The sequence below is a fragment of the Carlito syrichta genome, unplaced genomic scaffold (genome assembly GCF_000164805.1).
Source record: "Carlito syrichta isolate Samal-C Ts95f unplaced genomic scaffold, Tarsius_syrichta-2.0.1 Scaffold314544, whole genome shotgun sequence".
Classification (NCBI taxonomy): domain Eukaryota; kingdom Metazoa; phylum Chordata; class Mammalia; order Primates; family Tarsiidae; genus Carlito; species Carlito syrichta.
The window spans coordinates 187,310-255,506 of record NW_007258640.1 but is presented as its reverse complement, the minus strand read 5'-3'; the positions used below and the strand labels follow the sequence as shown (position 1 = coordinate 255,506).

The 68,197-nt window shown below is 43.8% G+C and overlaps 1 pseudogene; it reads left to right on the top strand.

Annotated features, from left to right (window-relative positions):
• The first annotated feature begins 44,515 nt into the window (after positions 1–44,515).
• Positions 44,516–63,035, top strand: LOC103274151 (annotated as a pseudogene).
• Positions 63,036–68,197: the final 5,162 nt, after the last annotated feature.

The window sequence follows — 68,197 nt, the reverse complement described above, 5'->3', positions numbered from 1 at the left end:
AGGCCAACTCAGATACTCTCCAGTGGACATGCTGAAGGGACAGACTTAGGAAATGAATCTCATCAACTCTTAGAAAGTGGATCCATGCTTCAGCAGGTGAGCAGTCCAGCAGCTCAAATTCAACCTGGGAAGGGCATGGGACCACTGCTTACGGCGTGATTTGTTGCAGAAACCCATTGTAACCTACATTTATAATAAGACACTTAGACGTTTCAAGAGAGAATGAAGTGGTTCTGTGGCAGTGACCGCCACACACGGTGACTGTGACAGTGATCACCACACACGGGGACTGTGATATTCTGGGAAAGCATCTATCTGTCAGGTATAGGGGATGTCCCCTCCCCCACACTTGCCACCAGGTGTGTCTGTGGAATGCTCTGAATAAATGGGGTTGTCATGTTCACTCAATCACTAAAGTGCTGACATTAACATTTAACATTCTAAAGATAAGTTGCTTCTGATTGTGATACCATGTCGACAAAATATGATCTACCAAAAAGATACAGTGATCAAAAAACCAAAACAGATGCCTCTCGAAAGGCTCACAATTATGAAGAGAAGTTGGCAAATCCATAACCGAAGTGGAAGATTTGACATGCCTCTCTGAAGAATACACAGACAAATCAACTAAAGCTAGGTAGGCTGTAAATGCCATAAGTCATGAAATTTGAAAGCTTCATCAAATACTGCAAATAAATACAAATGTAATATTCTCAAGAGAAAATAATATATTATTTTCAAGTACACATCAAAGAGTTGCAGAAAATAAGATGACCACACATTGAGTACAAATAAAGTGTCAGTAAATATCAGAGAATTTTCTCTGACAAACTTGCAAACACATGTTTATTGTAGCATTATTCTTCACAATAGCAAAAACATGGAACCAACCGTGCTACCCTTAAAAATTGGACTGGATAAAAACAACGTGGTACATATACACAATGGAATATTACACAGTCACAAAGAAAGACAAACAAATGGACTTCACAGCAACTTGTATGGATTTAGAATCTATCATACTCCGTGATCCATTGCAGAAACAAAGAACTGAGTACCACATGCTTTCACTCATAAGTGGACCGTGAACATTTAACATAACACTATAATAAAGGGATTGGCAATAGCAGGACACTGCCAGGGGAGGAAGAGGGGGCACATAATATCAATAAGGGTAGCTGGTCTCAAACCAAACAAAGTAGGGGCCAAATGAAGGTTCAAACTTTACCTGTACAATGACCATTTGTATACCTAGTCCTGAATTATACCTCACATCTTTAAAATAAAAATTTAAAAAACCATAACACTCATTGAAGTCAAATGATACTCTCTGAACAACTCCCCTTCCCATCTCCCAGAGATGAGCTATATTATTATATTTATGGTGGTTAGGCACCATAATCACTCTCCCTTGCTTAAGCTCCATTGCCCAATGCTTTCTGCTGGTTTTCTGGTTGGTTTCCAGCATCTCACTGAGGACAGAGTATTATCTACTTAGCATAATCTTGGAAGACTCCTTCCCACAAATACTACCCAACCTCAGACTCTGCACAGAAGGAAAGCTCAAAAGTGACCTAAGCATCACGTTACTGCCATGTAGTGCTCCCCTCGCCCAGGCATACATGAATATCTGAAAGTAGAAACTTTCCCAGGGACTAACATGTGGAAATTTTGGAATAACAAAATTTAGGAAGACTACTAGTCGGCTCCCCAGTATCCATACCCTAATTTTTCCACAGTAGTATGGTTTTTCACTGGCCATAAAATCTGAAAGGAAAGGTTACCTTTCCCAGGCTCCTTGGCACCTAGAAGGGGACATGTGGCCAATGGAATAAAGAGGAAATACTTTCTGGTGACTTCTAGGAACTTTTTCCTAAGAGACTCCTGGCCCATGCCCTTGGCCTCCTTCTCCTCTTCATCTTTTTCTCGGGTCTGCTGCCTAAATTGTGAATATGATGCCATCTTTGACTGTGAGGACATGAGCCAAGCCCTAAGAGGTGCAGAGTAATGCAGGACAAAGCCTGCATGCTGGAGGTTTCTGTGTAACTGAGCAGTCATTTCAGTACTCTTGGGCTGCTCACTCCTGGGTTTCTCTCTGAAAAAATAAAACAAGTTGTCTTCCTTAAGCCACTTATTTTTGGTCTCTGTTACTCACACCCAATCTAATCCCTACTAAGACACAACCCCAAATAGTTTCACGTGTTCATAATAAGAAGCTCTAAGGCAAATTTAGCCCTAGAAATGGCTTCTTGTTCTTATTTTTTTCTATTGTGGAGTTGCTAGAAGAATTTCCGTTATCTCACTGATTAAGCCCATGTTAATTCTGTCTGCCATTAAAAAGCTATAAGACAACTGATAAGTTTGCTTTCCAGTTTGTAGCGTTGGTCTGCCTTATTGATCTGCAGGGTGATTTACAGCAGACTAGCCCCAAATCCTCCTCAGTATGGAGACATGACAGCATACATTTCATATTTAGAATAACCAGCCTCCTTCCTTTCCCTCAGAGGTGACAGGTAGATGGGCCCACCCCGCCTGCTCTTTGAGGAATACCCAGGGTTGGCATTCACCTTTGGAAGGGAATGCAGTACAGGAAGTGGAGTAATGAAGAATTCTGTGTTGAAACTCAAGCCTTACCCCTTGGCTCTAACTCCAAAGTACACAAGAAATTCCAAGTAAAATTTCCAAATGGTAGGGAAAAAGCAAAGCAAAATCCATTAGGAACAATATAACAGATTTGGCCTCCTTCAAAACTGGCCTCTGAAATAATTCTAGAAAGTGATACTGTCACAAAAAGTTATATCTTTAACCCTGAGGAGCCAACACTATTTCTAAAGAGAGAATTGGCAATATCCATAGACATTCTGATTTTTATTAGCATTTTTCATAGTGTGTAACAATTTCTTACTTGGGGGAATCACACATTAGAGTATATCCCACTCAGTTCTGTCATTTTTCTATCACCCGATTAATGTCCAAGAAAAGATGGGATGGACTTGGATTGCATTTTTTTATTTTTGTCAAACAGTTAACAGTACCTCTCATTTTTTAAAACACTCTCCATAGATTTCTGACTCCCAACCAAGTTTTTCTCCCCTAACCTAATGACAAACTACCAGAAACCTACTTTTTAAACCTGCTTTTTCAAAATCCTTTTTGTTTTTACATGCATAAAGTAAAATAAGAAAAAAACCAAGGTGATTTGTTTAATTTTGTTAATCAGAAAACACATTTATTAGTCAGGGGAGAGTGTGTTATGCTGCTGCAACAAACAAACCTCAAGCCTTGATGGCTTAACACAGTGGTTTGCTCCTCATCCATGCAAATTCCACTGCAGATCCAGGCAACTCTCCACAGCCATCTGCCCCCTACGTAGTGACTCAGACCTCCAGGCTGAGAGGCTGCAGCCCTGCAGTCCACACAGCAGAGGATGCAAGAGTTTTGGAAACTCTCACAGTTGATTAAACACTTGTCTCAGAAGTAACCCACCCACTTCCTCTCATAACTGTTGGCTTAAACTAGCCTTGTGTCTGCAGCAGGGAATTGTCATCCTCTTGTGTGTCTAGAGGAAGAGAAATAGATGTGGGAGGGCAGTGGAATACCTGCCACAAATAGATAACCAAATTGTGCATAATACTGTCTCTCAAAAGGTGTTCTAAAACTAGCTTAGGTTTCTAGTCATCTTAAACAGCACTATTTAACAGAAATATAACTGTGAGCCAGATATAACATTCAACTTTTTAAGTAGCCATGTGACAAATGTAGAAAGAAATGAGTAAAATTAATTTTAATAATATATTGTATCTACTCAAATGTATGCAAATGTTATATTTTGTCATGCAGTGAATATTTTCAAATTAATTAAATAGTTTGCATTTTTGTACTAGATCTTCAAAATTTAGTAGGAGAGGGCACATAACATCAATAAGATTACCCAAACTTTACCTGCAAATGACCACTTATGTACCTAACCCTGAATTGTATCCCACATCTTTAAAATAAAAAATAATAATTTAAATAAATAAAAGCAAGTCATTCTCTCGCCTCTTAAATGTGTCCCTACTCAGGGTGAGATATGGCAGGAGAGTATCAAGAGGAGACAGAAATAGAGGTGGCAAGGCAGAAGTTAGGATTAGCCCACTGGAGTGGGCCAAGCACTGGCACTGCTACTCCAAAACTTAGCGACAAAACAACCATTTCATTTAGCTCGTAATTCTGTGGGTTGGAAATTCAAGTGGGGCTTGGATGTGATTTTCTGTTCCACATGGCATCAACAGAGTCCACTCAGGAGTGATGAGCTGTTCTAGAGGATGGTCCAGGATGGCTTTGGGCAGGATAACGGGAAGCTGACTAGCTGGACTTCTCCAGGAGAACACCCACGAGGCCCCTCTGGCATGGCAGACCCAAGGTAATCTAAGTTCCTTTAAGACAGCTCAGGGAGCCAAGAGAGAGTGTCTCGGGATTATGGGCGCCACTGAAAGGCTTCTTGTGGCCTAATCTCAAGTTCCAGAACACTACTTTTACCCCATTCTGTTAGTTTTTTTAAAAAGTCATATAGGCAGATTCAGGGGAGAGGAATTAGACTCCACTTCCCAATGGAAGAAGTAGCTAAGAGTTTGGAGCCATCTTTTAACCTATCATGACCACAGAATAAAAACAATAGCTTAACCAAGGTAGGCATTTATTTCTCTCTCATGAAAGTCTGGATGGATGCAGTCCAGAGTGAATATGGAAATTCAGGAAACCTGGACACCTTCTGTCTTCTTGTTCTGCCTTGCTTGGGGTATTGGTCTAGGACAGAAGATGCCAAACCACAAGCACATGAACCAAATTGGACCCACGGTCTCTTTTGATAAATAAAGTTTTATTGGCAAACAACCATGCTCATTCACTTAGGTATTATCTATGGCTGCTTTTACACCACAGTGGCAGAGGTGAGTACCTGCAGCAGAGACTGTTCAGCCTGCAAATCTTAAAATATGTACTAGCTAGCTCTCCACAGGTCAGAAAAGTTTACTGACCCTTTATCTAGGGTATTATCTGAAAATTGCTCATATGATGTCTCCATGCATGGAAACTGCAAGAAAGGCTGGGAAATATCTTTATTCTGGGCAGTCATGTCCCATCAAAAATTGAGAGTTCTGTTACTCCAGGAAATGGGAAATGCCCATACCAGAGCTAGCCTGTAAACTCTGCGAGCTAGGCCCGACTGTAAGAGCTGAAAGGCTGGGGGTCTAGACAAACATCTAAAGGGCCCAGCCACAGGCAACAGGGGTTAATCCAGGTGTCCAAATCATGTTGCTCCGTCCTGTCAGGTGACTAAGGCAGGGCAATGGGAATCCAGGACCAGGCAGAGTAACATCAGTATGGGAGTCTGTCAGCAGGTGGCTGGGCCCCGCTCAGGAATGTGGGATAGAGAATTAGTAAAGTCATTACTGCAATAAAAAGGACAGGACCTCAGTGCAGGAGAGACTTGAATAAACGTTAGTTTTCAAGAGAAACTGGAATAAAGAGAGGAATGTGAGCACGCATTTGATCCACAGCAATGAGGGTGGAAACTGGCTCCTGCAGTCCAAAAGACACTTGGGGTATGACTAGTGGATCACAAGCTTGGAGCCGGTTGTGTACATACCCTAATTTCATGACCAACATGCCTTAAAACCTTTGCAAAATCTGTATCGATCCTTAAAAACTGGGAGAGGCAGAGCCAGCGGTGATCAGGTGGCCCCTACCTGGAGGAATTAGATTGTGGAGTTAGGAATGAGGCAGGGCCCTGCAGTTTGTGCTCATCATTACATTTTCCATATTTCCAGCATCCTTTCAACCACTTCAGGGGAAAAAAATGTCCAGAAAGCCCTATGTTGCCAAGTTTAGAGGCCAGGTAGTCATTAGCTTCAGTGAAATCAACATTGATCACAGACTGGTTCTTTTCAGGTTTCTTTGATGTCTTCAAAAGCCCAATCTTCCTGTCCCATCTAGGACATTAAAAAATTACACCCAAAGTATATTCTTTCAAGTGCATTGCCACTGCAGCTAGATGATTATTATCCTGACTATTAATTAGTATTATGATGACTATTGGCATGGTTTCTACGTTTTTCTGTGAGCCCGTCCCGCCCTACATCCAGCCACCGCAACCAGTGCTGTGTTTTGCCTGGGAAACAGATGCCCATGTGTTGATCTGAGCAGGTCCAGACACTGCAGCCATGTGGATCTAAGTGGCACTGAGTGTGTCAGAGGACAGGGAAACGGATGAGCGACAGGTGAGCTGCAGGTGAGCCTCAAGTGAGCAGGTTTACAGCCCCAAGAGGACTGGGCTGCCCAGGCCTAAGTTCTTGCTGAGGAAGCGTGGTTTCATGAAAGCATTTGCCCTAGACAGGCATAGGAAAACTCAGCCTTGGTATAAAGAGAAACATGAAGTGTGCAGAAAAGCAGAAAATCCAGCCCGTGACGAAGGACACAGACACCAAACCACCACCATGATCAGGAGAGAGCAATAAGACAGTCCTCCAAAAAAATCTAGCCAGAAACCAGAAAGTGCATCTGGACCCCATCAGAAATGCCAAACACCTTGCGGCTTGGGGTTTTTGTGTTTCCTAGGGTGTTTGATTTATATGTAGTGCTGAATTTTCTACAATCCACACAGCATTCAGGTTCCTGGAGCACGGTCTCTTTTTCTCCTGCTACGTGGTGAGTGCCACAAAAAAAGGGCCTGGATCTTCTTCACCTAGTTTCTCCTACTCCTAATGCTACACTTAAACCACAGCAGGTTTGAGTAAAAAATAATTGAATTTAGGACCGAAAGGAAGCATGCTGAAAGATTCAGAGTTGCAATTAATCTGGGGAGTAATGAAAGGGGAGGTTCAGCACAGACAGAGGAGGGGAGGTCAAGGAGGGAGAGCGGCTGGGAGGCCCCGAGCAGCCCTATGTGCACATACAAAGAGCACACCTTCACACGAATGCACACAAATAAAGGGCTTCTCCACACCAATCCAAACTCACGCCAGACACACCACACAGATGCCAAACACACTTAGCCTGCCTCCACACCTTTGCCAAACCTTCCATGCAGAGGGGTCAGCCCTTCCGTGGGAAGTCTCCTTGCTACCTATACAGTTCAGACGCACGAGGGGACTGTTGACCTTGGAGCATCTAGAGGAAGTAGGGAGCGCAATGTCAGCGATAGAATGCCTGGATGGAGGGGGAGCTGGACGTTGGGAGCTCAGCCCATGCCCAGGGTGACCGGTAGCAAGGGTCAGAGGAGGCTGCAGGTCAGAGTAGGGCACCCAGGAACCCCGTGGGACTGCAGGTGAGAGGCATGCAGGCAGGCTGGAGCCACAGCAGACATTCTGATGGAGGGAGGCAAGCTCCGATGGGGATAGTACTGGAATCCACAAGTGTGTTGCCAAAACAAAGGGTATAAAGTAAAAAAAAAAAGTGGGAGAGGAAGAGTTCCCACCTGTGAGATTGGTGAAATCGGTCAAATCCAAGCAGAGCCTGAGCTGCCATGGAAGTGAGCATGCTGGGACCTGGGCTCCCTCAGCATCTGGGAGTTCTGGAGAAGCTAGCCCAGGGCCTGCAGGTGAGAAAAGGTAGTCAATGACCTTAGATAGCATTGTGGAGGGACAGTGCATGAATCAGGGCAGATGAAGGTAACAAACCACCACCAGATCTTGGGGTTTGGAATCCCCCATTTTTTTTCCCAAGTGTGTCAGTGGAAGAGGTGGAGGGTGGATGGGGATAGGGTAGAGGTGGCTCCTCACACAGAATCTGGAGACCAAGGACCCTCACTGCTCCCACGTCTCATCTCCATCTTTACCTCTTGGAGTCCTCCACTGGGTTCGCTGCATCTGGCCAGCAAGGGAGAGAAGGAGGGAGCATAGAAGATCACATTCAGGACACTTTTGAAAGTCTAGGCCCACAGTTGGCAGGCCTCACTGTGCCCACATTGGCCAAACCCACTCCGCTGCAAGGAAAGCTGGGAAGAGTTGTCTGTCTGCAAGTCTGGGAGGAAAACACGCAGAGCTGGAGGAACACGCAGACGGAAGCAAGTCAAAGCAGCAGCTCCTGGAGAGCAGGCATGACCAGAGAACACAAGAGAATGAAGGCCATAAAGCGGGAAGACGCCCCACAGAACAGGGGCTGGTCGAAGAGCAAGAAGCAGGACTCAGGCAGACGGTGCAGAGCTCACATTCATGACGTGTTGGGCCACTAAACAACTAAGCAAATAATCTGCATGTGCCAGGCCTGGATGGGACAGTGCTATGGATGGTGCTGGAAGGATGAGCGGCAAGACATTCCCAGAAAGACCCCAATGAGGATGAAATAAAAAGCAGTAGAGAAGAACAACAAAACACAAAAAAACAGAGAGTTCCTGTGGTGTGTGGAGGCTGTGTAGAGAGTCATACACTAACCTCAGCTGCTCTGCCTGGGGGCTTCCAGAAAGGAGAACGGGAAAAGCAGATGCTCCATTGAGAGAAAATGGAAAGAAGTGCCCAGCCACTTCCAAAGCAACATTTGCAATCAAGACTTAAGAGACTGGGAGGCGGCAGAGGGAGGTCTGTGCAGCCCTGGGTTCCTAGTGTCTGCAGATTCAGGTGCCCATTAACTTGTAGGGCATCTCCAGATAATAGCCCACAAGTGTATTGTGTGGTGCTTCTTGGTCCATAAACTCAGAATGTAGCTTTGTTTTTCTCGTGGTCTCAGAAAGGCCTGGAAAGGCACAGGGACCATGTTTAAAACTAATAACCTGAAGGAAGTTATGAAATATTGCAATTGCTATGTCCATTTCTTGGGAAAGCTCAACTGGAAATAAACACATCATCCCTTTCTTGGAAAGTCGGTTTGATCCAAACCACCTCAGATGGAAATGATTTCTCAGGATAAGTCTATGGAATATTTTCTGTCTTCAACATCTCCAAAGTCCCAGGTAATTTAGGGGCAATTAACAGAATCTTCCCTCTGATTCTCGTCCAAATCTCAAAGCTTGTCTCATCCAATGTCTAAAAACTCCCAAAACCCAGTTGTCAGAAGTTTCCATGTGGGTAACAATGGCCAAATCAAGACAGCATCTTGAAAGTTTGGGAAGACACTCAGCTTTGTTTCTCTGCCAGCCAGCACAGCAGCACACTTGGGGAGAGGAACAGTGAAATGGCCCCGTGCACCATGAGGCTTTTGGCCTTTGGGGTGGTGTGGCATTCCAAAGGCGCCCAAGGAAGGCCAGGGCCTATGGCGCTGGTTCCCATTCTCGTTTCAGACATTTCTTCTTCAGCTACATTTCTCCTTCAGGCTATCATAATGCCACAGAATGAGATTCCAGAAGTGGCCAAGCAAGATCCAGCTCCCAGAATGAATCTCTAGCTCATCCATTCTCAATCTGCAGAATTCATACAGGCTAACAAGCACAAAATAAGAGATACACTCCTGGTCTGCACTGCAGTGGTTTTCAACCAGGGTCGTTTTGCCCTCCAGAAGACATTCGGTAATGCCTGGAGATGTGTTTAATTGTCACTATTGAGGAGATGCTACTGGCATCTCGTGGGAACCGTCTCTCCCAATGACCCACTGGGGGAATTTTTGTCTCCCATGCCCACAATACTAAGTTCTGCAGAATCAGAGGTCTGGTTACCCAAAAAGGTAGACTGTCACTAGGGGACAAGAGCGAGGGTCTCACTGAATTATAAGAACAACCGCCACCTGGCACTTTAGGGTCCTTGTGTGTCAGAAAAGGAGCCACCATCTTGCCCTTGATCATGAGAAGAAAGCTGAGCTGCCATTACACACAGCATCAGGGACGAGTGCATATGCGTTTCTGGGGACTCATAGGGCATCACATGTATGCCCTTACCTAATTGCAAATGTAAGGGAGCAGATGCAGCAGACCCAGCACCAGGAGGGCATGGTGACCATCAGGAATGAGGGTCTGAGTCACGCTACCAGGTAGGAAAGACACCAAGGCTGCAGCTGTGGCAGCTGAGGGTGAGGGGACTCCAGACTGAGGGTGGATCTATGTCACTGTGCCAGGAGAACGGTTTCAGCCCTGACACCCACTGCGGCGGTGGGGGGTATCATGTGTCCCATTCATCTCCCTCCTCTAAGCTTTCCCCAGGAAAGGAGGCGCTCCAGAACTGTGGAGAAGCTCCCGCTTGGGGTGCACAGACCAGTATGGCAAGTGGCAGGAGACAGACTGTGCAGGGCCATTAGAGACACAGCCAAATTGCCCCCCCCCAAGAGAGACTTGCTGCCCCACGGCAGGGAGGATGTCCTCAGCCTCAGCCCACCTCTTTCATGGCCATTGGGATCGGAGAGCTGCCTCACCCGAGGTCACATCCACATAGGGGACTGAGCAAGGCAGGGATGCAAAGGATGCACCAACCACGGCTCCAGCGTTGCCCACCATGTGGGCTGAGGCTGCTGGGCTGAGACCGCAGTTCAACGTCTTCTGCCCGGTCCCACTCCCTCTCCCTTCTTACCACAGGAGTTGGTCTTGTACCCCAAGTTCCATCTTGGCAACTGCTCCCAGCACAAGCCACTGGATTTTATATGGACCGTTGTTCCGCCAACAGTCACTTATCAGGCATGCGAGAAGTAGGCAGGGGGACTTTATCTGCAGTGTCCCCCATTGACTCCCAAAAATGCTACTTATGGGAAATCAAGGGTAGCTGATCATCTAGGACAGAATAGGGGAGGTGTCGGGGTCTGCCTGCAGCCTGAGATGTGTTTGTGGAAGGGCTACAGGGAGAGGTTTCCAGGCACACATCCTGAGGCACTGATGCAGGCGGCTCCAGTTTTCTGTAAAGGGCCAGATAGAATAATAAATACTGCCAGCCTGGCAGGCCACCTCGAATCTGTGGTAACTCTTCAACCCTCAGGTGGTAGGCACAAAAGCAGCCACAGATAGGCAAAGCGATAATGGTGGCTGTGTCCACACCACTCAGTCACCGAAGCAGGCAGCATGCCAGGCCTTGCCCTGGACTGGAGTTTGCTGACCACTTTGTCTCTTTCAACAATTGTTCAGATGGGAAAGACGCAGACCCATTGCATGAACATGAGCTCTTGGCTTTTTCAACACTTTCTGATGTGAGTCCTTCTTCCTCCTCTGCCTAGTGCCTCTTTCAGGGAACTTTCCCACCTGGAAGCAGATCAAGGCTCCTAACCCTGTAAGGTGGGGCAGAAGTGGTTTTCAAGTGGGCTTTTAATTTTTTTTTTTAAGTTTTACCGCAAACCACTGTAAGAAATACATTTTACTTTGCAACCCAGGACACACCTACACTACTCAAGGCCTATAATGATGGTTTCAAAACATTAGTGGATGATGTCTCAAATATTTGAAACCAATTTGACAAAATGCTAAATAGTAGTATTTTAATGAATTGATGAGAGGATAGAGAAGAATAGACTAGGAAACAATAGAAAATATTTCCAGTTTATAACATACTACTTTTTAATGAGCACCAGATATTAAACTATTGCCTTCACTCTCTAAAGTATACTCTCCAATATGTTCCTACTTCATGCACTTATTATACCTTATAGTTAAACATATCTGGATTTCTTACTCTTTTTTTTTTTTTTGAGTTGGTGTCTCACTCTGTCGCCTAGACTGGAATGCAGTGGTACACTCCCAGTCACCGCAGCCTCAACCTGCTGGGCTCCAGCAATCTTTCTGTCTCAGCCTTCCAAGTAGCCGGAACTACAGGCATGCGCTACCATGGCTGGCTAATTTTCTTTTATTTATTGTAGAGACGAGGTCTCACCAAGTTACCCAGGTGGGTCTCGAACCTGCAGGCTCAGACAATCCACTCGCCTCAGTTTCCCAAAGTGCTGGGTTTACAAGCTGAGCCACCAAGACTGGCTGATTTCTTACTCTTATTAGATGAAAATTACTGTGGTAATATCTGTGCTAGGCAGTCTGAGAAGAATAAAATCTTAAAACTCTATAAACCCCCAAAATATCTTTTTTAAAGAAAGAAACCCAGAGGAAATCTTCTGGGGCTACAGTATTTCTTCAATGATAGTTTAGTACTTCTGATCAATTTTGAAAACAGACAAAAATGTTATTTAAAAGGATATTTCTTAATATGGCTAATTTTACCTTTTGACATTTCTCAGTAGTCAGAACTAGCTAGTATGTAGAAAGTTAAATAACAGGGGCCAGGCACAATGGCTCAGTGTGTAATCCCAGCACATTGGGAGGTGGAGGCAAGAGTATTGCTTGAGTATTGGGGTTCAAGACCAGCCTGGACCTCATCTCTACAATAAATGAAAAAAATATATGTGTGTGTGTGTGTGTGTGTGTGTGTGTGTGTGTGTGTGTGTGTGTATGTGTGTGTGTGTGTATCTCACAGTGTAAAATGTGTAGAAAAGGCAAATACTATTTCATGAAATTTTTATTGAGGTTATCTGTGTTTATAAATGTGTGTACACTTATAAAAATGTGTGTTTGTGTGTGTATGACATGAGGATAGGATGTAAAATGTACTTATTAGGGGAAGTCATGGTCAAAAAAGATTCAGAAATGCTTGCCTGCAGCAATCGCTCCCAATTTGCTGTTCCCCAGGGATGATAGTAACTACCAGAAAATTTGCCTACAATTCACCTTTGAAGGGTGCACACAGCCAACTGGATTATCCATTATCTGGCAACACTTGTCAAGGCACCTTTTCAAAAAAAACTCCTCCCCTTCAAAACGTTTTCTTACTCATTTCAGGTTTTTAACACTCTCTTCTGGCCCCTCTTCAATGTACTTTTTATGACTTCAGTTGCCAATGGAGAGCTCAAGTATCAACTGTGAGGCCTGCTGTGATTTCATTCACATCTAATTACTTCAAGCTGCCTGTTGCTTTCAAGTGTTTCATGGATTGGCTTGTGTCTGTCCCTGGAGCTCAGGCCCAGGGCTTGGGAGAGCCCTTTGGAGTACACTCCAAATGGAAAACTCTCACATGGGCTTCAGAGCCCTCCTTAAGGAAGAGACCTCTCCCCACCCCGACCTTGTCAGGCTAGGTCTGTGTCTGGGCAGATGACCAGGAGCTGGAAAAGTAACTGCCTCCACAGGGCTCGGGAGGTTCTCCTGCATGACCTCTGGCCATGCACACTTAGGATGTTCTCCCCGTTCCTGTCCAAAGTTGACAGGTGCTTACCCACACCCTGAGTGCCCAGGCACATGTCCTTGAGCACATGGAGACTCAGGACTTACACCTCTGGGAACACTGACTTCCAGCACTCCATCTCTGTCCATCAGTTGCTAAGCAATGCCTTGTAAGTCAGTGCACGATATTTGTGCATGTGGCTGAGACAAAGTGACTGCCAGAGTACCAGATGAAAGTAAGTATGGAAATATAAGTGAGCTAAAAATACTGAAAATTCCTCCTACGAGGAGGACCAAAACAGCAGAATTTATTTATTAAAAATTGTGTATTTATTCTTACATGTTTAAACTTCAGTCACCTTCAAAGTATTCTCTGTTTGATGCAAGACATTGATTGAGATACTTTTCCTACTGCTCAAAACAGTTTTTAGCTTGTCAGTTTTGATGCCTCTTAGTGCCACTGTCATCTTTTGTTTCACTTCTTCCACATCGGTAAAACTTTTCCCTTTGAGAACTTTTTTCATCCAGGGAAACAAAAAAAACCACTTGGGGCATATGAGGGTGAATAGGGAGGGTGGGAAATGGGGGTCATGCTGTTTTTGGTCAAAAATTGCTGAATACTCAGCATGGTGTAGGCAGCTGTGTTGTCATGGTGGAAGAACCAGTCACCTGTTTGCCACAAGTCAGGACTTTTTCCCCACAAATCATGATGTCGCCTTGTCAAAACTACAGAAAAAAACTTTGGTTGGTGGTTTGATCCAGAGCAACAAATTCCAAGTGTACTTCAAGAAGCCCACCTTCCAAAAGATAATTCTGGTTTTTGGGGAGTCCACCCTGGTAAGTACCAGATAAGGTCTTTTCCTCATCAATCATAGTTCTCAAATTGCTTCCCCAAAGGGCAACTAAACAGAATAGCCAGAAGTTTGTGGAACTGTTGGTGGCCTGGGTATATCAGATCACACTTTACTTACATGTGGTTAGAGTCATTTAGGGCAACAGACCCTTGTGATATTAACGAGCATGAAGGCATCTGAAACCAGCACGGATGCTCCTAACTGACCTGAGTACATTTCGAGTCTTATGAGATGCTCGAGATCAGACACTATGTCGCTTTCCCCTCCCTTCCTATTCCCTTCCCTTAGTTTGAGAAGTCCTCATTTCAGAATGCCTTAAGAAGTCTATTTAATCTCATCTTTCATTTCAAGAAGTGGGGTTCAAAGAGAGAGACTATCTGTAACTCACAAGTTAAAGCAAGTTGTCCAAAAACTTCAAAGTCATGAATCGAAATTTCCAGTGCTCCCCCAATTACTTTTTGTTTCCCTCAAACTGATTTATCAGGCCTAGGGTTTTACTCCAAATACCAACTCATCTTTAAACATTGGCACAAAATTAGCTGGACATGATGGTGCGCACCAGTAGTTCCAACTACCCAGGAAACCTGTCACCCAGGCTGGAGTGCAACAGCACAATCATAGCTAACTGTAGCCTCCATCTCCTGGGTTCAAGTGATCCTTCTACCTTGGCCTCCTGAGTAGCTGGAAGTACAGGCACATGCCACCATGTCCAGCTACTTTTTTTTTTAATGGCACAAAAATATTACAACACGAAGTAAATAATTATTTTTTGTTACGGCTGAATTTTTCAAGATGCACAGATGCAACCTTTGCATATTCTGTATCTGAAACCAGCCCTCCTTAAGGAAGAGACCTCTCCCCACCCCAATCTTGTCAGACTAGGCCTGTGTCTGGACAGACGATCAGTAGCTGGAAAAGTAACTGCCTCCACAGGGCTCGGGCGGTGCTCCTGCATGATCATTGGCCATGCACACTTAGGATGTTCCCCAGTTCCTGTTCAAGGCTGACAGGTGCTTACCCACACCCTGAGTGCCCAGGCACATGTCCCTGAGCACATGGAGACTCAGGACTTACACCTCTGAGAACACTGACTTCCAGCACTCCATCTCTGTCCATCAGTTCCTAAGCAAGGCCTTGTAAAACTCCATCTAACAAAGCCCAACACAGATGAAATCCCTCCTGCCCTCACAACAATGTCAGGGTGCAGCATGGCTTCCCTTCCTGAGTTAAGAGGTTGGTGCTTTTCTCTTGAAAATGCAGCTGTCCTTAGGAAGCTCAGCCCAGCCTCTGTCCTCAGATCTAAAATACAAGGAGTGAGACAGCGTGAAATTGATGCCTCAGAATCCACTCTCACCTCGACGTCAGCGATCAGCTTCACCAGCAGCAGCAGTGCACCTGGTTTTGGAAGTTACCATTTTTGATTCCCATGTTTAGATTCCGCAGTGAATCTTTAGGCCTCATTTTTGGAAGTCAAATAATGCTTGGCATCTAGGAGTTTTTTCCTGAGGAAAATTATGATATTAACATAATGGGCCTTAGCAGAGCTATGGACACACCCCTCCCACCTTACTAAAACTTATGTGCAATAATGTGAAGACTCATCTTGGAAAGACGCTGGAGAGGAGGGAGAATGACTGGCTGTGGGGAATAGTCACACTTGTGCGAGACCCAGCAGGACGTGTGGAGGCAGCCGTGCAGCCAGCCAGTCCCTGAGACGCTGCAGGAGTCTTGTCTCCAGGACTGAGCAAAAGGGCACTGGCAGAAGAGAGGGCCATGTCCACCTATGTGAAAACATCAGAGCTCCATTGTCCTGAGGTCAACGTGTCACTAGCCCCAGCGATCACCTTGTGTAAATATCTGCCCTGGCTTTATCTTCTTTTTTATTTTTGAGTAGGAGTCTCAATCTGTCACCAATCTGTCACCCAGGCTGGAGGGCAGTGGCACGCTCCCAACCACTGCAGCCTCAACCTGCTGGGCTCAAGCAATCCTTCCACCTCAGCCTTCCAAGTAGCTGGAACTACAGGCACACGCCACCATGCCTGGCTAATTTTTAGATTTATTGTAGAGATGTGGTCTTGCCGATTTGCTCAGGCTGATCTCGAGCCCATGGGCTCAGACAATCTCTCACCTCGGCCTCCCAAAGTGCTGGGATTATAGGCATGAGCCACCGTACCCGGCCGGCTTTATCTTCTTAAAGCTTGTTCCCATTGCTGGCCAGGTGTGGAAGGGCAGCTCAGGACTTTAGTCGTGTCGCAGTAGAAGTGGATGATACTATGGACCTCATCTCATTGTTGGGAGAGGAGTAACTGCAAGGCTGGTACACACAAAATACCCGCGGATGGGAGACCCTCTCAAGAAGGAAGCACCACAGTCACCAGCACTTCAATGTGAACTTTGCAGAAGGTGCCTTTTTTCTCTTCCAAGAGGGTCTACACAGAATAAAGACACTGGCAGGGGACTTGGAAGGGAGACTCCAGGTGGCCAGAGCCGGGGGGACATTGACGATGAGCTGGAGGCTGTGGTAGACCAGCTTGGTTTACTCTAAATGTATCTCCCTGTGCTGGCCGCGGTGGGGGCCAGGGGGAGCAGGCTCCAGGAGAAGGGACAACAGGAACACAGTGTGGGGGAACCTGGACTCGAGAGAGGGCACCAATGTTCTAGGAAAGAGGGCAGAGGTCAGGGAGGAAGAGCCCACAAAGCACAGCACTAAGGTCCAGACCAACGTTAGGGTGAAGATCAGGAGACGGGAAGGAAGGACTGTGTATCAGGGATGTTTTAGAACCACAGACTTGGGGGGCAAAAACAGAGCTGGAAAGCACTTTAAAAATCGCATTGCTCATTTTCATTTTCCATTTGGCAGAAACGGAAACCAGTGGTTAAATAACTAGTCCTATGTCACATGGGAAAGTCACAACACAAACTCAGTTGTTTCGACTTAAATCTAACAACCCAGAGGTTATTCATAAATGAATGAAAAGATTAATCAAGATATAAATGATACAGAGAAGAAAAATTTAAGTCACAACTTATCTTCAACTTTCAGTAATGCAGCCAAGAGCAAAGTGAGTTTCAATTTGAAGACAAAGCTGAAATCCTAATGCCCTCTGTGGTTCATTATCTATCAGGGAGAGGCTCAGAAGAACAGGAAGACTTGAATATTTGCAGCCACTCCATTATGTGAAAACCGTCAGCACTTGAGCCACACTGGACTCTAAGAGAATGCCGTGAACAGTTTGAAAGTAAGAATTCTCTGGGCTTCCTAAACACAATGGCTGCTGTTAAGTGGAATTTATGGATCAGGCCATAGTGAAGAAAATGAAGAATCAGGGACTAAATAAAGTGAACAATAGAGAGGAGACTTTTGCCATAAATTCAGTTTGTGTCCTTTAGACAGTTTATGAGGAAAAAAAGTGAAATTTTTCACATGTTCAAGGCATAGATTCAAAATGTTGACACCTCTTGCGGCATCACAAGGTAGGATACGAGATATGAGATATGTGAATGTGGGCACTCTCCCCAGGACTGAGGACACATCTCAGGAGACCCTAAGAATACGCAGAGGATTACTCACATGACTTTCTTTAATAAATCCAACTCTTTGTGAAATCAAAGTGACCTGCTAGTTACCTAGGAGCAAGGCTCGTCTCCAGGGTCTCTTCAAGCCACTGTGTCCCCTAGTAAGTATTCCATTCGTGACAAGGGCTTCTGACACCCTACAAGAGGTGCAATCTCTCCTTTGGTTCAATCACTGGCCAAATGGCCTGAGTGGTCCTGCACAGCAAGGGCCTTGGATGTGCAAGGATCTGCACTTGCTAAATTATCCAAATCAGGAAGAGAGTTGAGCTGTTTCCGAAATAAACTCCTCTTCAGTTTGCCTGACTAAAACGGACCAGAGTGATAGCCACATTAGTCTGGGGGACTCAGGCCAAGTTAGCCCATCTAAATACGTGAAAGCCGTTCCCATTGAGACAACCTCTGTTTCTCTTTTATGATCTCCCAAAAGTCAATATAGACGTTCCAGGCTAGATTCAGCCTGAACACTCAGCACATCATTCATCAGATGTGAAAGACACCCGGGTCAATATCTAGTTAATGTGTACCTGGCTGAATCTGCCCCATGACTGGTTTTTCTTTTATGTGCTTACTTCTTGAGAGCTGAACACAACACAGAGACTGTTTGCACATCGAAGGGGCTTAAGTGGACTGCTCTTTCAGCAGGGAGTGGGGCCCCCCAAGCAGGGACAGTGTTTGCTAGCTCCACCCATCCAGATTTCTCTGACCTCTGCTGTCAGCCCTTCTTCAGCTTGTGTGCAAACTCTATATTCAGTTGACAGCATGGAGCAGAAGTTCTCCCAGTCTCAAATCACTTTGGGAAGCTCGACATGAAAACTTATCTCTCAACTGCCTTCGTGGTTATTTCTCTCATAAAAAATGAAGGGAAAAAAGAGAAAATAAGTTTTTTTCACTGTGTCAGGGTTTATAAAATGACAGTTGAGAAAGTCTGTGGAGTTAGTCAAGTTATTCAGAGCAAAGGCATACTGTAAATGAAGCATTTACAACAGATTGTGTAACAAATTCCAGCCCTGTATCCACGAGGCTTATTTTTCACCTGAAACTAAGATCTACAGGGTCAACTTCCTCCCAGCCACCTCCACTTCAACAAGCCCAAAACTGAACTTATCATCTGCCTCTCCCAGGATCCCTCGTACTCCTTCCCTTTGCTAAATAAATGGAATAAATGTTCATAATACATAAATGTTTAATAGCTGGGCACAGTAGCTATTGATGCTTATAATCCCAGCACTTTGGAAGGTGGAGTCGAGAGGACTGCCTAAACCCAGGGATTCAAGACCAGCCTGGGCAGGTTGAGGCTGCAGTGGCTGTGATAGTGCCACTGCACTCCAGCCTGGGTGACAGAGTTTGATTCCAACTCAGAAAAGAAGTCTAATAGATGGAACTGCCATGGCCTGATGTTTCAAGCCCAAAACCTGCTTCTTCTTCCCCTCAGTCACCAAGTCTCACTGAGTCGGCCTCCCTAACGCTTCTCACACCTGTCTCCTCTTCCTGCACCACTGCTTCTGCTGTTTCAGAGTGGGCATCAGCTCCCACCTGCTTTAGTGTAACAGTCTTCTCACAAGTTTCTTGGCTTCCAGTCAGTCCCTCCAATCTTTTCCCCACACTATAGTCAAAGACAGACTTTCCAAAGCAAAAACTTTCGCCAAGTCATTCCCTCTTTTGGGGACTGCCAGGCCTGCAGGGAACGATGTCCGGTTTCCTAGTATGTGCAACCGCACCATACAGACTGAAATTCTGGAGGAGGCAGGGATTCAGGAATCATAAGTCAGCTCCTTGGATAAGTTGCATTTTAAGTGGCTTGACTCATCCTAGGAAAGATTTCATGTAGGAGATAGTGTATCTAAAGGACAAAAGAGACACAGGGGCCAGATACACAAGCCTTGTCTCCGACCACTCTCCCTCATGACTCCCACTTTCTTGTTCTATATTTCAGACACACTGACCTCCTTGGCATCCACAAGCCCTTCATGGCCTCTTCTCCTCGAGCTTTACAGGTGCAGAAACTCTCTCCCCAGCCTCCTCGCAGACTGGGCTTCAACAACAATGCCCACCAGGATGTGTTCAAAGCAGCTGTATTTGTCCTGAGAGTCATCATGAACCTTCATACTGAGATGGACTATCTTCTGTCTTTTCCCACCATTAGACTCTAAGATCTGGGATGTGTACTCGGTAAATATCTGTTAAGCAAAAGAATGATACGTTGTTTAATTATTTAGTTACAGAATCAAGAAGTTCTATAAACTCCAAGAAAGATAAGTATAAAGACATGCACACCTGGCCATGTCATAATAAAGCCACAGAACACCAAAGACGAAAAAAAAGTTTATTTCTCATCCACACAAAGTCCCCTGCAGGTCCCGGTGACACTCCAAGGCAGCTATGCTTCGTGTGTTGGCTTGTGATCCAGTCTTAGGGTACCTCCATATCTTCTGGGCTCCCATCATTCCCAAGACAGGGGAAGAGAAAGTGTAGACATAAGCACTAGTGATAAAATGTTTTCTGCAAGTCTGAAGAAGTCACGTGGTCATGCATACTCCAAAGGGTTGGGGAAATTGTTCCCCAAAACTTTAGGGACTAAGGGCTAAAAAGTAGTTCTCTAGCCCAGGATGATCCAGTGTTAATGCTCAGGCTAATCAGTATTCTAAAGTCACTGCCTCTAAATTATTCCTACAACCATCAAAAAAATAAAGTGAAATGGATTTTTTTAAAAAAAAACTCACCTACAAGTTTACAAACCTGAAAATCATTCAAGTCCCCCCCACCCCGTCTCCCTTCCTTTTCTCTCTCTCTCTCCTTCACCATCAACATCTTATTCATGAAAACACATCACTGTATTTCATAAGTCCTCTCAAGCTTGTTCTTGTCCCATGATGCAGCTGCCAAGCCAAGCCTTCTCTCCCAGACTCATCACTCTCTCTAATTCCAGCTTCAGCTATTCCCCATTCTACACTAAAGGCCTGAGTCCCAGTCAGCTTTGCATCTCCAGGATTTGGCAAAGTGTTCAACAGAGTATGCCTTTTGGAATGTTCATTGGAGGATCGATAAATGAATGCCAACTCTTCCACTTGACATTCAGAGGCTGTGTTCCCAAGAACCGAAGTCCTGAATAGCTGTTAGCAAAAATAATCATAGAAGTAGTTAGCATGCATATGGCGCTGACCATAAGCCCAAGTGCTCTTCCATGTACTATCCCATTTAATCCTCGCAAGAATCCTAGAAGGATGTTCTCACTCATAAGCGGATGTTGAACAATCATCGTAATACTATAAGAAAAGGACTGGCAATAGTAAGAAACTGCCGGTGGGGGGGGGGGATTGGCAGTAGTGGGAATCTGCTGGTGGGGGCACACCTCACTAGCAAGGGTACCTGCATAATGAACATTTGTATGCCTAACCCTGAATTGTAACCCACATCTTCAAAATAAAAAATTTTTGAAAAAGAAAAAAAAAGAATCCTAGGAGGGAAACATTGTTTACTATTCCTGTTTTCCTGGTGAGGAAACTGAGCACTGATTACTAACGTGACCTGCTCCAGGTCACACTGCTAGTAAGTGGCCAAGCTGAGATATGAAATTCCTCGGCTCCAGGAAGAGCTCAGGACTGTGTTCTGATGGCCTCTCAATGTCCGTGCATTAGACACTCTGGTAGAGGCCCCCATTTTCCATATTTGCCAGCTGTGGAGTGCACCTGTCTCCTGGAAGCAGGGGCTGGCGAGTGCCTCTACAACTCGTGTGTCACTCCTTCCAAATCCAGAAGGGACAATGGTGGTGTGTGTGGCTGATTGCGTTTGAAGACTGTTTTTGCCCTATTAACTCTCAGATTAACCAAAGGTCATGCTAAGGAGACACTTCAAGTTCATGAGAAAAGGATTCAGCCTCCATCTGGTGATAATAACGATCACAATGGTAACTATGTAGCAAAGAGTCTTCTAAGGACATACAGATGGTAATTGTCATCATCCTCATAGCAGCCACAATGGAGTCAATGCTGCTACTCACCCCATTTTGTCGGTAAGGAAGAAGACTCATTCAGACAATGAATGGCCTTGCCCAAGGTCACCTGACACCTAACTAGCAGGCCAGCTATTCCAGCCCAGACACTTGACTGCAGAAGGTGCAAATGGAACCTGGTTTCTGCGGGACACTGGGTGGGATAGTTGCAGGCTGCCTATGGGCCACTTCTTAGATCCACTAAGACCATACTTCCTCGCTACACCTCCTGTGCCTTGGCGTATACTCCCTGCTTCTGCCTGGAAACTCAGCGCTGTGTAGGCCTAAGACCATCTCCTGTCAGTTCCACCCTGGCTTCTCTACATATACACCTCCTCAAGCAATTGGCTCCCTTGATTATAGAGGAAGCTAAGTCCTCGTTCTCTGATCATTTACATTGGGTCCATTCAGTCAGCCTTTTCAGAGATTTCCTGTAAAAGCAGCTGATTGTCTTCTTAAGGTCACCAGAAACAAAGCTGAAGATAGGGAGTTCCTCCAGCCTCTGTCCTGGGAGCTTTCCACCACCGCTAGCCCCTTTAAGGCAAACTGATGTGATTTGAAAGGATCGTCCAAACACACAGGTATGGTTTTCATTAACTTGTTCCCTAGAATTGAAGAGTGAATCAGAGAGAAGCTCTTCACTGGGTACATATCCTGCGGGTTAGAACTTTCCTCTTTCTTCTACCTAGGAAGAGCTGTATCTAGAAGGAGTCTACTCCGTGTTTTATTAGAACACTCAATCACCCTGTTAAAGACCCTGGAGAGACAAGACAGAGTGGGTGGTAGATATCAGGTCCATCAACACTGACCCTGAGACATCTGAAACCATCTTAATATATCATCCTGACCCTTAATACAACGGACGAGTAAACGGACTGGAAATGAATTTAATCTGTTTCCTAGGATTTATGGAAGATGTGAATCTTAATCACATTTTCTCATTGTTGTCTCTGAGCAACTGGACGTAGCAGAAACCCAACTGACATCAAATAGCCCCTAGGTTTTCATGATGTTTTGGAATACAGGAGTGACAACAGTTAGGGCAGATTTTGCTATGTGAAAACATAGTAAATGGAAATTTTACACTTCAGAGTTAACACCTTAATCAGCAGAAGGCCTGACTTCTTATTCCTCCCAACCATATGGTCACATTAAGTCATAAATAGAAATAATATGAATGTGGGGCAAATTCCTCTTAGGGTGGTCACAGAAGCCACTGCTGCTGTCCTCCATGGGTTTCTCTTGCTCATGGTGAATTCAATGGCTTCTTATTGCTGTGTCTACTTAAGGCTTCTAGGCAAGAGTGCACCAAAGAGTTTGTGGATTCGAGAAAGGTTTTTACTTCCAGTGACAAGGGCGTCATTAACACCTTCTCATGCCATTAGGATCCTTATTGGTGAAACACCCCACGGTGATACCCACAGGCCACTTTGCAGAAGAAGCTTAGCAAGAGTAAATGAAATTAGATTTCTTCTTTGTGGAAAGCCCTGGAGACAGGTGGGTTGAGGGTAAGTAGTCATCCAGTTTGCCACAGAGATAACAAGATGGTGGATCTTGTCTGATAACCAGCAAACCTGTGTTTTCAAACCCAGATGAACAGCTCAGCAATTATTTGTCACCTGTGAGACTGCACCTGGGACATAGCATATGTTCACTAGAAAGTGTTTTTCCCCCCACTTCTTCTAGGGATGGAGTCCCTCTTTATGCAGACCTGCCCAATAGTCATGACTGGAGCCAACCAGAGTTGAAACAACCGGGCCTTTCCATCTGAGAGAAAAAAAATCCATCCCAGTCTATTCTGTGAAAACTTGATCCCAAGATGCTTTTTTATTAAATTTTGTACTGACCAGTCTGTTTGTACATGTACTTTATGTCTTTCCTAAAAAGCTTGGAGGTAGATTTTTTAAAATTTAAAACAATAGTACTAGAACTGAATTTTTAAAATAAAGATGAAAGAAAATGAGAGAAACTGGACAAAGCAAAGCCTCATCGAGACTAGTTCACCCAGAAGTCCTGAATTTTGACGGCCTCCCAAAGGCAGTTCCCACAGAGTTTATCGATACCTGGAATGAGCTCCTCCAGGCTGCAGCTCTGTCTAGGGGACCTCTAGATGTCTTTTAATAATGTCCATGCCCCAGGGGGAATGAAAGGGCCAGAGGGTGGTGTGGCCCCAGCAGCAGGAGAATCTGGTCAGGTTTACTCACCCCTGCCTGGAGCCCGCGGGTAACCTCACCCAGCGTGGCTCCGCTTTTTCAGCTTTTTCATTAAAGAAACCATTTTTCACCGAGACATCTTTGAGGGGCGAGGACAAGAAGGCCGATTCTTTCAGGTCGCCAAGGACGCAGTGCAGAGCGCCTGGGGCCCCGGGCGGGTGGTGTGCGCACCAGCTACAACGGCAGGCAGGGGGATGGGCGCCGGGGACAGATGTGTCAAGGTGCGGCCCGCAGGATGGCTGGAGCGCGACTCCTCCAGACCCGGCCCTTTGTGCACGTGCGGGAGCCGTGGATCTGCCGGGACAAGGAGGTGTTATTCGGGGTCAGGGTGGGGGGAGGGGGATGGGGTGGCAGGTGCGTCCCAGACAGCGCTTCACCCTGCAGTAAATTCCATAATTACAGGTCACCAAGTGGGCGCCCCTTTGAAGTGAGGGACTTTCTTGTTCCTGCAGCGGATACAATTTGGCCGCGATATCAAATGCAGATAGTAAAAATTTAATTAACAAATCAAAGCCTTTATCTGCAGTTTTTAGAACTGTGGCCAACAGTTCTCTTCCATCTGAAGAGCTCCAGTCAGATGAAGGGAAGAAAGCAGCGCCTTTGTAGTGCCTAAGACGGACTTTTCCTGATGATTGCTCTCACAGATAAGGCTTCTAGGAACTGGAAGAGGCTTTGAGGCCCCTGCAACCGGCTGCATTTTTGAAAGCCCTTTGACAGGGTGCTCTGGTTAACCCTTTATCTTCAGAGCACAGGATGATTCTCACAACAAGCCAGACTGAGCAGTGGTGGGCCCCTCTTGTGAGGTTATGTAGACAGGCAACATCCCAGGGACCAGACCTTCTTCTTAGGCCCCTAAGGTGGACTCAGTCTTACCAGAGACCTAAAGTAATATTAATTATTTACAGCTGCCATCCACTTAATTGCACACAGGGCAACTGAGACTCAAAAGGGTTAAGAATGGGTCCCGTCTCCTAGTGCAGACAAAACTCTCATGAACAAAGCAAGAGGAAATGATGTGAGGCAACATGCAGTTAACACGTAATTAGAGCATCAATTAGAGCATCAGAACCTAAGTGTGTGGCTGTCTGTACTATACACAGACCTACCTTTATTTGAAATTAGCAAGGTGTGATCTCTGAGTGTGATTAAAGGTGATTTTTATTTCCACTTTTGTGCTTAGCTCTAGCTTTTAGGTTTTTCTGAAATTAACCCATGTGGGAAATGTACAATAACAAGTTGCTAGGCAGTTCAAGGAACCAGGGAAGGCAGAGATCAAGTTCCCAGACTGGCCAAGTCTGTGGTTTTGAATTGATTAGATCAAGCTCCCTCAAGGCTGCAGGCACAGGGTAAGAAGGGGGTCTGACGGAAGAATAGAAAGAAGCAACAGGGCCAGCTCTGGAGAACATCTAAAAGACACAACGGCAGGTGTGCCGCCTGGCCAGAGGAAATTCAGGAATTTCCCCTTCATATCACTCCCTTTTTCATTTTCCAGGGAAATGTTTCATACGCTGGAGGAGTCTAATGATTCTCCTGTTGTGTTGTCCTGTGAGCCCCATGAATCGAACAAATGCAGAAGAGGTATGGAAGCGCTGGTGGGGTGGGGGGAGGGAGGAACCCCTCATCCCTGAAGCAGGAGAGCCGAGCACATCTATCAAACTGATTTTATCGGAAGACTGCCTCACAGGCTATGTCGAGATGAGGCTAAAAGTTGGATGGGTTTGGAAGTTTGAGATGGGGTGAGGGGGTTGCTGAGGGCTCTAAGTTTCAAAAGTCAAAATGTCTACTAAGAGGGAGGAAGAGTTTGTGCTGCTCCCGCGGTGGTCTCTGGGATGCTCTCGCATCCAGGCTAGTCACTTCAGAAAGCAGAGAAAGGTAAAAACCAGGGAGGAGGATGGGAAAAAAGAAGTGTTACCAAAGGCACGGCTTCCCTATCAAATCTTGGGAATGCAGCTTCTGCCTGGTAACGTTTCGGCATTGCCAAACCATCTTGTGCAGCTTGTCCCTGAAGTGAAATGCTTCATGACATGAGACCACCACGCCAGAGACCACCAGCGGGTCCTTGCTTGGAAGAGACTGGAAGCAGTTGATCAAAAGAGTCCTCTCCCAATGCCATTCTGCAGCTCCAAACCCCATGCCCACCATCAAACCCAGCAACTAGAATGTTCTATTTCTAAACATAAGTATTATCTAAGATGCATTTGACGGTTCGAGCTCTTTATTACTGTTATGACTTCTCTTTAGATGACCCTCTTGTTGGAAAACCAAAAGAGCATTCCTGTGATACTGTCAGAATGGATAAGTTATCATCAGAGAAACTTTAAGAAGGTGCCATCATATTTAATACAACCATGTGGTTTTAAAACATAGTTTCTCCCCCAGAGGTTAAAAGAGAAAGAATTTTTTAAGGGCTTCAAAACACAGCAGTATTGGAGCCCTTCATTTATTTTTGCAATCCACTGAGGCTGCAGTGTGTTAAACCTGGGAGGTTCCTCTTGGTTGACCTGCTTTTAATAAGTATGCCTTGTTAATTCATTTGCATTTACTTAATGAATATGAAGGCAGGAGAGCAAGAACCATGGTATTCTTGAACTGATCCAATGAAACACATACTCACTTAAGTGTTTGATGAATGTACAGCTGGTGTTTACATTACTGACTCTCAAGGGATATGTCCAAAATCTCAGGTGTCCTACTAACTTATTAATGCAATTAATTAATCAACAATGGTTATTGACTATAGTTACTGCTTATTGGTCACTTGCCACGTGTGAAGCACTATGCTAAACTATTGTTTAATCCTCACTGCATTCCTGAGAAGTAAAATCAAGTATCAGCTTTCCCAAGGCACAATCACTGACAAAAATAGGATTTGACTCCAGATCTGTTTTACTGCAAAGCCCCTGCTCTGAATCAGTGTCATCCTGCCACCCAACTACAGGGAAATCTCCTCTTGGGGAATAGAAAACCATAGAGCCATGGCCCTACCTGCCTGCTATGAGTTTGTGGTATCTTCATAAAATAAGCTATACACGTAAACGATTAACTAACGACTCAGGATAGCGTGTCAGCTCCCAGTGATGGCATGGAAAGTAAGTGCTGTCATACTCAGGGGTGAGTGTGATCCTGTCCAAGAAAATCTTCGAGGAGGAAAAGCTTGAACAGGCTTACCAGGAATGGTATTGGGAGAGAAGACTTAAAGGTAACCCAGATTAACGTTTTTATAAGTTCTGAGTAGGTTCAAAGATGAGAGCAGCCCGTCTAAAAACACCTTTACATGTTCTTGGAAAATCTAAGGAGAAAAGATTTGCTTCCATGGCACAGAAGTAGCTGAGTATAAATCTACAGTTACAAGCCCATGACAAACTAACACCACCAGTACCCACAACAACTGCTGCAATTGATTTTTACTCTGTGTCAACACTCTAAGTCTTTTGCAGTTATTATTATATATTTTAATGATCCTAAATTCCGTCATATCCCCCTTTAACGGGTGGGGAAACTGAGGGCTATAGGGGTAGATGAGTTGCTCATGTTCACACAGCAACGAAATGGCAGAATTGGGGTAGAACCAGGACTCTGAGGCCAGAATGCGCGTTTCCGTGCCAGGCTACTCTGCCTCTCCAGACAGTTACGCATTGAAGTTTCAGACTGACTCCAAAAGGCCGTGTGGAAGCAAAGAAGAAATTCACACAGGGAGTCTAAGTAGCACACAGAGTTGGAGAGGAAGTGAAAGGAGGAACAGCATCACCCGGAGATGAAGAGTCTTCATGTTCCCTTTCTCCTCCACAGAAAGTCCATCTGACAAGCAGTCTTCATGCCAAGGACATAGCTAAATGTGTGTGCATGTGGCCCAGAAGGATAGGAGGTGTCGCACACAATAGGGGCCTGAGTATCTGTCCCAAGATGAGGCCCAGACCCTCAGTCTGAGAAAAAAGAGCATCCACAGGGTGGGATTTCATGTGCAGATACACTGACCTCATTGCATGTCATTTCGTCTCCGGGAAGTCTATGAAAAATAGGAAAGCCTATCTTGGGGTCATATTGTCCCGGGTTCTGTTCACCTGAAAGCAGCTGTGAGAATCCCCTAAGAGAATGTCTATGGCTGGCCTTTAGGGTGGCCAGCAGTGCAAAGGCTGAGACAACTGCAGTGGGACCTGGCCCTGGTTGGCTAAGCAGTTACTCGACATACCAGGATTTCTCAGGACAAAGTTGTGACTTTAGAAAATGAACAGGCTTTGCAGCCTTGAGCTACCAGGAGGCCTCCTGCCCCTCCAGTTCCTCCTGCTGCTGCCTCCACATCTAGTTTTCCTCCCTGTTGAAGGACTGCCCCTCTACCTTCAATTCTGTAAAGCCAGCCTCAGAAATGATGCAAAAATATCAAGACCTCAGGGAGGGGTCTGGGACTACCTGCTTGAAGAACACTACGAACTACCATAACAATGAGAATTTGCATGCCCAGAAGAAGCCCTGAGTTTGGGCACCACTGCTCCCCATGGGACAGAGGCCAATTTCAAAAGCAAGGGAAGAGGCTGAGAAGCTGAGCAGAGCTTTCTGCAAACTCATGGTGCTGGAGGACAAGAGCTAGAGTTTGGGCTCGGCAAACAGAAGAGGATCTGGTACACAGCCCATGCTCTGCACCCAGAATCCACAGGGATGAGTGAACCAGAAATGGACCGGCTCTCACAAGGACTGAAGCCCAGTCACTGCCTTTGGATCGTCCCAATCCCTGACTGGATTCAGATGACCAAAAGCTTCCCAGAAGCATAAGTAAGAAAGAAATAATCCAGGATGGAAACACAGATGCAAGAAAGAACAAAGAGTAGCAAGTATGTGGGTGAACAGAAATGAAGACTATATCCTACAATAACTATGTCCTGTAGGGTTTTAAACATATGTAAAATTAAAACACACATAACAATGCACAAAAGGAACAAGGTGAGTTAAAAGACTCAAAGTGTTCTAAGGCCCTTCATTCAGAAAGTGTTAAAAAATTAATTTACATTAAACTTTAGTGAGTCAAAGAAGACTATTATAATTCCTATATAACCACTGAAAGAACAATAAAACAATGTAATGCTAACAAACTAAAGGGTGGAGAAATGAATTTTTAAAATAACTAACCTTAAAAAGAGCATAAAAAAGAAAAAGGATCATACGAGGGAGATCCCCAAAATAACTGAATTTATTTAGAAAAAATTGTGTATTTATTCTAACATGTTTAAACTTCAGTCACCTTTAAAGTACTCTCCATTTGATGCAATATACCTTTGAGATGCTTTTTCCACTGCTCAAAACACCTTTTGAGCTTGTCAATTTTTATGACTTTTAGTGCTTGTGCCCATTTTTATTTCACCTCTTCCACATCAGCAAAACTTTTCCCTTTTAGAACTTTTTTCGTCCAGGAAAACAAGCCAGAAAAAAAAAAGCCACTTGGGCAAGATCAGGTGAATAGAGCAGGTGAACACAAGGGTCATGCCGTCTTTGGTCAAAATCTGCTGACCATGCACAATGGTGTAGGCAGGTGTGCTTGTAGATCACCCATCATAAAACAGGCAAAAAAATTTTTGCTGAGAGACTCTCCAACAAAAAATGCACTGAAGCCAAATATAGCTTCTCACAGCATTACTAGCGGTACACTGATGCTGATGGGTTCCGAGAACACTTACCTAGCAGGAGAAACCTGTACTACAAGGGATACAAACCAGATCCTGAGCAAAAGAAAACAGACACAAAAGAACACATACAGTATGGCTCTATTTACACAAGGTTTACAGTGAATCTATGGTAGTAGAAGTCAGGATTGGGATTACTTTGGGTGGAGGGGTAGTGGCTAAGGGGAGCACCAGGGGGTTGCTAGAATATTCAGTTTCTTGATCTAGGAGCTGGTTACACGGATATGTTCCATTTGTAAAAAAAATCACCAGGTTGCACATATTACTTGTGCACTTTTCCGTGTGGATGCCATTCTTCAATTTAAACAAAAAGTTTGTTTTTAATAACTTCTACAACAGCTGGTACACTGATGCTGATGGGTTCCTAGAACACTTACCTAGCAGGGGAAACCTGTACTACAAGGGACACATCCTCCAAAAAAATAATTCTGTTTTTTTTTTTTTTGGATTCCTCTCGTAGACAAGGGGCAATTGAAAACACAAATAATAAAACAATAAACTTTAATAATTACACTAAATGGAAATGCATATTTCAATTAAAAGACAGAGTGGCAGACTAATGAAAAAATGACCAATGCTTTCAAGAGCACAGGAGCCACATCTTAGATATATAAGAGTAAAAAAGGTTGAAAGGATGGGAAAAGATATGCCATGCAAAATAGCTAAGGGAAAGGGGGTGTGGCTATATTGATATTGCATGCTTTATGTCACACATTTGTATGGCAAGAAAAGCTCCTAGAGATAAAGAGCAACATCTCTTAATGACTTTTCTAACAAAAATTAATAATTTTACCACCTCCTTAACAATGCTTCAGAAAGAAAGGAGTCAAGCGATAGAGTGGGAGAAGCTAACATCTGTCTGACAAAGGACTCTCAACACCAGAGTATAAATAGAATTCTTACATGTAAGAGAAGAAAGGCAGCACAATTTTCTTTAGTGGAAAAATTTTTAAAAAGGCATTTCATTAAAAAGGATACCCAAATAGTCAATGTGCTTATTAAAAGGTGTTCAGTTTTATTGGCCCTCAGGGAAATCTCAAACCACGGTGGAATATGACTGCACACCCCACATAACTCCAAGTGTTGGCAAAAATGTGGTGCAAATGAGTTAGCATAATCTGCCGAGTAAGTGTATATATTGGTACAAACTCTTTGAACGCTGTTATAGTATATACCGAAATTGACAGACACACACCCTTTGTCCAAGCCATCTCCCACCTAGGTATATAGCCAGAAATATGTGCATGTGTATACCCTAGACATGCTCACTGAAACTTTATTCACAATCCTCCAAAATAGAAAGCAATCAAAATGCCCATTAATTATAGAATGGGTAAAAATGCTATCTAGAGACTATCTACACAATGGAACTCTGCTTATAAATGACAAGAAATGAACATGAATGAACTTCTACAACAGGCGGCAACCTTATTGACCTCAGCAACATGGATGGATCGTACAAACCCGATGCTGAGCAAAAGAAAACAGACACAAAAGAACACATACAGTATGGCTCTGTTTACACAAAGTTTAAAGTGAACCTATGGTAGTAGAAGTCAGGATTGGGGTTACTTTGGGTGGAGGGGTAGTGGCCAAGGGAAGCACCAGGGGAGTTCTGGAATGTTCAGTTTCTAGATCTAGGAGCTGGTTACATGGATATGTTCAGTTTGTAAAAAAGTCACCGGATTGTATAAATTACTTGTGGACTTTTCTGTGTGGATGCCATTCTTCAATTTAAACAAAAAGTTTGTTTTTAGTAAGCCTAATATGATATTGCAGGAGGCAGAATCTCTGAACGTTGGCGACTTTCTCACCATCTGCATGAGCGAGAGGCTGGCAGAGGTTGAACTGTGTCCCCCGGGTCACAGACATTCAGAAATTCCACACTCCCGGGGATTTCCCAGACACCTCTGCTCATTCTGAATCCTTGAGGAGCCAGTTTCTCTATTGTCAACACCCAGGCCAAGGCAGTGTCCTGGAGCAGCAGATCAGTCCCAAACTGAGTAAAGTACAATTGGTGGTGGCAAAATAACCCAAGGTTTTGGGGGGTAGCCCTACCCTGTTTGTGTTGCAAAATCACATTTGATAACAAATGAAGCATTAATGTGATTGAATTGCAACAGGCATGGATTTGAAAAAAATAACAATAGTGAGTGTACCTGTTGGCACGGCACACAGTGGCATTGGTATCCCTGCACTTCTTCCTGGCATTTGCTTCCTGAACCAACAGCCGAGTGAATGACCTCAGATAACTGAGGTGTGAACTTCATCATGAATTTATTTTGGAACTCTGGATGGCCTGGCCTGGTGTGGCACAGATGACAGGAGGACTATTGACCATTATCCAAGTTGGGGACTGAGGCTCTAGGGCCACACATGTCCAGCATTCCTTCCTCCTCAGCAGTTTGCTGGACCTACTTGTCTGGGACCTTGTCTTCAATGCTCAATGAAACCTGTTGCTCCAGGAAGCTATCTTGACAGGAAAGCCCAAGACCAGCAAGCCAAAGGCGCCTGGTGAGACAGGGGAAATACTGGAGTCCTTAGTTATGTGAACCTAGGCCCTGGTTTAGGCGCCAAGGCTGGTCAGAACAGGATGACTCTCCATAACCAAGAAAAAGGCCCAAGGTTTGAAGGGGGCAGAGAGTTGATTACAGAGGCTGCAAAAGGCAAAATGAGAGAGAGCCGAGCCAGGCATGGCAGGCCAGACCTCACGTGGCAAAAGCAGCAGAGGGAGGTTTGCAGAGCTGAGAATCGACTGGCCAATAAGTCGTGTGCCATGTGAGCCTGCAGTGTCACTGTTTTTCGTATCATCTGCAAATTAGTCATAAAACCTGCTGCCCACAGCGACCCGTGTCAGCAATGTCTGGGAAAAAGAGAGGCATGGTTCTGGGTTGGGTCTGGGTTGAGCCAGGAGAATAAGAAACAGCCTCCCGATGTAGGGTAGAGAAAGAGAGCCCTGCCAGGAAAAGATAGCGGAGCAATGGTGAATGGTGAGAGGGGCTGCAGGCCAGCGGGCAGTGCAGGGGCAGCAGATGGCCAAAGCTCTCTGAGCCTAAAGGCCGTAGTCCCAAAGCAAAGGAAAGAAGCAATCCCTGCAGGAGTGTGACCGGGATGAAATGAGAGAGCATATTAAAAGTACTATCGACAGACTGAGACTCCAACTCAAAAAAAAAAAAAAGTACTAGCACAGTGGGTGTCACCTAGTGAAAAAAAGGACTGATTCTTGGTTCTTCAAAAACACTTCTTTCATCTCTCCTTTTTTCACAGTCCTAGATGACTGACGAACCCTCTTTCTTAATGTACCCAAGGTCAATTGAGTCTCCCTACCTGACCTCCATGCCCACCCTTGCTTGCTTCTTCAGTAGGGCCTTGCTTTGAACTCTTTATTCTGCAGTCAGACTCCACTGATTCCTACCCTTAGCCTAAGGCTATCTGCCATACAAGGAGAATTCTGACCGTGAAACATTACAGGGCATTGGAACCAGAAGAAGAGTTTTGTCATTCAAGACAATACCTAATGAATATGAGTCGTCAGGCAACCCTCGTGAAAGGTGCTTTCCTTTTCAACAAAGCACCCTCAAGCCTTGGAGAGTCGGATGTCTTTTCTTCTATCACCACTTTCTATTTCAACATCACTCAACAAAGCATCTGTAAAGTTCAAAATATCCTAACGTAGAGGCAAGCCCTCCCCCTAGTCCTGGTCAATCTGGTTTTATACTTTTCAAGAATGGGACATAGAAACAGGTTCTGTTCCCTAGATCAGTCCTTTATTAGGTTGAAATCTGCAGATGAAAGGGGTTGGCTAGGTTGTGCTGATGCCTGCCAAGAAATCTGTGAAAACTATTTTCATCTTTGCTAAGAGGTAAAATATTTGTCTTTAATCAGCATGGTGACTGAGACATAAGTATGCTTATAAATAGCTGCACCCAAAAAAGTGTGTGTGCACACTACTTAAATAAAAAGAGTAGGAGACCTTACAAATACCACTCTCTGCTCCCTCCCTAACCTAAGGGATGGAAGAACCATGACCATCCACTTCAGAGCAACTCTGCCTCTTCCACAAGCCACCAGGCCTCGCCCTGTCTAACGTGGACCCTCCTTCTCCAGTATTCCTGTGATAGTTGCAACTGTCCGTTTCCTCCTGGGGGTAAAATGACTTGGGGTTTCAGGCTGGGGTACCCAGGGTGGTCACCAGGCCTGGGAATAAAGTATGGAGCTGACTGCATGGAGGTCAAGTTTCCAACTGCGCGTGCTGATCCAGCATGGAGGCATCCACAGGCCTTTGTGAGCCCCATGCCTATGACAGCACTGTGCAAACACACACACCCAAACGTGATTGTTCAGCTGACAGGTTAAGATAAAGCAGTCATCTGAGCGTACTGCTAAACCACTCAGTTTAGGGCACTTGGATTACAGGCACTATGAAACCTGAGTAAACCTTGAAGAACCCAGGACACTTTCACCAGCCAATCTCCCTTCTTGACTGAACAGTTAATAGCAGTGTGAAAGAAAACGTGTGTTGGCACCAGAAACAGTTATGTGACCTAAATACCATGGGCTCAGTTTTGCAGACCACAGCCAGGGTCACACGAAACGCTCACAGGACATAGGGTGCTGAGGCCATGAGAAGTACTGAAACAGAGATTTCACTACTATGGAACTGCAAATAAACACAGTTTACTAAAGAATGCACAGATAGCTACAATTCTTTGGGAGACAGCAAAGCTGCAAAGCATTCTGGAAGCATTGTTGGCATTCAGTGTCTGCTCCATATGGCGTGAACACATCATCTCTTTGCAAGAGGTTTGGGTAAATCTAATAAAGCCATGCAGGTCCCTGATTTATAGGTGGTGCAGCCTTTGAGTTGGCCTCCATCCACACTCAGAAATTAATCCTGTGACTTTTCAGATACTATTGAGCAGAGTGAGGGGGTGACATAAAAGAAACTCCAAGCCAAACACATACTCACTCACTGGAGGTATACTGACATAGACGCTTCCATAAATTGGCCCTTACTTGACACATGAATAGCAATTGTGTATGCTTACACATGGACCTAGGGCATTTTATGTGCGTGTTTTTGATTGAAGATGTTCAGGGGAAGTTTTCAACTTGTAAATATAACTGAAATATTCTCCAATGGCACATAAGTCCAGAACTAAAAGTTGACTAAGAGTTTAATCAACCTGTGCTTATTATTTTATTTTTTTAATTGGCATAATAATTGTATGCATTTACTGGGTGTAATGTGATATTATGTCATATATACATTGTGGAATAATTAAATCAGGCTAGTTAACAAATACATCACCTTACATACTTATTTCTTTGTAGGAAGAAAATTTTAAATCTACTATACTAACAATTGAAATAATACATTATTATTGATGATAGTCACCATGTCTTACAGTGAGCCACTAAAACTTATTTCTCCTGCCACACTGAAATTGTGTACCCTTTTACCAGCATCTTCTCTTTCTCTGTCCACCCTCTACTCCCATGGTCCCTTGTAACTACCTTTCTGCTCTCTATTTTTAAGAGTTTGATGTTTTTAGATTCCATGTATAGATGGGGTCATGCAGTGTTTGTCTTCCTGTGTTTGACTTATTTAACTAGCATAATGTCTTTCAGGTCTCAATGAAAGAATTTTCTTATTTTTTCATGCCTAAATAGTATTCCACTGTGTATATATGCCACATTTTCTTTATCCATCTATCTGTTGATAGACGCTTAAGTTGAGTCCATATCTTGACTACTGTGAATAATGCTGTATCTTAGTCTGTTTATTGCTGCTATAAAGGAATACCTAAGGTTGGGTGACTTATAAAGAAAAGAGGTTTATTTGGCTCATGATTCTGTAAGCTGTGCAAAAAGTATGGTGCTGGCACTGCTTGACTTCTAGTGAGAGCCTCAGGATGCTTCCACTCATGACGGAAGACAAGGGGGAGCCAGCATGTGCAGAGATCACATGGTGAGAGAGGAAGCAAGAGAGAGAGAGCGGGAAGCCACCAGACTTGTTTTAACAACCAGTTCTCACAGGATCTACTAGAGTGAGAACTCACCCTTGGAAAAGCACTAATCTATTCATGACTTTTTCAGATTCATGATCCACCCCTATGACCCAAAAACCTCCCATGAGGCCCCACCTTCAACACTGGGGATCAAATTTCAATATAAGGTTTGGTGGGGTCAGACATCCAAGCTATATCATGTTGCAATGAACATGAGTGAGCAGATCTCTTTGAGATACTGATTTCAATTCCTTTGGTTATATATCCAAAAGTGGGATTGCTGGATCAGATGGTAATTCTATTTTTAGTGTTTTGAGGAACTCCATACTGTTTTCCTAATGGCTATACTAATTTATATTCCCACTAACAGTATACAAGGGTTCCATTTTCTCATATCCTCAATAGCCATTCTAATGGGTGATATCTCTTTGTGGTTTTAATTTTCATTACCCTGAAGAGTGATGTTGAATATTTTTTTCACAAATTCATTAATATAGCTTAATTATATTACAAATTATATAAATTAAAAAATGTGATTCAATGTATTAACAGAATGAAGGATAAGTAGCACATGATTACCTCAATGGATGCAGAAAAAGCATTTGACCAAGTTCAACATCATTTTCTCACAAAAAGAATGCTCTCTATCTTGCATTTTATACAGTATAAGAGATGTTTATTATTATTCCTACAGATATCTCTGAGATCCCAATATATCAATTAAGTCACCAGGGGAGGGACTCTGTCTCTGCCTGTATACATAAGATTGGCCTTAAACCTAGTGAAAGGTAGGGTCTGAGGGGAGCAGAGATGTGTTTCCCTCCTACTTTACAAACAAGAAAAAAAAGTGTAATTGTCAGAAATGGGATAAAACTTTCAAAAGCACAAAAATTGCTACAAAAAGCATAAAAAGTAAGTCTCTATTCCATTTTTCTGAAACCATGAAAAGGAGACTCTTACCAATACAGCAGACACAACTGTGAGTCCTCTGGTACAAGTCAGGTGTCAATGCTGTGTCCTGCCATTCCAGCTAGTGGTTGCCCCACCACCCAGAGATCCCACACCCAAGTCAGCACTCACATGGCTTTTTTTTACTCGATAGACAAATGTTTTTACTTGTGTTAGCAGTGTGGTATTTCCATCATGGTCAGTCATAGCATTTTTCTTGATGAATTGATATTATATTATGTGAAACATAGTCCAAATTTCTCCCTAGCAATTGTTCAGTGGCAATGGTGTTTCTGTGCAACACCCACCACTCTCTCCTACTGCCTCTTCCTGACCTGTGTCTGACTTTCTGAGAAAGAATGGACACAGGTCACCTGTGAACTATGGTTACAAGACACAGCTGTGGCCCCAAATACAAGAGTAGTTCATAACCATGAACAATAGGACTCATGGGGTCGCAAGTCACATCTGTGTGAATATTTAACTTGCATTTATATATCAGTTATACTATTTCTGTCAATGTTTGATTATTCAGCAACTTTACACAACTGTTATTCGACTTTTGTTTGCTGAAATTACTGAATCTAAACTTTATCATTTATAACTTTAGTTATAATTTATCATAGTTCTTTCCTTAATAAAGGAACATCATTAGAATTCTTCTTAAGATTAACTAAAAATTTGGGTTATAGAGAAAATTTTCCTGTAGCAGATAACTGAAAAAAAAGGAAGAGCTCATGAAAAAGGAAGATTTTTGCAAGCATTTTAGCAAAAAAAATTTTCTAACATAAAAATCCTTGATCTGTGGGAGACAAAAGACTGAAAAAGCTAGGTAACCTGATGCGTGTATAATATTTCCAAAGGAAAGACAAAAAACGGTGATCAAGACCATGGTCAAAGAATTCCTCACATCGACCACTAGGTGGTTCACGTGTCCCAGAAAACTTGAACAAAAATAACAATAATGATCAATAACAAATAACGTTTATTGAGCACTTATCATTTGCCAGCCACTCTGGGAAAATTTTCTCATATGTTACTTCATGTAGGGAAAAATTGTGAACAGTTTTGAAATGGGCAAAAGAGATGGCTAGCCATCTTTTCAATGTCTCAATGCTGGAGACTCTTCTGGGGTGTCCTCAATCTGTCTTTGACTCGACTGTTTTACAATTCTGTAGGGGTAAAAGTTAACTTGTAGAAAACTAATATTAATGCAACTTTAATATCTGAAGAAATGTACATTGTATCCAGTGGGATGCAATTGATTATCATTCAGTGGATATTGACTAGGTTTGCCAGCTTTGCACATGTAAGTTCATTTCATCATTTCTTATCTTATAGATGTGTGGTGCTTCAGTTGTCTTCTGTACTAGTTGTAACATCTAATGAGTCCCTCATTAATAGGGTTAAATAAAATCCTCTATACACGTTCATTTTATAATTGTATGAGAGTCATGACTTCATTCTCTTTTAAAGTTTAACCTTTGACATTCATCTAATTATAATGCTATGAACAAGAGAAGCAGGTTTGATTTGGACCTTCTAGCAAATGGCAGAAGGGAAGGTAGTGGGCGACCAACCCATACATCAATTCAGAGAAGGAACTTTAATATAATTTTACCCAAACTCCCTTTCCATATATGAATATTTCTTCTCCTGCACCCCTACATGCATAAAGTATCCCATACACAGGAATTTGTCACTTAGCAGAAAGTCTAAAGTTGGAAAGCAGAGATAGTTCTTACATTGAAAGGAATTTTTTCCACCTGAGAAGTTAGCCATTATCCCATGAAAGCAGCCTACTCTTTTCTCCACAAAAGTCATTTAATTATTTGAAGGCAAATATCTGATATTTCTCCAGTCTTCTCCAGATAAAATATAATAACTATTCCTTATTTGAGATGGTTTCAGGACCACTCACCATATTGTCTTTTCTTGGTGCTCTTGAGTTCATAATGTCTCTCTAAAAATGAGACACCTAGAATTGAATGCAATTCTGACCCATCCAGAACACTGTTCTTATGATCTAAGCCCTGGATGCAAATAATCCCCATGTTGATAATTAGAAGGTTGCCTAATATTTACTTAAATTCGTTTGTATGAGTGGAGCTCTTTCTGCTTTTTATGTGTACTATGTACAACTCTTTTTAAAGTATATAAATTATACAGACTCTTTTTAATATGTATGTTTACCTGCTTATTTCTAATTAGATTCATTAAACTCTTTATTTCTAAAACAATCAATAATCCCTTTTATTTTATTTTTCTATTGAAAAAATCCTACTGTCTTCTGTTTACATTAACAAATTAGTGCTGATGATTAAAATATATTAAACTATCTATTTGATTTAATGAACCATGGTCAGGTTATTTAAGTATCTGATAAAGAATTCGTTTTGACACTGCAGACTAACAATCAATCAATACTCACTTAGGAATTCATGCTGATGAATTCCACATTTCTAACAGTTCTTCAGCTAGATAGCTCGCCAGTTACAAGAACCCAGTGTAGTGATGACAAGAATTCTACATTTCCCTAAGCTGCTAGCAAAGCGGCAAAAGATTAACCCAAGGAAAGAAATACCCCTAATTACCCCTGGGCCAATAATTAAAGTGATCCACTATCCGTCCTGTAACTCCCCATCTTCCAGCCCCTGGCTGGCCAGGGCAGCTCATGGAAACCTACTATGTAATCAGACTGCGATAGGAATGAGAGAAAGAATCACAAAGCAGAGGAATAGCCACTGCAGATATCTTCTCTACCAGATGTTCTTCTGCACACGGAAGAGTCCAAACAAAGGGAACTTCAAATCTGCCTTCTTTCCTCACGGAGCTCAACACACCCTCCTTGCTGAGCCGTATTCATGCGCCAACAGACCCTCCCTGAAGATTAAGTAGCTGCGTGTTGCCCTGACTTTTCATACCATTATTAATTATGTACATAGAACACCCAAGCACCATCATATGCTGCCAAAGTAACTGTTAAGTAGAAGAAAAATGTAGTCAGCCCTCCAGTTCATTGATCTTCATGCTCTCCAAGCACTGGTTTTTATAATGCCTCAATTAAAATAAAGGACATTGTGACATCCTGTATAGACAGTCTGAATTCTTCAGCGCTCTTCAGTATAAATGTATGGCTCATCATGTAAGTTCTTAATGGCATGTAAAGGCCCCTTTGATATTGTATAGCTATCATATTCATGGGAAAACAGATAATGAAAGAGTAAGCAATAGGCCAAAGGTCACTACCAAGGTCAAGGAGAAAATCGGATGTAGGAGCAAAAGTTTCGACTTTGTTAGCCACGATTTCCCTATGAGACTCCAGAATGTCCTGCTAGATCTTGTTACATCTATGTTCAAAGTGAGTTTCTATCATTACCATTTTTAAAAATCATCTCACAGTCCTAAAAAGAACAAAATTGTGTCTTTTGCAGCAACGTGGATACAACTGGAGGTCATTATCTTAAGCAAATTAAGCCAGAAACAGAAAACCAAATACCACATGCTCTAACTTTAAGTGAGAGCTGAACACTAGGTACACACAGACACAGAGATGAGAGCAGCAGACACTGGGGAGTCCCAAAGGGGGAAGTGAGGGAGACAAATAAAATTTGAAAAATCACCTATTGGGTACCATGTTAACGGGGTGATGGCTTCAACAGAAGCCCGAACCTCACCAACATGCAACACACACATGCAACAAGCCTGCACTTGGACCACCCAAACTTAAATTAAAAAAAAAAAAGATAAAGAAAATCATCTGAGCTAAATCACAGAATCAAATGAGCCAATTTGAGTATTTGTATTTGGAAATGCAGGTAACTTTTCATGTCAACCTCTTCAGTGTTTCCCTTCAGTTAAATCTGGTAAACTCTCTAAATCTAAAATGAGTCCCTGGTTCACCATTGATTTCATTGCCTTAGGAGAGCCTGACGTAGGAGATATGGACCAAATTCGTTGGCCACCTGTTCTGCATACCTAAGCCTTCTCTTTCTGAGTGGACAGTATTTATATTGTGGACCACTCTAGGTAATGTACCAAAAACCTCTTCGTACATACGAGAGAGCCTTGGGCAGGCAATAAAGATGTCGTAGGAGCAGGAAACCCAACTTGCACCACTTCTTGCAATCATTTAGCAATAAGGTCAGAGCCATCACTTGGCTGTTACAACTTGTGAGAACGAGAAACATGGAAGATGTGCAAGCAGGGAGGAGATGAATCCATGACCCGCATACAGTGCCCAAGAACTTGGGAGAGCTCCCCGGGGACAAAGTTGTCTTCTGAACAGGGCTGGGCCAGGGGCTCACAAGAGTCAGAGAGCAGGCCATCCATCACCACCCTGGCTGACAGGACAAACAAACCCCTGTTGCTCCAAGACACTTGCGAAAGGGGCTGCAGGCAGGGCACTGGCACACACAGAGCGAGCTGCTGGGAGCCAGCTGTGTCCAGGCCTCTCAGATCAAAGATCGGTTTGGGGCAAAAGGAAGTTTTGAATTTGACAGGATTTCCCTGCATACGTTCAAAACAGGAATAACGTGACAGGACAGGAGCAACACACTCGACTGTGTGCGACCCTTCGGGGCCACAGGGTTTTGTGCATGGGGGCAAATGCTTCATGATCTGAAATAGTGCTGGCTTAAAGAAAACGCACGGGGATGAAAACCAGTCCTCCATGTAGTAATCCACAAAGTTTGTGGTGAGAGTTAGAAGCAAAAGGAGGGAGGAGGAGATAGATTAAAGTGAGCAGATGAATTCCTTGACGTATGCCTTATGAGTTTTGACACTTTGATAGGAAGAATCTGTTGCAGTGCTTGAAAGTTCCAAGCCTCTCCCTGCAGGGTATGGGGGATAGCAGCAAAGAGTTCAAAGTGAATAATTACCTGTTATTGATGTATTATATTTAAAGACCCTGGCTAAGGATTAAAGACACTCTCAAGGCTGTTAACAGCCTGCAGTAAACAAGTCATGTATCAGAGAGGAGAGAAAAGAACTTCAAAAGGGTTTCCTCCACCATTCTGGAACCCTCTACAGTCAAGGCAAAGAGTATATATGTGCATTACACAGAAGGACAGACTTGATATTAGCACACACAAAAAATTGTTAATAATGATGAAACTCTGTCTCAGTACCTGAGGATGCAGAATGATTAGCAGACGGTAGGTACACAATGAACTTTACTTGGTTGGCTGGCTGACTGGTTGATTTAATGTTTGGTTGGTTGGTTAGCTCGTTGAACTCAATTTCCTTCTTGTTTGCAATTTCAGTGAAAAAAAACCAAAGATTTTTTTTCCACTAGAGTAGATGGCCCACCAGACCTAACATCTCTTCCCTGAGGAGTAGCCTAGAAAAGGGACAATTTTTCATCAGCAAACCCCCCCAAAGGCAGCCACGGAGTGTCATCCTGGAGGATGAAATTGATGATGCCCTGTTTGTTTCCCCTTCTGTGGTATCTGATCCTGTGATCTCTCATCTGAGGACTATTATTCTAATGAAAAACACTTCCAGGAAATCAATCCAAGGCAGATTTAATTTGATGTGGAAAAGAATTTCAAACGCACATTATGTCCGTCGGAAATGATGATCAGCTTTAGATTTCAAGTTTCCCAGATCTGAGGATGCCTCAGCTCTTTGAAGGATATGAGGAGGAGGACTTTTTTAATTTTGCTTTTTTATTTCTTTTAAGAAAAAAAAGAGGAATAAAAAGAAGAGTCATCTCTCTCCCAGGGGGAAGATAATTCTGATCTGCATAATTACAGCCTGTGACTGGACAGCGCCTGCCCAGCGCTGAAGCCCCGAGGCCGATGCCTCTGCAGGCCATGTGGGCCTCCTGGAGGCTGTCTGGACAGAGTCTACCTGCACAAAAAGAACACTTCAGGTTGTCTGGGTGCTGGGGGTGAAGCCCATCTCCCTGAATTCACACTCTCCTCGTGGCACAGCCCTGCTTTCACATCCTAGCCTCCCACCTCGACCCAATGGTGCTTCCCCAAGTCCCGCCCACCTCGTGCCTTCAACAAACCATGCCTCCACATGTGTCCAAGAATTTTCTCTAGAAAACACTGTACCCAGCCTGTGGCCCTCTCTGCCCCTTCCACCCCAGAAGGCGACAAAATCTCAAAGGGGCCGGACCAACTCTGCCTCTGAATTCCAGAATACTGAAATTAAAAGATCCCTCTGATAGAATAAGACACCAATGCCTCTTAGCCCGTGGCTTCGCGGGACCTGACGCCAAACCCCTTGTTATTTGCCTCTCCATGGGCTGCACTTCAAGGACACACAGTTAAATCAGGCATGGCTCCTGGCACAAAACCTCCACACACATAGGTCCACAAGAACACCAGATCTACCATGATAAGTGTTATCCCTCCATTTATACTTTTTGTTGCGGGGTAATATATATAATATAAATTTTGCCATTTTAACTATTTTACGTGTAAGATTCAGCAGCATTAACTGCATTCACAATGTTGTGCAACCACTACTACTATCTGCTTCCAAAACTTTTCATCAGCCTTAACAGAAACTGTAGCCGTTAAGCAACAACTCCCCACCCTCCTTCCCACAGCCCCCAAGTAACCTCTAATCTACTTCTACTTCCTGACTTTACAAATCTGCTTATCCTAGATATTTTGTATGAGTGAAGTAATACAATATGTATCCTTTGGAGTCTGGTCTTTTTCATTTAGCATAATATTTACAAGGTTTATCCATGTTGTAGCACATATCTGATTTTCATTCCTTTTTATGACTGAATAATATTTCATATGTGCACATAACACATTTCGTTTGCTCGTTCATCTGTTGATGGATACTTGGGTTGCTTCTATCTTTCGGCTATCCTGAATAATGCTGCGCTGGACACTGGTGCTCAAGTTCTTGAATTCAATTAATTATTTGGGGTACATACCTAGGAGTGAGATTGCTCGGTCATTCCCTTTGTTTATATTTGATGGATGAATGAGCACATCCAGCAGAGACAAGAGTGTGTGCAAAGGTGCCAAGGCATAGCCCAGTCTATGCAGCTCTGAACCTCTTAAAGCTATGTGAAAAAGACCCTAGCGGACCCATAGGTGAGGCCATGCGGGCAGGAACTTTTCTGGCACCCCACCAGGTCCGTCTTCTGGTGCTTAATCCAAACCTAACAAACTCCCAGGTATAGTCAAAATTTAACTGGTTCCCAAAGTTTCCTCTGCCTTGACACCCAGGACAGAAGTCAGTCTAAGAAGCAAAATACTCCTGTGGCCTGCCAACAAAGTGATCTGAGCTCCACTTCTCTTTCTTTCATTTAAGAAAGAGCTTAAACCAAGGAGACTCATGTTTTTCAGGAAAAAATCATTCTAATGCCTAAGACCAACCATTAGCAGTTTATTTTTGACACCCTTGTTGCCCACCTCTCAATCAATAGTGACACAAGTGACTAGAGGTGGAAAGGAAGATTTATTCTGCAACCTATGTCTCACGGATGAACCCCACAATGAATCAGCTGATTTTTATGGCAATCACCATTATCCAGGACAGAAAATATGAGGAGAGGGAGTAGATTTGGAGAAGATGATGATTTCATTTTCAGATAGAAAATCTCCAGGGGGAGGGCAGGGTCAGTTGTCAGGTCCCAGAGAAAGGTCAGGCTTGAGAGAAAGATATGGGAGTCTCAGCATTATAGGATGAGATTGCCTATGTAGGGCTCTGGCTTCCAAAGAAAAAAAAGGAGAACCAATCTAAGAATTCTAAAGAGTTCCACCTGCTAAGAGATGTCATCAGAGAGTTAGAGGAGCCAGCAAGCATATTCTTAAACATTTAAGATAACCCAATGGTATTTAGACTGTTGGCTCTGTCTTTAGCTAGGTGAGGAAAAGAAACCTTCGCCCGAGTCAGAACACCTTCTGCTATTTCAGATCATCAAATTCTCAAAACCTGAGTCTCTTATACTCACCTTCTAGTGTATTTAATGATCTAATTTACTGCATTCATTACCAACGTGAGCAATTCTACAGCTATATCATTACATAATGTTCATTCAATATAAAATAACTCAAGGTCATTCTGCAACTAATTAGCATTTGTAAATATGCCCACCTCCCGATCTTAATATAGACAGTCATATATTCAACAGTGCTAGATCATTGTCATAGCTCCTTTCCAAGTGACCAAGGGAAGCACTTTAAGGAGTTGATGATCAACAGTATCCAGCATCACCGAGTCACAGCACAAGCTAAGGATGCTATTGGATTTGACCATTGGGGGGACCAAGAGGTCTTAGAACCATCTCAGGCGAGCCAGGGGCAAGATATCTACGCTTGGACAGTGAAAGGGAAGTAATAATGTGGAGTTGGAGTGATATCCCCATTTGGAAACAGATGCAAGACACACATGGTAGACACTCAAATGTTTACTGAGTAAGAGATGTGAAAATAAATAACCACTTGGAAAGGAGCTATGACAATGATCTAGCACTGTTGAATATATGACTGTCTATATTAAGATCGGGAGGTGGACATATTTACAAATGCTAATTAGTTGCAGAATGACCTTGAGTTATTTTATATTGAATGAACATTATGTAATGATATAGCTGTAGAATTGCTCACGTTGGTAATGAATGCAGTAAATTAGATCATTAAATACACTAGAAGGTGAGTATAAGAGACTCAGGTTTTGAGAATTTGATGATCTGAAATAGCAGAAGATGTTCTGACTCGGGCGAAGGTTTCTTTTTCTCACCTAGCTAAAGACAGAGCCAACAGTCTAAATACCATTGCGTTATCTTAAATGTTTAAGAATATACAAAAATAGCAAACAGAGAAGTCAGTGACAATGAAGAGATCCACTAAGATGACCATCTGCACTGAGGACTGGTTACTGTAGGATGTTAAACACAGAATCTTTCTTCAACCCTCTGAGTGCCCATGAGCCGAGGGGTACGATCAACTCAACTGTGCACCTGAGGTGGAGAATACGAAACAGAAATGAAAAGAAATCTCCTACATAACAAGATGCCAATCCTTACATCCTTATATCCTGCTTTAGTTCAAAGAGAGGTTCTTACTGAACTCACTGGGGAGTGTGAATGGAAACTCCAGAGGTAAAGCAGAAAGAACCACCAGAACCTGAGTGACCCCACGAGTCGCCATCATTTCAAAAGAGGCGAGAGAAGGATGTAATAGAACCCTTAAACCAGTGCTTTGGTTCCAGAACTCTGCCAGTTTACTTCTCCGTTTTTACCACACTCCAGCTCAAAACTATTTCTATTTTCACTTTTATTTTTTCAATTTCAAACTCTTCAGACTGGTATTCTAGATTCTGGCCCGTCTTTCTCACAGGAATTCTCCAACGAAACTGGCCTCCCCCCAGCACTCATGTCCCAGTGCCTTGTCTCGTGCAGCCCCTCCCTGGAGGGCCTTCCCTCCCTCATGGCCCATGGCCTCATCCCTGACCCCACGCCCACAGGAAGATATGTATCTCATCATCTCTCTGCTTGTAATCAGAACCACTCAGTTATCCTCAGGTCATTTTATGGACTTTCTTTTCTCCACAATAGATTTTTAGTTTCTTAAGCATATAGGCTGAGAATTCCATTCCTTTGTATTTCCCACAGTGTGAGATGGTTTAGAGCTCTTCACATGGGGCTCAGTAAAGAAAAAAATCAAATGAATGAACCGAGGACTGGATAAATAAAATTATAAAGACCTAAGTTGCAATGATTCTGGAAAAATAGATGCATTCACAGAGATGCTTTTAACCTGCACTCAAATTGCCTTACACAGTAGAGAAATTTATTCTTTTTTTTTTTTCATATGGTACTGGTATTCCACAGGAAGTACATGCTTCAGAACCAGTTGGTAAGTGGCTCAGCAGGGCCATCAGAAATTCAAACCTTGGGGCAATCCCTTTTGGGTCCCCTCCCACTGTGGGATCTTTTCTGTCCTCTCAATAAATCTTGCTTTAAAAAAAAAAAAGAAAAAAGAATAGACATTCAAGCCTTTCCCACCTCCTGTTCCACTTCCTTACTGGTTGCATCCTATGTAGGTGGTCCTGTGGCTGTAAGATGTCCACCAGAGAGACCACTGGGGCCATATGTGCTCTTGTTCATATCTAGTAGGGAATGACACACCTCCCTGCACACACTTCAACTCGGGCCATCCAGGGGAGCACTATTTGCCAATCAGCTTGGATCAAGTTAGAGATGGAGCCAGCATCTGTAAGGTACTTGAACCGTATTGGACAGGGTGAATGCCTGAATAAGATGAGTTTTGTTAGGAAGAAGAGGAGTGGTGGGCATTGACACTCATGGGGCAACCAGCAACGCCCACTGTAGCAAGTTGTCATTTGCACGCTTCACCTCACCAACTCGCAATGCCGCAGAATGGGCATGATTGGCTTCGTTTTACTGGAGAAGACATGGAAGCACAGTAATGTCCGGTAACTTCCTCTTGTTCACACAGCTTTTAATCAATAGAGCTGAGATTCAAAACTTGGGCTCTTAATAAGTCCCTGGCTAACAAAATGGCCTCATTTGAAGGATGCAGGAAAATGCTCGCTCAAATTTAGCTCTCTTGGTTACCAAAAATGATGGCCAAAAATTCCTGCCATCAATCTTTTGTTGAACAGAAAAATGGACACCCCCAAGTCAAAACATAAAAGCATTCCTCAGAAAATATTGATACATTATCACCTGACATTCCTGAAATGAGGTCATCAGCATAGTAATGTTACTATAAACAAAAATAATAAATAAGAATTCAGATGAAAGCTAATTAGATTTCAGGAACTGTCCTAGGCACTTCCCATGTTATTAAGCATACACAAAAACCCAGTAAGGTAATATGATCCCCAGTTTATAGATTGAAAAAGGGAAGCCCAGGGAGGTCAAGTAACTTATCTAAGCTTACCTAGCCAACAATTGACAGAGCTAAGATTTGAACTCTTCCTCTTAAACCCTATCCACATCACCTCCGTGTGTTAATGATCCTTGTATCTGTTTCCTTTTATCCCAAACTGGGAAACTCACTCCTAACTTGCCTGGAATCCCTGGGAGCAGTAGAGTCAAATCTTCCTTTTCCCACCCTCCAGCATCCCACTCACCCATCCATCACGGCAGAAGAAAGTAGCCAGAATGCGTGCCCTCCAAAAGGGAGCGACATTCCCTCCCAACCAGCAAATGTATCTGAAAGGTGACTTAGACCCTCAAAGAAAGTTGACCTGGACATTCAGTGGGGGAGGTATAACCCCCAAAGGCAGTAAAAATTGATTCTTGAGGGACTGAGGGACAAAAAAAACCCTAGATATGATCTTGGTTTGTGGCTCCCCAAAGCTCAGTTCTACCAAAACCGTATTTCTCAGCATTTTGTTTTCTCACTAGGGAGAATTTAAATTTAATTTCACTTTTCTTCTTAGGGAGGTGGTGATGAAGAAAAGGTTGAGAAAAACTGCAAGGGGGAATCCTTCCAGAATTGGAAACACCCTTGAGAATCCCACTCTCCCCACTCCACACACGTCCCTCCCCGGCCGGCTCCATGTGAACTGTTGACCTGCCATGGGTCCCGTGCTCTGAGTCTACCAGATATGTTCTTCACATATGTGTAAGGATATAGATATGTAAGTGCTCTCTCTTTGAGAAAGCAAATAAGTTTGGGAAATTCTTGGGGACATACAGTCAGTCTGTTCCCTTTACTGCAGGACACTCCAGTCTTTAGCCCACCAGTGGACACAGAGGCTCTCCAAGAAGCGACCCCAGGTGCAGCCCAGAGCTTTGTGGCCTTGGACCATCTTCTGCGATGAGGACATACTTCGGCAGAGGTTGCTTCAGATAGCAGTCACTGAGTACCAGGCCCAACTCAGCACTCAGAATGTGGTTGCAGGACTGTAGGTTCTTGTTGATGGCATTTGCTTCATTCCTTTCGGAACTCAGAATGCTCTGATCCTCACCTCTGCTCTATCTAGGCTGCACCTCAGAAAAAGCTACACAATGGAAGGTGAAAATAGGAAAAACCCTAGGTGTTTTCATTTATGTCTCAATCTACACTTGCAGCGTTACCCATCCACCCTCTCTCCCAAAACATCACCCTACTGCTATTATTATACTTTGGAAAGACTTGGAAAAGTGTCCGTGGGTACACGCAAATCCAGTTATTCAGCAAGAACAGCGGTTACAGAAGGAATCAAGGAAAGGGGAGGTGCGGAGCTCTGCAAAGAACCCCCTTGTAAAGGAAATCTGCCAAAGGGGAAGAGGGGAAATGGAGACCCAGAAGATGAGTCCATCACCAGGGTCCCATGGGAAATCACAGCAAGATCAAGGATACAGTCCGAGTGCTGAGCAGAGCACTCTCTGTGGAGCTACGTTGCCTCTTACAGTCAGTGGTTGTTTTAATGGCAGAAGCCAAAATTAAAAACTGAAGAACAATGAAATTGCCTGATGGCCAATCTTAGAGATTTCTGCACAGTACATTTTCATTTCTTCTATGCGACAAGACCACCTTCTGTGTTCAAATGTTACCCACACAATCCCAACCTGGGCCGCTAAGACCAGTCCTGCCTTTAAGAGTCCATTGGCAAAGCTAAGGAACCTGGACACTTGCCAATGACACAATATTTCCAGCCTGGAATGTGGAAGAGGCTGTGGGCTATCTTTGACCACCTCCCTTTCTTTTCCACTCTCTAAGTTGGTGGCTATCTTCTGAGTGCAAGCATTTGATTTGGCCCTGGCAAATACTCAGAGGCATTCTTGACTGATGGAACAGACATGTCTCCTACACCAAAAATAATAATTTTATATAAAATTATTTTATATAAATATTTTTTCCTTGTGACCCAAAGATATCTCTATACTAGGCTCACTATGGCCATGAATCTTAAGCTCTCTGGTTTCAAAAATTACACCCGAGGCTGCAAGAAACCCTGAGTGCAAAGGATCTTCCATTGACATCTGTAAAGTTAATCCAGAATTTAGTTTCCATATTCGAGACCAGTAAGTATTTTCATACAGAGTTTTTCTGTTTTTTTGGTTTTTGTTTTTCGGGGTTTTTTTTTTAGTATTTTGTTTAAAAAACAAATTTTTTTAATGTGTGCTTTGTCCAAGGGCAAAGGACTTGAATGAGGTTTCTTGTGATTATCCCACTTAATCAACAACACAGATGTCACCCCATAGCCTCTTATGCATTGCTAAGTCATGTGTTTGCAATCGGCAGTTGCTCTTTGAGCCTGGCCAGCATATGTTTTTGGCTTTTGAATTCAATTTCTGCAACCTTGAGAAAGCACAACATAGGCTGGAAAGGAATTTGAATGGTATTAGCTTAATTTGGATTCTGTAGAAGCCAGATAACCGTCCACCCATCTGTCTGCTCCAGGATGTCCACTTGCATGTGTGCACCAATCACTCACTTTGCTCCGGGCCTCTGAGGCATGTGTGTGTAAAGTGGAGGGAAGAAAAAAGTCCGTTGCCTACTTGATGAACATTCTGTGTAACCGGAGGACTGCTGGGTAGGGCGTGTCTGCATGGAAAGGCCTGGGCACAGGTAGTGAGCACACTGAACCCAGAGAGAGGACTCTGCTGAGGATGGGGCTTTAATTGGTCAGTGAAGCTTGATAAATTGCTCACCCCTCTTGGGCTGAATCTTCACATCCTCAAACATCTGGAGGGAAACCGGACAGGAAATGCTCTGCTCATCCCAAAGAACCAGACGCATGCCATCATGTGGAAGGAATGTCCAGATGCCAGCCATCTCCACTGCATTCCTCCAAGTCTTGCCCGGAGTCTCTCTGAAAGTCAGATGAAGAACTTCTGATTGAGATCAACTCAGTGTGACAAAGAGCACCCTCTGCCCCCTGAAATGCGTTAGAAGAAGCAGGGATATGCGTAAATAAGTAAGTTCATTTTATTGTGAGATTAAGGCATATCCTTTTATAACTGTAATTCTATTTTAATAGACTTCATTAAGTAGATGTGAGTATGTGAGAGTGTTTGTGTGAGTGTATGCGTGTGAGTTCCCTAGAACAGGGGTTTCAAAACAAGGCTACCAGTCTTTATTATCTGAAGAACTTTCTAGAAATACGGATCCCTGTTCCCAAATTGGAACTACAAAACTAAAATCTCCACTTCTGGAATCCAAGAATTTCTAAAACATACTCAATTGTTTCAGCCATCAGAGCACAGAGTGGCATTTGGGAAGCACAGGGTGAGGGTGGGGTGTAGTACTAATACTAATGGGTAATTTGCATTGAATTTCTACCATGTACCAGGCACCATTCTAAGTATTTAACAGACAATCCCCATCCATGTAGGTACTATAGTATTTCCATTTTGCCTTTGAGGAAATTGAAGTTCAGTCACAAGCTGGTGAGTAGTAAAGCTGAACACTCAAGATCCCCTGCTCAAAGAGTTGCTTCTTTGTTAAATTACAAGCTCCTGCCTGGCCAAGTGCCCTTCATTCCCAGCACCCTTTCTCTGAGCCCTACAAGCCTCCAGTTGACTAGAACTACTCAGGAGATCAATATATCCTCTGATCTAGCCCAACCTATTCATTTTTTTTTTTGAGTTGGAGTCTCACTCTGTCGCCCAGACTGGAGTGCAGTGGCCATTCCCGGCCACCGCAGCCTCGACCTGCTGGGCTTCAGCAATCCTTCCACCTCAGCCTTCCAAGTAGCTGGAACTACAGGCGCACGCTACCACGCCTGGCTCATTTTGATTTTATTGTAGAGATGAGGGCTCGCCAAGTTGCCCAGGTGGGTCTCGAACCCGCGGGCTCAGGCAATCCACTCACCTCAGTCTCCCAAAGGCGTGGGTTTACAGGCTGAGCCACCGAGCCGGCTAACCTATTCATTTTACAGATGAGAACACTTTGATCCAAAGAGAATAAGTGACTCTTCCAAGAACATCCAGCTTTGAACGTGGATATCCAGATTTCATGATCATTTTAAAAGCATCATACTCCGACTTGTAACAAAGCTCTCCAGGCGTTAAGCTTTAGAAGATCTTCTTGACCTCCAAAGACAGTCAAATTTAATGCTGATCTGTTAATTTTCTTAAAGTTCCAGGTTTAAGGATCTCTGGAGTTAGAACCTTCCAGAAACCTTATAGTGCGTTCCATAGGGTCCTGGGTTTTTGGATTTTGGTTTTTGGATTTTAAAATAGACAAGAAATATCTCCAGATTCATCTTAGAAGTCTGCTTTTACTATTCCAGGTCCACGAGCATACAGTTAGGGGTAAAAGTCATAACAGGTTATCTCTTGGCATTTGGAGACACAGACATGTTTCAACAGCTGACTCTGAGGCTCCTCCACTCACATGTTGCTTATTGCTAAAGTTTTAGTTAATATGGGCTGCTTAAGAGTCACACGTGAACCAACAGCCCTCTAACATTTTCTGGCAGCATCCTCTCTCTGCCCCATACCCAAGGTTTAATTATTGATGTTACTGCATAACTTTCCCCAAACTTAGATGGCCAAGACTGGTGCGTCATTGGGCTCATGCTGTCTGGTGACTCTGTTTGGAGTCACGAAAGTGAACATTGAAGGCTCAGGTCACTGAGACTGAAACTTTACCATTAAGACTCTTCCTGAGGTAATTACCAGTGCCTGTGTGCCTTCCGCAGAGGTGGAAAAAGCGAAAAGTCAGTCACCTCGTTCCAGCTATGTTCCAGTAGAATGACCCAGATCTGCAGTCCTTTCTTTAGGAGTTTGATGAGTTTTCCCTTCCCTCCCAGGCTCAGGGTATGGACAATTTCTACTTCTTACAGTAACAGATCCTCACACAATTGTGGGGAAGGCAGGCAATAAGGCCCAGGAGAGGCAACCACCAACTGAACTTTCTGATGCCTGCACTGGTGCCCGAGTCAGAGCTTGCCAGTTGGGGGGAACCCAGGCAAATTCATCCACTAAGGCAGAACAGTGAGAGGAGGAGCCCTTGAAAGGCCGGCCTGGGTCACTGTGGACCAGCAGGGAAAGCAGTCAGGAAGATAAGCCGGACACAGAGTGGGGCAAAGCAAGGACAAAGTGACCCCCCCCAGCAACTCTGACCACCTGTCGATGACAAACAGAGAGAATAACCTGGAAACCACCAGCATCTAGCATCTCTCTCTCACCACATCCCACCACGACCGTCTTGTGTTGAGGGTACTGGCGGCTGCTTTTCTTCTACCCCTCGGATGCTGTGAAACTTTTTCCTTGGGCCAACTCTAACTCAGGTCCGCGCAAGGATTTTGGAAAACACAGATTGAGCTTAGTTGACACACAACAAAACCATCCAAATATACCTCTTTTCACCATTTTTAATTTCCAAATAAACACAGTCTAAAATTATGATTTCACCTAACGTGGTGCAACTATCTCTCACACAACCAAAGGACATGCTAAGCCTCTCCCCCGAATAGGATACAATGTCTCAGTGTTGCTTCACCTATCTTTGGGTGGCCATATCACGTAAAATCATTGGCACACTAAGACTGGAGTTTTTCCTCTCAGTCAACTGGCCATAGGGAATTCCCAGTGAGGACTTAAGTGGAGATTGAGAAGAGAAGGCAATGTAGCAAAAGTGGGAACCAGGAGACTCTCAGCCACTTGGCTTGTACTTAGAATCTGCTCACGTCCAATACTGTGCATATCACCTGAGGATGAAGTACTACTGTGCATGCCCAACTTTATGGCATGGTCGGTTAGCAAACTCTTAGCCCATCATGGGCAGTTTGGATTGTATGGGCCTGTGGTAAATGGTTCAATCTCTTTTATGACCCTGTAACAAGCCAGAAGCTTTTTATCAAAAGCAAAATAGTTTCATGCAGAGAATGGCATAGCTATGCTCCAAAATCCTAAAGACCTGCTCTATGATTCATTTACAGGGCCTGCCAATGGCTCAATATCGCATCCTATCTGCCAGTGTCATTGACTCTGCTATGTCACACTTCTGGCTGAAGTGACAGAGCAGCTTGCACCATGATCTATTAAAGAGACGTCTCTTGCCACGCTCCAAATGGGCAGTTTTGGGGGTCCCTGAACAAATGACTCAGAGTAAGGCAACCACACGAGGCGTATGTTGCCTTCAAGACTGAAAAAGTCTGCTTGATGTTGCATTCCTTTTTTTTTTTTTTTTGCACTCTTTTCTTGGTGAAGAAAGTACTAAAGGCAGAAAGTTTTCTTTAACCTTGGAGCAGAGCTTTTAACATGCCCTGGAGCACTGGACTACTGGAAATTTTCACTGAGATAGAAGGCCCCTGAAGTTTCGTGGAACTTATTTCCACCCTCTGTTACATATATATGTCTTATCAAAGTGTCTAAGTCAGTTGCTCCTCAACTCACTTCCTGTTCAGCAGGTCCAATCAGCATGACATCATCAATTATGATCAATGACCTGGAAGACGAGCATGATGTCCAGTGGAATGGAGAGATAATCATGATCCCTGTGGATTAGATTATGACAGAGGACTAGAAAGTTTATATAACCTTAAGTTAGTTCAGGGAAGGTGTATTGCTAGCCCCACCAGATGACAGCACCTTGCTTCTGGGGATCTCTACTAATTGGTAGAGGACAAAAGCATCTTCAAGCTTGATAACTGCATACCAGATGCCAGATGGTGTGCAAACAATACACACCTATCATGGAGACTGCAATTGGAGTCACTGCTGTATGAAACTGACAATAATCCACTGTTTGTTTCTAAAACTCCATCTTTTTTCTGCACAGGTCAAACAGGCATGTTAAGTGCAAATACGGTAGGATTCAGTAACGGTGACTTAAAATTCTTGATGGTGGCACTAATCTCTGCAATCCTTCCAGGAATGCCATAATGCTTTTGGTTTACTATTTTGGGAGGTAGGTTTACTATTTCTGGGTTTTGGTTTTAATTTAGACAGGAAATATTTCCAAATTGATCTTGTCCCAGTTCTATGAACATACAGTTAGTGGGTAAAAAGTCAAAAGTGGTTACCTCTCTGCATTTGAAGACACCAGACGTGTTTCAATGGTTTTCCCTGAGGTTCCCTCACTCACATAATAGCCTGGGGTCATTCTGAGACAGGGTATTTTAGTATAGGTTAGACATAGATAGGTAAATTTCTTATAGTCATTCCTTGGCTTTAAAATAGGAAAATGGCCAGATATCTGTCCTTCAGGCTGGATCGCCCTTCAGGCTGGAATGTAGACTTGCCAGTCCAGCCCACCTCCTCAACTCATCAAAGAAAAGTCCATCAGGGTGTCAAAATGATGCAACCCAACTTTTCCATTCATGGTTTGACACAATAATCACTAAAAATCTATCAAGTTCCCTGTTGAAGTTAAAGGCTCAACTCCACCTCTTAAGCTTATCAAAGATGTAGAAATAATTATCAGACCACCTTCTAGCTCATGAATTAATATAAACATCAAGTCTTTTGTCAAAGGCAAAATGCATGTTCTGGGAAAAGTCCACCCCTTAGCACATCAGAGGTGGAGAGGTGGTAATCTCTCAGGAGAAGATACCTGTAGACCACCCTCTTTAGCATGATAATAACTGTGAAAATATAACAACCTTTTTTGTCAAAAGCCAAGTGAGTTTTTTCTTTCAAGATACCCACCCATGGCAGCTCTCTGGCTCATCTTCCCTTTTCTTTCTCTCTTTTTCTCTCTAATAAATTCTGTTTTGAAACTGTTCTGGCCTCTCTGAAATTCTTTTTAGTAGTGAGTCAAAGAACTCATGAGCATTGTACTACCCTACACACCCCTCCCCTGCAACAATTCCATGGGTCAGAGAAACAATATGGAGATTCTACCAGTTGCTGAGTATGTCTATTCCAACTATGTATTACAAAACCAAGGAAATAAACACAGGATGGGTTCAGAGAAACACTTGGCCCACTGTGAAATGGGTCAAAACTCCATGAATCACCAGACCACACATTTCTCCTACTCTGGCTGATGGAGACTATAGTAGCATTTTGGGTCCAATAAACCCTCAAAGTCTAATTATTTCCCCTTCTCCCAATGCAAGGCACCTGACAAGTAGTTGTACATACCATTGAAGAAGGCTGAGAGGGAGAGCGACAGGATAAATAGTCACATGTCTCTTAATAACAAGGACACATTCTGAGAAATGCTTCCTTAGATGGTTTCATCATTGTGTGAACACCACCAAGTGTATTTATACAAACTTGGATGGTAGAATCTACTACACACCCAGGCTATATGGAACAGCCTATTGCTCATAGGCTACAAACCTGAACTGCATGTTACTATACCGAGCACTGTAGGTAACTGCAGTGGTATTTGTGTACCTATACATCTCCAAAATAGAAAAAAATGCAATAAAAATATGGTGTAAAAGATAAAAATGGTACCACTGAATAGGACCCTTACCATGAATGGAGTTTGCAGGACTGGAAGCTACTCTGGATGACTCCGTGAGTGGGTGATGGGAGAATGTGGAGGCCTAGGACCTTACAATACACTGCTGTAGATTTCAAACACGGCACATTTAAGCTATACTAAATTTATTTTTATAATGTTTCTTTCTTCAGTAACAAATTACTCTTAAATTGCTGTAAAATTTTTACTTTATAAACGTTTTATTTTTTTAACTGTTGATTTTTATAATAACACAGCTTAAAACACAAACATATCATTTCCAAATTTATGATATTTTTATTTTATAAGCTGTTTTACATTTTTAACTTTTTTAACTTCTTAAACTGTTATGTCAAAAACTAAGACAAAAACACACATTAGCCTAGGCCTCCACAGGGTCAGGGTCAATGTCACTGTCTTCCATCTCCATATCTTTTCCCACTGGAAGGTCTTTGGGGGCAATAACATGCATGGAGTGATCATCTCCTATGATACCAAGGCCTTCTTCTGGAATATCTCCTAAAGAATCTGCTTGAGGCTGTTTCACAGTTAATTTTTTTTAATAACTTGAAGGAGTACACGCCAAAATAAGAATGAAAGTACAGTATAGTAAATACATTAGCCATTAACATAGTCACTTATTATTATTGTCAAGTACTAAGTACTGTATAAATATAAATGTATGTGAAATACTTTTATATGACTGGTAACACAGGTTTGTTTACACCAGCATCACCACAAATATGTTGGTAATGCTTTGTGCTATGACATTACAGGGTTATGATGTCACTGGGTGATATGAACTTTCCAACTCCATTACAACTGTCATTCATGTGGTCTGTGGCATCACACAGCATGTGATGCCTGTGACCCTGCTGCGGGGCGGTCTCACTGCACGTGAGTACTTACAACTGTGCTTACATGTGCCCTGAGAGGCCAGCGGTGGCCACACTCCTCATACCACTAAACTCTGAAAGTCTCTGCTCTCCACTGAGTATAGTTTATCCTCACACACCTTGATGTACCCCTTCTCAGAGAAACCTAAGTCTCTGCAGCCAGCTATCCAGAAAGAAAAAGGATGCCTAATCTCTCCCCTTCTGCGAGGATACAAGCCCCTGATGAGGTTCCTTGGATATAAATCTGATTGCATCTTAGGAAAAAGGCTATATAAGACAGATATTAAATGCCTTCTGTTTGAGTTTTCAGGGGCTGCCATCACAAAACCACAAACTGGGTGGTTTAGACCAAAAGAAGTGTATTCTCTCACAATTTTGGAGGCTGAAAATCGAAATCAAGGTATCCACAGGGCCATTCCCTTGCTGAAGGCTCTAGGGGAGGTCTTCCCTAACTCTTCCAGCCTGTGGGCTTCCCTGATACTGCTTGCCTTGTAGCCCCGTGGTTCCAACCCCTCCCTTCACCTTCACTTGGCCTTCTTTGCACATCCGTGTGTCTTCTCTTCTTATAGGGACACCAATCATTGGACCTAGGGGCCCATGTTTCTTCAGTATGAACTCACCTTAACTAATTACGTGTTCAAACACCCTATTTCCAAATAAAGGTAACATTCTCAGGTTCTCATTGAGCATGAATTGAGGAAGGGGGGAACACTGCCCATTTCCCTGAGCCCTCTAATGGTATTCTCAGCTCTTACAGCTCTTACCACATGTGGTGGCCCCCTTTAGACCCGTAATGCTTGAGCCCTATCCCCCATCCTGAGATTCTGATTTAGTTTTGCTATGATGCAATCCAAGCATAGTACTTTCTAAAGCTCCCCAGGTGATGTTCATTGGCTGCAGACAAGTACTGTGTATGCTGTACAGTACTTTCCGCCCAGCCTGGATTCAAGAAAAACTGACATCTCTGCTCCCCTAATGTCAGGCTCACAATCAATGCTGACACTCTCCCGTTTAGCCCACAGTGATTCTGCAAGATACAGTCACTACCCAAATTTGTGCCTTAAAAAATACACAAGACTGGATGAACAAGGTGGCTCAAGCCTGTAATCCCAGTACTTTGGGAGGCCAAGGTGAGTGAATTGCCTGAGCCCATGGGTTCAAGACCAGCCTGGGCAACTTGGCGAGAGCTCATTTCCACAATAAATCAAAAAAATTCCCTGGGCATGGTAGCCCGCCACCTGTAGTTCCAGTTACTTGGAAAAATCGCTTGAGTTCAGCAGATCGACGCTGGAATGTCTGTGAACATGCCACTGCACTCCAACCTGGACGATGGAGTGAGACTCCAACTAAAAAAAACACCCAAAAAACCACACAAGACATGGTAGAGGGGAGGAAGGGGAAGATGTTGGTCAAATGAAACAAAATTTCAATTAGACAGGAGAAATAAATTCAAGAGTCTGCTGTACAATATGGTGACTACAGTTAATAATAAGATACTATACTCTTGAAAATTGCTTAGAGTAGATTTTAAGTGTTCTCACCACAAAAAAAGATAAGAATGTGAGGTAATGCACACCTTAATTAGCTCGAAGTAGCCATTCCACAATGTATGTACATTTCAAAATAACGTGTCATACACAATAAATACATGTAATCTTTACTCATCAACTAAAATAAATAAAAATTACCTTTTAAAGAAACACTGGATATTGCACTCACATAGTCAAGCCTAAACTCAGTGTTACTCAACCTGGAAGTCCTCTACTCTGGCATGACTTTCCCTTTGGGCATCTATTCTATATTGTACCTAAAATACTCCAGGAAGCGTGCTCTGAGAAGCGACTGCACTTTTGGTTGGCTGACATCTCTCAGTCTTTGTCATCTCTCTTCTGCACACCCAAGCTATGGAGCAACTTCTGAAAACACAGCACCTCTTACTTTTTTTCTTTTTTAGCTGAGATCTCAATCGGGCGCCCAGGCTGGAGTGCAGTGGCGCAATCACGGCTCACCACAACCTTGAATTCCTGGTCAGACGATCTTTCTGCAACAGGCTCCTGACTAGCTGAGACTACAGACACCGTGCCACTATGCCCAGCTACACTTTTTTTTTTTATTTTAAATTTTTTTTAGAGACAAGGTCTTGCTATGTTGCCTAGGCTGGTCTCAAACTCCTGGCCTCAAGCAAGCCTCCCTCCTCAGTTTCTCAAAGTGCTGAGATTACAGGTGTGAGCCACTGCGCCTGGCCATAGCCCCTCTCACTCTTAATGCTCCGTGGGCACAATGTTTTTCTCAGCGGTTTAGATGTACGTTGGCGTGTGAGACAGGCCCCATCTGCACTCTTTGTCAACCTCACTTCCCAGGCCCAAGACCTTCCTTCCTCTCTCTCGCCACACGCACACGTGTATCTAAGTTTCCCGTGTCAAAGCCCTCCTCAGTGGCCCCATTTTCCAGCATCTCCCAATGTTTACATTTCACCCCTAGCCCAACTTCAAGGACTTAAAACACAAACGCATGCAAAAATAGTAACACATCACCTGGGGGGGCTTTAGAAAGTACTGATGTTTGGACTGCGTCATAGCATAACGAAATCAGAATTTCAGGATGGGGAATAGGGCCCAAGCATTGTGGGTCTAAAGGGGCCACCCCATGATTAAAAGGATTTAATGGTTTTCATTCTGGATATCCTCACCTACTGGTATAACAGGTTTCGTTTAGGATAAAAATCAAACATTGGCTTCCAAAACCTGAAACAGCGGTAGTTTTACTTTAAAAGTCCTCTTTTCTCCATGTTAGTTAAAGTTTCTGGTTGTGGAAGAAAGTGTTTGTTTGCTTGTTTTACCTTTTGATTAAGTTTCCTAGATGAAATAAATATATGTTGATTTCAACTCTGAATGCTTACATACCCAGAGATATTCCATTATGGAACGACCCCCAACCTGTCTTCCTAAAATAGTACCTGCTATAAAGGTTCACTCAGAGTCTGGACAGCCTCAGAGACATCTTACAGTGTTTTTGCTAGCTAGCAGCCACCACGTCAAATTAGGGCAACTGGTCCCCGGTGATGGGCAAATTACTGCTAGTTATTCTTCCTAGAATTATCAGCCAATACTTGAAAGCCTGTTTACTCTCACCTCGTGGGTGGTAAAAAATTCAATCATGTGCACTTTAGATGCACAACAAACAGGGCCACCCTGGGTCATTCTCTTTTTGTACTTTCCCTCATGGAAATTAATCTCTCTCTCTACCTCCCTGTCACCCTTGTCCCCCACACCGTCTTACTTGATGGTTAAACCCCTGGTTGTTGTTTCCCTTGAAGTGCTTTGCTTGAGGTATTAATATCTCTGTGATGAGAAGCACATCTGCCTATTCCTGGAAAACTATATATAAAACAGAGGAAGCTCCACAAGTGTCCCGAAAAGGACACACAAAACCTTGCCGAGTGTTTTCCCCCAAGGCTGTCACTGAAAGCTTTCATGTTGCTTCCAAGTTCACAGGGAAGGCCTGGAGGGCTTGGAGGGAAGTGATCCATGGCGGTGGGTGGAGGCAGGGAGCCTGTCACATCCCCTCTGATGGGACCAGTGCTTTGAACACCACCACCCACTTCTTTTAGATTTGTTTCCAGCCACTGGCTAAAAGTCAGAAGGAAGCACAAGCCCTCTCAGGCTCACTGATGCTTGGGAAACCACTGGCAGGAACCCTCATTGCACCAGTAGAAAAACCAAGACACCTGATCTCAAACCAGGCAAAGTGGGGACCAAAGGGAGGCCCAAACTTTACCTGCACGATGTCCACTTGTATTGTATACCTAATCCTGAATTGTACCCCATATCTTTAAAAAATAACATATATATAAAAAGAAGAACCAAGGTCCGGGGGAAGCCTGGAACAGGGACTGGGGAGGGCACTGGAGTGGGAGTCAGGCAGGAGTCGATGATCTGTCCCTTGTCCTGCTCTCCCAATTTGCTGTATTTGGGGGATGTTGTTCCACTACCCTGTGCCTCAGTTTCCCCATATTTAGCAGGAAAGGATTCAGATTTACTGATCTCTAAGCAGCCTTCAAGATCTAACAATGTAAAATACCAAGATAAAGAGACTCACTAAAGCAATGGAAACGGGTATAATAAAGTTTAGCCATAACAGGCCTCTGTCCCAATCATCATTCAAAATTGTGACATATATTTAGCAACTATGATCTCAATGATTGCATACAATTCTGTGCCTATCCACAAGTATTGTTCACTCATCTCCCCCGGGGGAGTTTATCATTGCAAGTAATAGTCTACTTCCGCTCCTTGCTCCTGGCCCTATCTCAGTTTTCACCTCTGGAGTCAGTTCCTGATGGTTACTTACCTTATTAGAAATAAGGTTGCCCTCTAAGAGCTAAACTATGAAATAAACATCTAATGAACCCACAGCAGAGATGTGATAAATTACCTTAAATGCAGGAGTAACAGAAACAATGCTGTGTGTTCCACACCACTGCTTCTGCTCAGAAACACAGAAAAATACTTTTCTCTGCTCTCTGAAAGCTGAGTTTGGACCACGTGCCTGAGTCCTCCTCACTCAAGCAGGAATGATGCCATGCAGACCCAGGCGGCCTGGCCAGATGCACATTCTCCACGCTGTCTCCCACCTGCATGGTGAGTCGTAGAGTGCTCAGGTGACGGTGTTGAAGCCGGAAGCTTGTGGGTCTCTGGGTCATCACTGGAGAAGAGCCACTGAGAGAGATGCCTGGCTCACCTTGGATGGTGGTAGACCAAGAAATAAACGGTTCCTGTTAACCACTGAAATGTCACGATTTGTTATTGCGGCAGAGCCCACCCTATCGTGACTGCTTCAACAGTCTCATCATCAAGGCACAGATAAAGGGATTTTCAAAGGCAAAGGCGGCTGCTGCCCAGCCAAGCACCATCCTGAGAAAGGGGCTTAAACCTTGGACGTTCTGGGGACTCCACGACAAAGAACTGAATACCACACGTTCTCACTCATAAGTGGGCCCTGAACACTAGTCACATTAGCACATTCCAGGAGAGGAGAGGTGGGCACATCACAACACAAAAGTGACCGGTTCTATATCAGGAGAAGTGAGGGCCAGATAGAGGCCCAAACTTCACCTGCACACAGCCTACTTGTACCTTACTTGAACCCCACATCTCTAAAAAATTTTTTTAAGTCTTCAATGAGCTAGGAATGTACAGGGTTATTGTGGCTGAATTATTTAATCCAGAAACCACTGAGCTATCAGTTTACCCAGGAGCACTTGTTCTTATTTAGTGCTTGCAATAACATGGGTATGAAAGAATGTGACCTTTGTGATCTATGGCATAGGGAATCAAATTATCTCAGGGATCTGAGCAGGTAAAACAAAGGAATGAGGCAGAGAGCTTCAAGATCAGGTCATGAGGCCAATATGAAGGGCCACCGTACACAGGGTCTCTGACCCTCAAACCCCAGCCTGCTGGCCTGGCTACCTGGTACCAATAATCTTACCTCTAAACACTGAACCTTGTCTAAACAGGCTACAAAACCTGCCCCAATAGACTATCAGTTAGTTACTGCTGTGTAACAAACCATCCCAGCAAGAAGCAATACCATGCATTTATACTCAAAGATCTAAAGATCAGTCAGAGAAGTTCTGCTTTGGGCCATAGGTCTGCAGGTCATCTGAAAGGCTCTGCTCCACCTATGTTCATTCTGGGACACAGACTGAAGGAACAGTAGCCACCTGACAGCGTTTTTTTCCACATAGAAGTTGAAAGCTCCCAAAAGGACAAGCAGAAACATGTGATGCCTCTAAGCTCAAACCTGGCACTCTGCCCCTTCTCCCACATTCCATTCACTAAGAGTTGTCACCTGGGAAGCTCACTATCATCAAGGAAGGGGAATATACCTCTACTCCAGTGGGAGAACCCACTGAGTCACATGGCAAAGTGTATGAATTCAGAGAGGGTGGGAAAATGGGGAATAATGGTGCAACTGGCCATATCAACCCATCAGGAACTGACTCAGTGACCTCCAGGGGGACTTCTCAGAAATTAGCAGGCATAAGAATCACTGCAAGAGCAGCAGATACAAATTCCTGCTCTCGCTTTCCAACTTGGGCCCGGCAGAAGGGCACCCACAAAGAAGGGTCGTGAGAAGAAGAAGAGCCGTTCTGCCATCAACGAGGTGGTGACCCAAGAATACACCATCAACATTCACAAGCGCATCCATGGAGTGGGCTTCAAGAATTGTGCTCCTCGGGCACTCAAAGAGATCTGAAAATTTGCCATGAAGGAGACGGGGACTCCAGATGTACGCTTTGATACCAGGCTCAACAAAGCTGTCCAGGACAAAGGAATAAGGAATGTCCCATACCGTATCCACCCAAGGTTGTCCAGGAAACAAAATGAGGATGAAGACTCACCAAACAAGCTTTAGACTTTGGTGGCCTATGTCCCTGTTACCACTTTCAAAAACCTATAGACAGTCATTGTGGATGAGAACTAATCACTGATCGTCAAGAATATCAAATAAAGTTATAAAACTGCAAAAAAAAAAAAATACAAATTCCTGCTCCCCACCCCAGAAGTTCTGAGGTAGCACCTGAGAATTTACATTTCTGACAAGCTCCCAGGTGATGCTGACACTGCTGGTCTCCCAGCCACACTTTCAGTAGCAATGACCCACCATGCACTCATCAAGACTGAGTGTCAGATCCATGGGGGCGGGAGGTAGAGATGCTCTAATTCTCTGGATGATATCTTGTATCTCAGAATGCTAAAGGTAGGACACCTCCTTAGCTGTGATGGGAGAAGTATACTTAAACACATCTGAGGATAGAGTTTGAGAGAACGGACACCTTGTCACTCTTTGACCCCGGGTCACTGTCTTAGTCCATTTGAGTTGCTACAAAAGAAAAATTAAAACTAGGTAATTTATAAAGAGAAAGGGTTTATTTGGCTCACAGTTCTACAGGAAGTAAAAGAAACATGGAGGTAGCATCTGCTTCTGGGGAAGACCTGAGAAACTTCCACTTATGCCAGAAGATGAAGCAGAGCCAGCAAGAGCAGAGATGACACAGCCAGAGAGGAAGCAAGAGGGAAGGAGAAGCGCCAGGCTCTTTTTAACAACCAGGTCCCATGGGAACTAGTAGAGCATAACCTCACTCACTCACCCCATCCCCAATGGAAGGCATTAATCTATTCACCAGGAATCCGCCCCATGACCCAAACACCTCCCATGAGGCCCCAAGTGACTCCAACACTAGGGAATCAAATTTCAACATAAGATTTGGAGGGGACAAACGTTCAAACTATAAAAGTAACTAAGAGCACACAGCTTGGTCCAAATCTGTCCAGTTTTTTCACTGTTAAGCAAGAGTTATAACTGCTAAAAAAAACATCCTAACTCTGCCCCCAACATATGTGTGACAAGTGAGTCTTTCCTTTGAGTGTGCTGATACATAGTCTCTATTAAAATGCTCATGGGCCCGGCTCGGTGGTTCAACCTGTAATCCCAGTACTTTGGGAGCCCGAAGTGAGTGGATTGCCTGAGCCCAAGGGTCCGAGACCAGCCCAGGCAACTTGGCGAGACCTTGCCTCTACGATAAATCAAAAATTAGCCGGGCATGGTACGCGTGCCTGTAGTTCTGGCTACTTGTAAGGCTGAGGCGGAAGGATCGCCGAAGCCCAGCAGATTGATGCTGGGGTGGCTGTGAGCACGTCACTGTACTCCAGTCTGGACAACAGAGTGAGATTCCAACTCAAAAAAAAAAAAAGAACTACTAAAATGGCTGAGTTAAAATGTTCATGGCAGGTGTTGAAATCACCTGTTTACAGAGCTATTTTCCTTCGATATCCTATAAGTCTCTGTGTCTCCTCGATGTATTTCCTTAATGCCCGAAACTTATTAGGGCCTCAACTTATGTTTGCCGAGTGAATAAATGAGTGAGGAAGCAAGATTTCCATCTACTGGGAAAGCAAAACTCATGTGACACCGCCTGAGAACAGTCCAGCTGAAAGGAATCTGAACTTGTGCTCCTGCCTCAGGCCCCAGCCCTCTCTGATTTTGTATTGTTAGAGTACAACCGGTGGATGTTGGAAGCACCCTGAGAGATTTCTGAAATTTACATCAGAGCCTGTGGCAGCGATGGTTAATCAGAAGCCTTGGGGGTGGGACCAGAAGTCAGTCATTTTTAAAGCTCCCCAGGTGATTTCCAGAAGCAGCCAGGGTAAGACCAGCAGAGCATTGCAAGACTTGCAGCTCTGAGACAGCAGTGACTGACACCTACAGATAGACACAGGCACCAAGGAGTCACGGTTGAGGTTTAACCGTCACTGCCATGGGCTCTGCAGCTATTTAGAACCAACAGACAATCTACAAAAAACAAAAAACATTCTCCCTACATTATGGAAACAAAGGATTCATTATTACTGCCTAAATGTGGGGTGCCTCCCTGATCCTCACAGAACCTGTTTGATCATGAGTCACAAAGAAGTGACGGCCCTGGGAACGATCCCTCAGCTATTGAATGACCCCTCCATGGGCAGGAAGAGGGCAGCTGGCAGTCTTCAGGATGGGAGCTGTGTATCCCTGAGGGCAGCATTTCACAAGCCCTGCCTGGAGGAGGAGAAAAGAACCAACATGCCAGGAACACTGGAGAAAGTGTGGAGGAGAGGAAGAAGAAAGACATAAATAAGCAGGGAAAAGGAAGGGAAACAGGCAGAAAGGAGAGAGCAGGAAGTGAGGCTGGCTCCCCAGTGGTCAGCTGGCCTTCTTCTCACCTGGCCAGGCCTTCCCACCATCTCTTGCCCCCAAGGCCCTTTCCCTGCTGTGCCATATTTAGTATCATAGCACCATCCCTTCTCACTATCACTGAACTTACTCCATGCGTCTCTTCCACAGATCCCTGTGTGTTATAAATGCCCACATTCTCCTCTGAGGTCAGGTTCCCTGAGCAGGGAGCCCTTGGAATCCCAACTGCCGTCCAGAGTCCCATACAGTAAATACCCAGAGTTTAATAGAGCACATCAGCTTAGGCGGAGGAGAGACAGTGCTGGTGGCTGCAGGTCATTCCTACCAAGCGGCCTTAGTGGTTTCTTATCACCCAGAGGGATAAGCATTGACTTTGTAAAGTAATAAAAACCCTTCATCAAATCAGTATCAACTAGGCAGCAAAGTGTCTTGGCTTTATCGGTGCCTCTACAGCTGAGCACAGCAGAGGTTAACAAAGTCCAGCAAGGAGCAATACAGCGCACATAATCAACAAGAGTTTGGTTTCCTAGTCCAAGCCTTCGAAGACTCCTTGGTGTAACTAATTAGTTCCACATGCCGTGTCTCAGAGGAGGTGACTGAGGGTTGATGGACACAGACTTCTAGCCTGCGTTATATTGCCCAGAAAACAGGACATGACTATTCCCAGCTGTTTCTCTTACTGCAGGTACCACCAGCTGTCACAGCAGATCATATTACACTTGTAAGACTAAAGAAAGCTTCCACCTTCTCCCCTAGCCTGGGACACAGGAATGAAGAGATTTAAGAGGTTGTGGTTTCTGTTTTGGATAGAACAGAGGAAGAGGGCTGATTCTTCTTCTGGTCATATTTTACCCTACCAGGAATCAGATGGCAAACCCACTTCAAAGTGAGCCACCAAATCTGCAAATACTACTCAATGAATGGATGCATTGGGACAGAGGTGGAATTTCTCTCAAGGTTTCTGTCAGACGTACAATCTGACCATTGATTCAGCTTGGTAGTAGCTGCGTTTTTACCTGCTCATGATACTGCCTTGTTGCTTCACTTCAGTCAATTCAAAAGGTATATGCCTTGGTCAGCGTTAAAGTCCTGCCTTCTAAACAGGCACTTGTCTGCTCACACTGTCCAAGTCTGGGCAACCTAGACCAGAAGGCCAAATACCAGGCTCAGCTCCATTTAGACTCAACATGGAGCACCCCACATGGCAAAAAAGAGAATTAACAGTGCCTCCTCTGTGGGGTTGTGGTGAGAATCCAGTGAGAACAAATATGAGAAGCACTTATGCCAGCATCGGGCACATAGTGAGTGTCAATGACTGTGAGCGAAGCCATATCTGACTACTTATTCTTGAAGAGTTCTCATCTATGTTCTTATCACCCTGTCCTTAGTGGCCCCTAGAACCAAATTCTCCTTTAAGAAGCATCTTCAGAAGGAAGCTGGCCCTTGGCAGAACGTCCAGCTCCTTCACAAAGAGGCAAAGCAGATCAGAATTTTCTTCCCCTCTCCCCATTGCCCTGTGGGCTCTGGGAGAGTTTTGGCCCACAGGAAAGGGAAGAGCAGCCTTCACAACACCTCCCTCCCCCCCCCACGTATCTTTCCTACCCAGCCTTCTCCAGTGACAGGCAACTCCATTCTGTATTTGGGAGTAGATAAACTGAGCTTGGCTAAAGGAGTGTCATGTTTTGCTCTGCTTATTTATTGATTTTTATTATTGCTTTTGAGGATTTCGTGGTGTACTAAATTTTTTTCCAGAGTTAAAAACATTTCAGAAGAGACACCTCCCCAAATAAAAGATAGAGTTGACAAATAAGCATATGTAAAGATGCTCCACAGCATATGTCAACAGGGAAATGCAAACTAAAGCAAGGACAAGATATGACCACACACCTATTAGAGTGGCTAAAATCTAGACTGACAACACCAAATGTTGACAAGGATGTGAAGCAATAGAAACTCTCACCCATGGCTGGAGAGAATATAAAAAATGGTACGACCACTTTAGAGGACAGTTTGGCAGTTTCTCAACTAGACACACACTTACCATATGATCCAGGAAGGGTTGAAAACTTAAGTTCACACAGAAACCTGTGCAGTTGTTTGTAGCTGTTGCATTCACAATTGCCAAAACTTGGAAGAAACCAGTTGGTTCCTCATCAGTTGGTGAACTGATAAACTGTGGCACATTCAGACAACGGAATATTATTCAGTGCTAAAAAGATGAACTGTCAGGCTATGAAAAGACATGGAGAAGACTTAAATGCATATTAGTAATGAAGGAAACCAATCTGAAAAAGGCTGTATACTGTATGCTTTCAATTCCCTAACATTCTAGAAAAGACAAAACTATGGAGACACAATAAAAAGGATCAGTGTTTTCTGGGTGAGAGAATAAAGGAGCACAGAGGATTGTCAGGGCAGTGAAACTACTCTATATTTGTCCAAGCCTACAGGGCGTACAACACCAAGAGTGAACCCCAATGTAAACTCTGGCCTCTGGGTGATGCTGATGTGTCAGTGCAGGTTCATTTGTCAAAACAATGCACAACTCTGGAACAGAATGCTGAGAGTGGGTGGGCAGGGAATGAGGTCTATGAGAAATCTCTGTACCTTCCTCTCAATCCTGCTGTGAACCTAAAACTGCCCCCCAAAAAAGTCTATCAAAAAAATGAAGACGAAAGAAACAGGAAACCACACTCTACAAAACTCCCCACAGCCCCAGCTGCACTCACATGTGCCCACTCTTCACCCTTTCTTCCCTTCCCCTCTGCATTGTCTTCTGTGTTTTCATTTGGTTTTGTCCTCTCCTTTCTTATTTGCCTCTTTGCCTTTCCTCCCTCTCTTTTCCTTTCCTCCCTCCAAACCCACACTACTGCCCAAACCATGGGATGCCAGAGTGGTGGGGGGTTGGTCAGCAG